The sequence below is a fragment of the Phaenicophaeus curvirostris genome, chromosome 1 (genome assembly GCF_032191515.1).
Source record: "Phaenicophaeus curvirostris isolate KB17595 chromosome 1, BPBGC_Pcur_1.0, whole genome shotgun sequence".
Taxonomy (NCBI): domain Eukaryota; kingdom Metazoa; phylum Chordata; class Aves; order Cuculiformes; family Cuculidae; genus Phaenicophaeus; species Phaenicophaeus curvirostris.
This window is the reverse complement of record NC_091392.1, coordinates 192282485-192354573: the sequence shown is the minus strand read 5'-3', so window position 1 is coordinate 192354573 and position 72089 is coordinate 192282485. Positions and strand designations below refer to the sequence as shown.

Genomic DNA, 72089 nt, shown 5'->3' with positions numbered 1-72089 from the left:
ACAGAGCCAGCAGCAAGAAATATGACAGTCATATCTGGCTCAAAACTACAGGAATAAGCATCTGGATTAGTAAGTCTGTAATTAATTAGTCACCACTTGAGTAGACCCCCAGAAGTTTTTTCTTATTGAAGTCACCAAAACACTGAGTACGTGCTCAGTGTTTCAATTTTAGCAAAGCAGGGGAACACATGTTAAATCCCCTGCACTTCAAATGGAAGTTAAGCTCTTTGCTTACTAAAAATGGACTCTTCAAACAGGATGCGCTCTGCAAGGACCAGAGCAGATGATCAGAAAGCATATAAAATATTCTCTCCTGGCTTGAGCTTCTCTTTGAAAATCCCAGCTCCCTTTTCTGAATGACGGCATCACCCACAGCCCAGATTGTACAGTCACATTTCTAACTGCACTAGAGAAAAGCCTTTTCCTCCACAGCATCCTCTGGGGACTATGGCAAGGCTCTTTCAAGAAGTTATTTCTCCAGTTACAAGACTCCTTTGAGAAAGGCAGTGCCCTCTCACCCTGACCAAGTATTCATATCTTTGCACAGCTCATAGCTGCATTCCACAGCTCATAGCTGCCCACAGTGTAAGCCAAATATTTACCCAGCGGTCTCAAACTTGAAATACAGAGGATCATAAAGGCATGATGTTGTACTGGCCTTTCCAAATTCACAGAAAACCAGCTCTGTAGACCACAGAGATTACGTGCATTCACTCCATAACACATTCATTTACTGCTCTGAACACAAGAAAAATACATATGGTATGGTGTGCAAGTGAATAAGCATATGTAGTAATCTTCTAGGAAGGAGATGCGTAACTCTCACAAAGGTTTCATGTCTGCAGTGAGACCAGATGCTGGTGGATGTCATTTCTTAGTCCAAATGCTCAGACAGATTTGAGATATTCTCAGTTCTTTTGCCAAGATGGGTAAAACATTCAGGCTGTGAGCTGCTGGATCTTGGAAATTTTATCAATCTTGGGTGCTGGGTATCCAGCCTGGGGCTGAAAATGGGGAGTAACAAGGGATTTGGATAGCATTTTGGCATAGAAGTCTTCTGGGAGATACAACTAGATGTAAACGCACATTCAAAACTCCAGCCTTTCTTGTCCCATACCTTTCTATCTAACTGTAGGAGACAGGGTTATTATCTCAAAACTTAGCTCCTTGAGTCATTCCCAGTCCTGACTCCCTGGTCATTCAAACAAAGGGAAAGCTACTTTATCCTTAGGAAAGATCCAACTCTATAGCTTTGCACCCTTCACTCCACACAGTCCTCCAGCATCACCTGGGAAAACTTGCAGCCATGATCACCTCCAGGACACTCCCGTGTACACCTAAAGACAGGCATGCGTCCTTGCCACCACAGTGTAAAACATCATTCTGAGGCTGCAACACAGAGCGGATCAATTAAAACACTTCTGAGAAGGCACAAGCACAAAATGCATATATACAGTGCCAAGAGCGATGCATTTGAAAAAGAGAAATAGGGTGGTAATACTTGTGTGAGTTTGTGTCTTGCTTCTCAAGTTTCTGTAGATGAAAGCTAGAAACGTGGATAATCCTTATCATTGAAGTGAGACATGACATTAATGCCACGTGACCATGTCATTTCAGAATGAAACCGCATAATATCAGCAGCTGTGGGTTCATCAGAGTCAATTGAGGAAAAGGTGGCTGGATTGTGGTCCACTGAACAATGACTGCAGCAGTTTAATAAAATGCTGACATCTGAGCAGTTGTTTCAGACCATTCTAGCAGGATAATGGCAGCAGGGTAGAAATATCTTTCTAGGATCACACAGCATTTTCTTGGCTGCTTGCACATTGCACACTCTTTCAATATCTATTTATTATTTGATGCTACCATGGAATCTTTCTGTGCACAAGACGCTCGAGATAAGCTCATCCCAAGACCCATGTGTCAAGGCAGCTGCAGAGCAGAGAATTTTCTGTCTTGGGAGGGCATGGTGAGAAAAACCTTTGTAATGAATTATGCTCTTACCCTGGAGAGAAAGGAATGTGTGGAATGATTTAGCTGAGCTGTGTATAACCCCAGGCTGTGTGCCAAGAGACAACGGAAGATAGTCAGATCCCTTTTATAGCTTAGCCCCACCCAGATGGAAAGTCACAGAGCAAAGTGGCTGAAATAGCACAGCTAGAAAATGCCAGGATCCGGAGATCAAGAACAGGGAGCAGGGAGAGCATCTGAAACAGCACTTATGAGGAAGTTTGCTTCCAAGAGAAGGCAAAAGGTGCTCTGTGTTCCCACAGCAAACAGGTTTGGGCAAGTAGGAGTGCAGGCTGGGAGTACCCGAGACAGGAGCCTGCAAGGGCACAAAGCACCAGCGTGCATGCTTTGCGCTTCAAAGTCTCTATTTCTGCAGAGACATAAGGCTTTGAGAGATGTAAGGAATTTCAGCTGTCCCTGCTGATAGCTGATCTTTGTCTGTAGTTAGTTCAGCTCTTGAGGGAAGGAGAGATTTGAAGAGGACCTGGTGTGAAGTTACAGAAAAGGCTATAAGGATGCTGTCCCTCGTGAAGTGGCAGCATATGCAACAGTGAACACGATGACAGACACCAGGACAGTGACAAAAAGTCGTATTAATATCTGTAGGGCTGATGGAAGGTGTATAAATTAAACACCAAGTGACAAAGTCTGTGTCGCTTTGTAAAAATCCAATACCTAGAGGCTTGGGATACTGAAGAATACATAAAGTCCAGACTCTTATATTGAATCCCAGACTCTAGTATTGAATCCCCACTAAGACAGAGATGTTCATTTTGCTGGCCACGACTTTCAGGTTCTTCAAATCTCTCTGTTACTCTCTGTTTTACTTGAGCTTTTTTCCTACCTACTAACATCCCATAGCCAACCCTGCTTAATTTAAAAGATCTCTTGGTCCCTAGCCAACAGCAACAACTCTCCAGCCATCCCATAGCCTTTTGGTACACAGGTTACAAGGTTTCTCAACCACTTCTTCTGAAGTGGAAATATGTTGTGGGAGGGATCAGCACATTCACAGTCTTATCAATGAAGTCCCTGGAGAACTGGCTTGTTCCTCACCTCTCAGAAAATTTTTGCTGTAATCTAATGGCATAAAACCCTACTTGGATGAAATCTCCAGTACTGTGGTTTAACTGAATAGATTTATTACTGTACTTAAAATTCCCATCTCACAATCCTTGTAATTAATGAACACCCAAAGAACATATTTTACAGAGACTTAGAACAGGAAAGGCTTTAAGGCTCATGAGTGTGCATTTTGTTCATTGCAATATGCATTTTAAAGGGGATTTTTTTTTCCTTACAATCAGGAATAAATTAGGTATGAATAATACAGTAAAGCAGAATTCATGAAAAGCGGGAGCAGATAACAGAGCAAATGCATTCATGTGGTTAAGGCACTCGAACTTAAAAGGGTCACATTTTGTTCCCAGCTCTGCCATGGACTCGTCTCTGATCTTGGCTAAAATGCTTTGCCAGGTCTGGACAAAATACATTAGCAGTTGTCTGTCACAGTTTTGGTAGACATGGCAGATGGAACTGCTACTCAACCACTGTCTAGACTTGAGGATGATACATTTCTGCTAGCTGGCACCAACATGTTAATATCTTCTGCAGTCAATGATTTGATCAGACTTTATGTCAAAGCTGTAAAGGGGAGTCTTATTTTTGTCTCTTCTGCCACCTGATCCTACAGAGAGGCTCTGAGCCTGAGCTGAATGCATCCTGCGAAACACACAGACAGGTGACAATGTGTATGTTTGCATAGGTCCTTCTTTAAACACATGACCCAGGATTTCATATTTGCTCCACTGGATATGAAGAAGAGGCATGACTTCAAACCCCCATAATTCTGAATCTCTTATTGTTCTTCTCTAGGACACAAGCTGGCAAGCTCCTCACTGTCATAGGATGGGAAATGTTCTCTGAATAGAAATATTGAGTCATTGAAACCACAATCAAAGATATAAAGACTGATGCTAAACCAGAAGGAGGGTCGTGTCTTGGCAAGATGTGCTTAAGGCATGTTCCCTTTTTCCAACCTGGCTAATGCAGGAAGGTCTCCATTCGCCTGCATTTGGAGATCCATGCATGTATTCTCTCTAGAAATGAGTCATTCTGCAGACCCAAGGATTTCATCGTGTGGCAAGAAAAAAAACCAAAAAGCTATATTCTACATCAGTCACAAAATAGTATTGTAAGCAGAGCCTAAAGTCCTTAGAAGTACACAGCTGTACAGATCCTATTGATTTCAGTAGGATTTGAATACCCTTATGCCACATTAGTCTTGCTCAGCCTTTCAGCTGTAAAGGTGAGGTCACTTGGTTGTTTTGCATGGGTTGCTCTTTGACAGGGGGAAGACTTACAAATGTTTATTCGCTGTTTAGAGCAGGCAACTGTAGGACCATCTTACATCTCTTAGCAGAACAAGTGATGATATTTCCAGAATCTGTATTTGAGTGCCATAAGCCCTTAGAGAGATGCCAGAGCAATCAGAAGTGCTTTGTGAAGGGCTTGGCTGGGTGGCCTCTCCCCATATTGTTGTCATCTCTCTCATTCAGATTTTTAAGGAGTATTCTTGACTTGAGAGCTATCTAGATGTACATTCGGAGTCTTTCTTGCCTTAAAGCTTTCACTATGTGTAAGCGTCTGCAGATTCAGTGGCAGGAGGAGGTTGTTTTTTTTCCAAACAGCAACTTTCACACGCACCATGATGAGTATTCCCAAGGAGCTGTCACTAACATTCCCAGAAATATATGATCAATTGGTAGCTCCAGAGATGACTGTAGGATATACAAGGCGAAAGGATGGGGCTAGGCGAGATCCCAGAGGACAGACAGTAGCCTGTTCCCACACAAGGACTGGAGGGTGCGATGCCAATCCAGCTATTTGCTCAGGGTAAACCAAGGGCATGTTGACAGAAGTCAATGACATAAATTAAACTGGTTAGCTGGGAGGAAAGCTATTTCCAGAGATGGCATCAGTTGCAGATGAAGTCCTAATGGGACCAATATGTTGAGAACTTTGTAGACTGCGAGGCTGACAGCAGTGAGCCAAGTGCCATGGCAGAGTACAAAAATCCACCGAAGTCATAAGCTGAAGCATTAGTCATCATCCGTAGAAATGAAAGCTGACAAGGCAGCAGCTGCCTTGGTCAGAGCTGTTTCGTATTCAAATGGCCCCATATAGAGAAAGTTTGAATCAGAAATGCAGTGAAGCCAAGAGGGAATGAGACATTAAGCCACCACAAGGGATAAAAGAGAATATTGCAATATATAAACAACCAGAAATCTCCTGGGTAGCTGAGATTAATATTAACTCAGAGCAAGAGGACAATGGCCAGCGATGACACAGAGTTAAGCGGGGCTGGAGCAGAATTAGTTTCACTGTCTGCTCTAAAGTTTTACATGCAAGTGGATTGGACGGTCAACGAATAGGCATTTCCTGATCATGTTTTCATTGTTCAGTCACTCCTGGTTTCAGTTTAGTGTAGAATTGGCATTAATTACTTGCAGAGCACCATAAATGTATCATAGGAATACATGGGATCAAACTCATTCCTGCACCATCCTGCCTGGCTTTTGGCCAGACTGCTTAATTGGGTCTGAGACTTTGCTCCTCTACAATAGGGATGAATATCTCATTCAGCTTGTCTTGTCTGTTGAGATATAAGCTCTTCATTTTGACAGTTACTGAAGAGAGTGCCTTGGCTTCTGTCAGCTCTCCAGCCTTCCTGGGAAGCAGTTAAATGTGCGAAGGCTAACTGTGCCGAAAGAAAGCAAAGGTTTGGGCCACTGAGCAGATGGCTCTGCTGGCTTGGAGTTGGCCAGAGACCTTCCCAAGCTATTTTACAAGCAGATAAAGGCATAAGAGTCACTGTACTGACTCAGATCAGGTTTCTAACATTTCCCCATCCCTCATGGTTTGGAAGCTTAGGAAAAGAGCATATAATAACACCAGACCACAGTGATACTGCTTATTTGGTTCCCTCACTCTTCATTGCCTTCTCAAGATGACTTATGGATGTACCACATAGTGCAGACTGTATCGTAGATCCTGTAGATGTCCTCTGGTAATATAACTCCACTGAAAAAACAAGTAATTTCTTTCTGCCCTTCAAGCCATATCAATCCCTAGCACTTCTTATTTCATGAACTTTTAATCCAAAACTAGTGTCAAACTAAAGTCTTATATAAATTAAAATTATCTTGTATTCTTTCTTCTCTTCCCACCTTCTCAAGAAAAGACCTTGGAAAAATATCATTCGTGTGGTCTTTCTTATACAGCAGGAAATCCCATTAGGCCCAGTGTAGCAATCATGGGAAGTATGTTAATTTAGATATGCTTGGGCAAACTTTCCTTTGAACATGACCTTCAAGTCTTTGTAGGATCCCTTTTCAGATCTTCTGTTGATACAGCTGTATTTGGCTGTTCCTGTGGATGAGTACCTGTTGATAGGAAGAAATGCCCTTGTAACAAGCTCATCATGAAATTCGACAGGTTTACAGCATCAGAAAATACCAAGTTTTTTGTCTTGTTCTGGCTTCTGTATGATTAAACCATAACCCTGCCTTGTGATCCTTTTTAAGCAATTGTCAGCATGCTGGCCAAGACTTGCTCTGTTCTCCCAGGCTTTCGTATGCTTCTGTCTTGGTAGGTCGTCCACAACTGGGGAGCTGCTACTTGTCTAGCTCTCTTCTCCAGCAGAAGGGAGAGAGAAGATTTGAAGATGAGGTCCTTCTCACTGCCTCTGTTGGGCACTGCCTCAGCTCTGGCAATGCTAGTCCCTCTGTTCAGGAGCCTCGGAGGTGAGCAGAGCTGACCAGCATCTGGAGATACTTCTCCTTGAGAGGAGAATCATACAGTATTTCCCACCTCTTCCCTGTTCTGCTTGGAGTGGCAGACCTTTGGTTTAGTCCTAGCTCTTGCCTTGTACCTTCTTTCTCATTGGGCTATAAAGAGTCTTCCTTCTGTGACGGAAGCTATTCGGGGGGAGGGCAAACTCCAAATATACCTGCAGCACAACAAACCTTCAGTGTTTCCACTGAAATTTCATTGAAATTGTTCTATATTTTCACCAGCAGAACCGTGATTTCACTCCACTGGTACTGGCACTAAGACAATCTCATCTTCCTTCCCTGCAACAGTGTATTGACATTCCAATGAAAAAAACAGAATGCCTAAATTCTTTGACTTGTACATTATCCCTGTTCAAATACGAAAGAGTAGAAGTTCATGGCAAACTGTCCATTTATTCCCGTTGAAGTCAATAGTCTTCTAAGCATTTACTATTAATTTCTTTTACTTCTTTTATGGTATTTTTCATCAGGAATCAGTCATCTGCCTTTGAATTCTTCTACTGACTTCAAACTTTCTCTTCTATATTAGAGGAAAATTAATTCCTGACTGTAAAATCAGCTTTATTCCTCATGGACAATGAGAACACCATTTCAAGCCCTGTCTTTGTTCAGCAAAGTACACAACATTGATAAGGAATGCCCATTGAGTTGTATTTTTGTCACTGAACCTACTGTCCCCTTGACATGTCAGTCTGTAGAGTATCCTTCCGGAGTTATAATTTCTAGTCATCTCTATGCAATGCAAAATGAAATGTGCATTGGATTTATTCATACCTTAAGACGACTCATTAGATTTTTCTACAAGAGGCACTAGATTTTGAAGTAGTGGCAGATGAATACAGGAAAATTAAGGAACACACTGAATAATATTATATTAGAGCCAAGGGCTGCAGGCAAGATGTCGGAAGGCCCATAATTTTCATTAATAGATCTGTAGCCTTCAAATACAAAATTAATGCAAAATTAGATTTAGTCATCCAGCCTGGAAAAAAGTCTGCAAGTGTCACAAGGATTTTATTTGGCTTCTGTGAGCTGGGATTTGAAGCCATTGTAAAAAGCTCACAGTATCCTTGTAATCATCAGTGTTTCTGTGCCTATGGTCTCAAGAAAGAAAAGAAAGTGAATTTAGTGGGTAACTGGATAGATCCAATCGAGACTTGTGGCAATTTCCTTTAGTTGGTAGAAATCCTAGTTTATGTGATACCTGACAGTCCCTCTATTGCATTTCTCTGCCTCTGGCAGTGGACGGCACTGATGTCTTGCAGAAGGGGAGTGTAAGGGATTTCTTTCCCAGCAAATTCTTCACTATGAGCAACATCTGGCTTGGTGAGCAGATGAGCAGGTACTGAGACTAGAGCAATTCCATGACTGTAATGGACTGAAGCAAAAGCATAGCATTTTTTAATAATGTTTTTTTTCTACCCTGCCCAGGACTTAATCTACCTTTTCTTTGCCTGCATCAGAAAAAATCTCATCCCCCTTATGACTACTATAAACTGCTGCCCTCCAGGCAAATCACAAAGAAAGCTTTTACTGGCAGGCAGGGAGCCTGGTAATTTCTTAATTGCAACTCTGGGAAGAGTTCAATTATAACCATTTCCTAAGTGTGGAAATAAACACTTTGTGTGGGTTGCCCCAGTGGTTAAGAACCTCCTACAATGTTCTGACTTACAGACCAGCAAAGTTGTCCACCTGCTAGGTAGAATTAAAACAAACAAAAACCCCCCTTCTTTTAGCCTTCCTAAACCTGAAAAGTCTCAGAAAAACAAACAAGCAACCCTCTCTGCAGCTATCCAAAATTATTCCTCTATCTCTTCTTGTCCATTCTCCTATGTGGAACAGCTGGGAGCAGGTTGTTGGGAGGCACCAGCTTATGGTCAGCCCATCCTCTTCCAGTGAATGACAACTGAATATAAGAGCACTTCCAATGACAGCCACCATGGGAAACAGTCAGTGAACAAGGCGATCACTAAGTAAGAAAGCTACTTGCCCCCCTATTCTTCATAGAAACTCTGGTTACCTAAATGGTTGTGGTAAATGTCATACTAGGTATCTTGACAGGTTAATTTATTACTATTTTTTTCCTAGCAAAAGGGTCCAAAGCAAAAAAAAAATAAATATTTGGATGGTTTGACTTGAAGCATACATCCAGGGATCCAGGGCAATTACCGTTCCCATCCTCTCTCCAATGTTCATGATGCAGATATATCACTTCCAGTTGAGTTTTGGGGCAACAAGCTTTATTCACCATAGTCACGGGAGCTGCTTCAAATCATGAAACTAGACTTGAAACACCATTTGATATCAAACATCTGATAGTATTTTCCTACACCAGGGCTTCTCTGTTGGACATGAGGAGAACTGACTCGCCCATGCCCTCAAAGACATGGGCCTTTTCATGACCCCCAGCAAGTATCAGAGGATGTCAGGCCCCATCCTGATATAAAGTCCCACAGACAGTTGGATTATGTGGGATGTACAATCCAAGGAAAGCAAAGCTCTGATTGCAGGAGGGCTGTCTCAAAGTAGCTGGAAGCAATATCAGAGATGAAGAACATAAACCAGTCCCAGATCTGCCTCCCAAATGACTAATTGGGCTGAGTCTTAACTGAACGTCAGATGATGTCTCATCTACAGCCAGACTCTGCTATCACACTCCAGTGATGCTAAAAACGATTAGTGTGCTTATCACCTCTCCAGGGGAGGGAATGGTTGTCAGTGTAAAGGGGTCATCTCAAATGTTTGGAAATCCAGGAGTTCTGTGACCAGCAGAAATGATAAAACACAGTTTTCTACTGAGCTGTGGCTCTCAGTTGTTTGCCTTTGGTGCCTCTAAAATCCTATAAGCTCTAAATTACATGTTTCTCGATATGGCATCGTTTATAAAGTTTATCTCTGTCATTCTCTCCCTCTGTGTGGGTTCTCAGATGAGTATTTGTAGGGTCTCTCTCTTGCCCAGCTGATGGGAACACATCACAGCTGAGACATGGGAAATATAGAAATACTCACTCATGATTACACATATACAAAATGGCTTACACCCAAATACAAAGGAATTAGAGAAAGTTAATAATTTCCAAGAGTTTGGAGCTAGCCTGGACCCTTGAGATAATCTTATCTTGGTTGTACAACTCAAGCCAAAGAACTGCACTAAATGGCTTTTTTTTTTTTAAGTTAACAGTCATCATGTTATGGTAGAAACAGTAAACGGGGATTCAATATTCAACATTCAGTATCTAATCTTCTGTTTCACATTGCATTGCTAATTAATTCTGTGATTCAGTTCCCTCTGGGCAAAATATAAACAACAATACTTCACTGTTTCACAAAGTTATTGTAGTGTTAAATGTTTGTAAAGTTGTTCAGATACCACAGTGGTGAGAGCCATGGAAAAATCTATACATAAATCAACGCTGTTTATATTTCTACCAATAGCAGAGACATCACAGAGCTTTTTTTGTACATTTTTTTTCTTTTAATCTCCAAGTGTGGAGAAGTTGTCACCTCTCTCATATTACACACTTAAAAAAAATTAAGCTCATCAACATCATAGTATAAAAAAGGGGAATAAATACTTCTTAGCAGCAGTGTCATTCTTCACATCTTCAAAGCACTTCAGAAATATCTGCCAGGAAGCTGACTTTCCACTCTGACGTTCAGATTCCCAGGGTATTGTTTCTATTTTGGTGAAATGTTTGTTATGACAGCATGACCTTCCTGAAAGAATAGCTTCAACATTTGAGAACCCATCCATGGCAGAACTACATCACAAAGTGCATATTTAAGTGGTTCTTCTAAAATATCTCTAAAAGCATGTATCAATAATCACATTCTTTCCTATGAATTGACTTGGAGTTGTCTATACAGGGGACAATGAACCAAGTCTTTTTCCTCCATTGTGTAATAAGGAGGCCGGAGGGATTCTTTCATGGAAGGAGTTGGGATATAACATCACAAACATTGTTTTGAGGGAAAAAAGATGAAAGATTAAATGGAATGTGCTAAGGAGACTACCCACCTCCTATCCCCCTCTTCAGAGGTGAAGAAGGATGTAGAAAGCTGTTGGGCTGCTTTTGGGGCAGTGAATTGCAGGCAGAGAACTGAGCTTTGGGTGAGATGCTCTGGAAGACCTGGCTCCGATTCTGGGCAGTTAAGGTCAGTGGACATAAGGAGTCCTCTGCAAGTCGTTGCTCCTGGAGAGCTCAGAAATGGAGTTGCCTGAGAATCTAGGATGCCAAAATTCATGATGAAAGCCCTAAGAAAGCTCACTGAAGACCCCACATCACTGTCCCTCTAACTATGGGATGGGAATGCTCTCTTTTCTCTGTGAGTGTGCAATACAACATGGTCAGCACTGAGTTCTTGATTGTTCACTATGGAAATGTGGCTCTGTAAGTTGGCATCTATCTGCAGTAAGAAGGGTCTTCTTGCCAGAAGTTTTTTTATAAACACAATAATGAGTGTCATCCAAGCGACTTCTTCAGTCCCAGTAAAGGCTCCAGCTGAGGGAAAAGCTCTAGTGTGATCCCAGACTTTTTTTGAACAGCAGGAACCACGTGCATAACTTCAGTCTGGAGGAGAATATGTACCTCCTTTGTTTTCATTCCTAGATTCAAAGTAAAATTTGCCCATTGGGAAGGAAAAAGGAGAGCAAAAAGAAGTGTTGACTCACCTGAGATTTCAACCTTTGTGTTTTGCAGTGTTTTTTGTCTTCCATTTCCCCACCTAATCATTACACAGCATTTTGTCTTGAAAGCAAAGACAGCCAAGACTCCCAGCTGCGGTACAGGCACCGAAATCCACCATGTTGCAGGAACAGCCTTGTTGTAGACTCTTTGCTCAGCCATAATGCAGAGCAGCAACATGCGGTGTAAACAGATCAGCCTGGAGAAATAAACATTAGACTAAAGATTATTTACTGACTGTTTTTAATTAAATGATTTACTGACCAAGCTCCAGCATGGAGTCCCACCTCCCATGAAGACCTTGAGGACTGTGGTCTGCAAAAGGTGTAAATCATATGGATTTCTTTGAAGTGCAGAGGTTGTGCCAATTTACACACAGTTAAGGATCTGGTCCTGTAAGTTTGCCACTTGCTTCAGTTGGAGCAATGACAGACCCAGGTTTTGCAAGACTAAAAAAGATCAAAGAAATGTAGTTTCTTGGAAACAGTGGAGGAGGGAAAGCCAGTCCCTGAAGATTTCCTGCTCCTTCTGTAAGAGAAATGAACAAACAGCTAAACAGAAAAAGCAAGCAACAGGGTTCCCAATATAACCAAGCCTCCTTTTAAACAGCTTTCTCCATCTGGGGTACATGTAATTGCCATCTTCCGGTTCAAACCGCAAATAAAAGGCACTGTAAACATTTTAGAATGGACTGGATTCATCCTACCTAAATATAGGCAATGAGCTGTGCTTTCCATGTTACAAGCACGTCACTCTAGGCTCCCTCTATATTTAATAGAAAGTGTATACCACAAAGCCAAAGGGATGGCAACCGAGACCTGATCTAAGGATGATATTCACTGCTTTTGGTTATCACTCTCTAAAGTTAACAGTTTGCATTGAAGTTACACAGCCTTGACTCTGCTCTGGTCTCTGTGGTTCCAAGACCTAACCAGCCTAGAAAGCCAATTGCATCCTGAGCTGCATCAAAAGAAGCGTGGCCATCAGATCAAGGGAGGTGATTCCTCCCTGTTACTCCACTCTTGTGAAACCCCACCTGAAGCATTGTGTCCATCTCTGGGATCTTCAGCACAGGAAAGATATGGACCTACTTGAATGGGTCCAGAGGAGGGCCACAAAGATGATCAGGGGGCTGCAGCTCTTCCCGCGTGAAGCTGAGAGAGCTGGGGTTGTTTAGCTTAGAGAGGAGAAGGCTCTGTGGGGACCTGGCTGCAGACTTCCAAGTTAAAGGAGTCCTATGGGAAAGATGGGGAGGGATTATTTACTAGGGAGTATGGCAATATGACGAGGGGTAACAGTTTCAAACTAAAGGAGGAGAGATTTAGACTAGATATTAGGAAGAAATTCTTTATGATGAGAGTGATGAAACCCTGGCACAGATTGCCCAGAGAGGTGGTAGATGCCCCATCCCTGACAACATTCAAAGTCATGTTGCATAGGTCTCTGAGCCACCTCATTTAGTTGAGGATGTCCCTGCTCGTGGCAGGGGGAGGGACTAGATGTCCTTTAAAGATCTCTCCCAACACAAACGATTCTATGATTCTATATGTTTCCATTCAATGTGTCTGAAACAATGTAGGCAGTGCTGATCTCAAGCACAGTGTGGTGATGGGATGAGACCACTAAGGTGTTGAATGCTCTGGGTGGTGGATCACACAGAATCACAGAATCACTAGTTTGGAAAAGACCCACTGGATCATCGAGTCCAACTATTCCTATCAATCACTAAACCACGCCCTTCAGCACCTTACCCACCCGTCTTTTAAACACCTCCAGGGATCACTGAGGGGTGTTTGAAGGTGCAAGGCTTGCTGAGCCAGTGTAGGAGGACTGCCTGACTGTTTCTTCTTGTTTCATCAAGCTTAGGGAACAGGAGCTAAGGAAAAAAGAACAAGGATGGACAAGCCAGAGTTGAGGGTTTAAACCCATCTCTCACATACTTTTGTTCAGCACAGTATGTAGTAAACATTTATTTAGGAATACATTGCTACATGCAGATACATATTCTAAGACCTGATGTCCGAGGACATCTGTTCATACTCATAGCTATGATGGCATAATATATACACATGCTTCAGTGGTTACATTCCTACATATCAGCATAGAGTCTGTCATCACTCCATCTCATCCCCCTCTGATGACTCACATGGTCAACATCCCAGCACACGTGTGACTTAGAGAAGGTCTTATGTCATATTAGGACAGTGTGGCTGGTTGCAGTGACCCAGAAGAAGAGTGCTCACGTGGGAGATTCATGGAAGCGGAGTCTGTGCTCATCCTACCAGGACCTATTTTCTCACACATTTGTTAATAAGTTGTGTTCCTAGATACTTCAAATTCTTCCATGATGTCTTGCATTAGACTTCAGATAAACTCATCCTGGTGTGGTTGGCCTGTCCCATTGGACTTGCCAAGTGTAAGGAAGGAAATAATTCTTTATTCCTTGCAGAAAGTAAGAAGCCAGGTTTTGATGTCATGTCCATAGAGACAAAAAGTGGATAAGAGACTTTAAGATTAATAGGAGAAAAAGAGTCAAAGAAGATAACACGCTGGTGGATCATGCTTTAGACCCATCAGTTTAGTTGGGCAGGCCTTCTTGTCAAGCAATCTGGTGATTCACGATCTGCACTCCTTGGAGGATGCATATGTGATTACACCCAGATGTTCGTGAAAAATGTCATGTCTGTGATGAAAATGGAGAAACTGTCGGTAACTCTGTTGGTCACAACTGAAAAGTGAAAGGGCTCTTGCAGCCTCTCCACACCAGGGTGAGTTCTTGGGAGAAATGAATAAAAGGTGATGTGATCTGTCTGTTTTCTTGGTGGTTTTTTTCCTAGAGACCTACCCAGCCCTTTGGGGAAACATTTGGATGAACAAGAATTTTGCCTGTGGGCCAAAGTGCTCTATGTTACCCCCTCTGAATGCTGGTATGCCCGGGTTTTGATCCTGCAAATCTTTGGAGGGATATAAAGGATCTTCTTTACATCAAATTTGCTTAGAAGTTTGGAGTTACTTGTCATTTAGTGTGGCATCCTTCTCTCTGACTTCACCATACACATAAATGGTGCTGCTGTGGAGGTAATGAAACAGCAGAGACTCCTCTTCAAGCTAGAGGTGCACTTAGGTTTATTTTAGGACAGCATATTTACTGCAAGTGAAAGGAGATGATCTGATATTGCATATAGCACTTCTGTACCAACACAAATCTTGATGGTAGTTATTACATCCGTTTGGTTTTGGAAAAGAAAATTGCCTTCTATATCTAAACAATAATAACATTTAGAAATTTGAGGGCAGTCCAAACCTAGACCAACAGATCTATTTCAGCATCACAAGTTACCGTGGAGAAGCACGCAGGGAGTGGAGTAGGTGGGACATACATCAAAACAGCAACATCAGCAAACCTTATTAGGTAGGCTGAATACCAGAAAAATAAGTGACTTTTTCCCCTCACAGTGGTTGTCAAAGGGAATGCATGTTAAACTAGATCCTAATTGTCTCACAACATTTTTTAGGCACCTGGAGGATTAACCCGGAATAAAGATTCCTCTCATCACCAAACTACAAGCTGCTCTGCCCTGAAAAAAAAACACACGCTAAAAATTCAAAAGCTTTCCAAGATGTTTGTTGTGACTATGACTGTCAAAATCTTATCACTGTTATTTGAACAGCGAGAATAGCAGCAAACTTAAGCATAGCTTCTTGTGAAAAATTGTGGACCCTGGGAGCTTGATAAATTTTATTGCAAGGTATTTCTTCTCCAAAAGCCCATGGGCTGAATTAGACAACTTTAAAATAACTTCAATCTCTACCTATATTTCTTCGAGCAAGTCTGACCTCAGATAGCAGCACAGAAAAAATGTAGTAATTTTTGGCTAAAATGTCTCAAGCAGTGAAGCTTGTAGGAATTCCTCAGATTCAAACTGATTTAGAGCATAAATGAATAATACACAATTAAAGGAGTCAGAAAGGTTAGGCTTGTAAACAGAAAATAGTTCTATGTCAGTAAAGATCACCTAGTTCCCCCACATTTTTGTCTTGTAGAAGTGTGGAGAGTGAGCTATCAGTTTAACTGCAGATAAATGCCATCAGACACTGACGCACTGGAGGAAAGATTGACTTTATTTCATGAATCAAAACCAAACAGAAGTGACAACAACAAAACTACCAGGAATGGGACCTCACACACGCTAAGGAAAGCTCTGCCAGGTCTTCAGTTTGTCACCTACAAGGATGGAGGTTTCCTCCAGCTTTTGCTTTGAAGGAATATATTTTGCAAGCAGGGGAAATACCTCTTGGTCTGGCAGAACGCTATGGAACCAAATTTGTTTCCTTGCCTGACTTCTGGTCTTCTTGAACTCTTGCGTAGCTCATCTGGGTGGATCTGCTACAAGTCATCTGTTTCTGGCCTGGATAATACCATTACTTTCGTTGGTTGTTCAAGTTCCAGTTCTGCTTTGCTCATCTCTCTGCACTAGGAGCTGAACAAGCAGAGAGAGAGGTGCTAGGTGGACGAGCAGGACAGCAGTGGTAGTCAGTCGCAGCAACTGACAGACAGCTAATTACCTGATATCTTTTTGTCTCTAAAACCCCTTGTTGTTGCCATTGTCTTGTCAGAAGAGAAGCAAATTAGGGTGTTATTTTTGACACATTACTTTTTCATTATCATGGTCTCCAGACCAGAGAAGTGTCTTACTTTTCCAGGCTTCGGTGGGACTCCATTAGGAGAAAGATATCCCCTTGCTCAGAAACTACAGGGTTTTTTTCCCCTTCAATTTTCTGCTGCATATTCTCATGGGGTTAGCTGGTCACCCCATGGGTGTGGTAGGAGAAGCAAGACTGATAAGTATGCATACCAGGACACGCATTCAGAAAAATATTCTAATATTTGGGGCAGATGAATTGGAAACATATGCATCTCCACAGAACTGAAAGCCAAAGCAGAGCTGTTTATCTGCTTGACTTTACATCTACTACTGGCAAAGAACTCAATGACAAATATACACTGTTGGAAAGATGAAATGCTACTTCAGGGTTGTCCTTACAAATGCCCTTTCTTCTCCAATACAGAAATCCAAGTGGCACTGACCTCTGAGTAGGCAGATGATGAGATTTCTTTATTCATGCAGCTGTGTGATAGTCCCAGAAGTGTGTGAAAGTTGCGGCAGGAAACGTTAATTTCAGAGGCCACAAACTTCAAGCCCCCAAACAAAGACCTTGCCCAGGGGAAGAGCCTAGCTGTCGCTTTCAAAGCAAGGATTAGTCACGCTTGGGACTGGGCACTCCCCATCAGAAGCAGCTTGGTTGCCTCTCTGAAATCCCTGACCCAGATTGAGCCTAAATTCTGCATGAGAAATTGTGACGTTTTACATGCATCCGTGGTCACCAGCACACGCTCAGAGACTGGGTCTCAGTGCTCCCAGTGTCCCAACCTCGAGCCATGACCTGACCCAATGTGGAACAGTCAAAGCAGAGAAAAAAGCAACACACACATGATTTTTCATAAATGTTGTCATTTTCTTCAGTTAGTTCCTCAGAGAATAATAAATGGGATAATAAGTAGTGTCAGGACATTTGGATTTTTTGTCCCATTCCTCTTTTTTACGTGAAGCTTCGTTTCTTGGCTGAATTGAATGCTCTGTTATGAAGACAGCATTTTCAATTCAGTTGCCTGGGGAAAAGGTCCGCTTCCAGGGCAGGCTTGGGAAAACATTAAGCCGTCATCAGCACTCATGCAACACAAACATCACACCTACAGAGATAAACCGTGAAGACTGTGATTGTGACAGTAGTAGCAGTGGGTGACCTGAAGACCTCACCTGCAGGACAGTTGTGATTTGTCCAGTTGACTTTAAATTTATCGATTGAATTAAGAATTAACAATATAAAGTATATATGAAACACGTGCATATATAAATATAAGTGCAATATGTGTCACACCTCCTTGACAGTGTTTATTTCCATTTCTGTCTTGATTAGGTACCCCCTCCTTATTTTTATTGTCAGCTATGCCTGGACATTTTTTTCAAAGCTTCTGAGACTTGAAAGTTTTTATTGCAAGCACTGAGTTCACAGAATCTACTCCTGATAAAGCATATAAGTATCTGAAACAAATGGGCGTCTACTAGAAAACAGCCCAGCCAGCCTGGGGACCTCTGAGACCAACTTAGCTGGATACAGCTGGAAAGTCTGGGAGAAAGGGACAGTCTTAGTTCAGCTAAGACTTCTTTTCGCCCTCTGAAACAAATCTTCAGCTGGAAAATACAACACAATTTTGACATTTTTGGGGGCTGGGAAATATTGAGCTATGAATAATTTAATGACTACCTCATTTTTTTCTCCTTGCTGATTCTGTTAGGATGTTTTTTTCAGAGGGAACCTGTGAGAAACTGAGGTCTAGTTCTCAGAGAACTGTTGAGATCACAAGGCATGTGATTTTTTCCCCCATTTAATTTTTTTTTTTCTGGTCTCAGAGAGAGAAGACAAGCAACAAAGGGGGAGGGTAGTAATGAAGTTATTCTGCACACATGCAAACACACACACACTTTAGATCTCATTGATGCAAACCAGATGTTCACTGTCTGACTCTTAGGAACACTCTAATTTAACTCATCCAGAGTTGTAGAAAATACAGATAATACAAATCAAAGCGTTGCCAAAACAGGATTTAACTAGTTCTAATAAGAACTATGCACTTATATCAAATATAGTTGTTAAAAATTAATTCTTGGTTTGTTGAAATATTGTTCCTTAATCAGCTGAAATTTCTGAGACTCCATTATTATTTGTAAGAAAAGAGTTTCACTGGTTTTTTTTGTTCTTTGTCAAGGATTCTCAATTTCTTTTCTTATGGCTCAAGTTCTGAAATTTAACTACGTTTTAATCAACCTGATATCCTCTGTTCAAAAATAATTGTATTTCCACCAGTTTAATAACCCTCTTCATAATATCATTGACCTCTCAGTTGGGAGCTGCTCCTGGATGCGTAGTAGTTTTTGTACTGTTCATTTGAGTCTGATCTGCTTCTATTTTTCTTTCTGACATATAGTTCAAATGGTATAATTTAAGTTCCCTCATTGCTGACAATTTTAAAAGGAAGATGACGACTCCAAAATACAGCTTCAATGATAATTTTTAAGTGAGTAAATATTACAGTTCATTTCAGGATTCCCAAACTCTCTCTCAGAATCCTCCAATAACAAAACCTGCCTAGTCAAAGTGAAACAAGAGCTGAGTTTTAATTTAAGGAAGCATTTGCATCTCTGGTTTAAGGTTAGTTTTCTGCTCTCTGGTTGCCATAAGCTATCACGCTGCTCTTCAGAAACAGACCACTGCCTAGTTAGCCTTTGATGTTACTGTAGCATTTCAGGTGAGAGTCATCTCCCCTAATGTTGATGTGTATGTAGTGGAGGCATCCCCAAGAGCTCTGGTTGCCTAGGTTAATTTTAGAGTCAATGAAGAGAAATAGGCACTTTGGAGAGTCATCTGCCTTTACATATCTTGAGGAAGAGGTGATTTGCACCCTATGACTGTGTATTTCTGTTGGGATGGATATTGTCAGCTCAGTTGATAACTCAGGTATCTGCATTGGGTCTGCTGAATCTCACCTTTTCATCCTCTACAAAAAATTAAATTCACATTCCATTCAAAGTTCAAGTTCTGGAATACATGGTGTCCTCTCTTCTCTTTGAGGACTATGTAGTGGCCCTCCTTTAGCCCTCCCATTCCTTATCCACTCTAGCTAAAGGACCTATTCCATTTTAAGCAATTACAACCACTGTCTTGAACTATAATTGTCCTGCCTGAACGCTTAATAATCTGAAATCTGCTTGAAACTTCAAGGGAAGTTTGTCCAGTCTCCGAAAGGTGGCTGGAAGGAGGCTTTCCAGGTGCCCGTCATTCTTCTTGTGGTCCAGAGAAGGACTAGATGAAGATGGTTTAAGCAGAGCTTTGCTTGCACAGCTTTCCCAAGCTGTAGATACGGGTGTGCTCCACAGCTGTGGTAGGTCTCCATGTGAGACTGTCATTCATTTCTGGAAACTATGTTCCTGGAGAGCTAGAGATGTGTAAGAAAGGATTAAAGAGGTTGACACACAAAGCTTGGCATGGACATGACTGAGGAGGACTGCAGGATAGGAGTCAGATGAAATGTGAAGGCTGTGAACATAAAAGGAAGTGAGAGATTATTTACTGAGCTTTGCCGAGAGGAAATAGCGCAAATGGGATGAGGCCCAAAATAAAACGTCATCCTGGCTTTCGGGAAACAGGATGCATTTTTAGGATGCCCAGAGTGAGGACTAAATGAGCAATGTGTTATCAGATAAGATGCTGAGTCATGTGAGGTAATCATCATGGAAGAGAGCCCAAGCCTGGCAGCCACGAGCCACTGTCCTCTCCTTGGCTTTTTCACCTGTTTACCAACCTGGAGAAACCTACTTCTTGCCTTCACTTGCCGTCTCATTAAGCTGTAATTGCTTTAGGAAGAGACTTTCAAGACCTATTTTCAGTTTATTGTACAATTCCTACCCTTAGGGAACTATTTTATGGGTGCTATTTTAATAGCAGAAGTAAGTAGTCTTCATCAGGGTCAGATTTACAGGGAAGATTGCGCAGTGTAGTGGTGTTTTAGGTAACTAACCTCTCCTGGGCATGCTGGATCCACATCCCTCCCCTCCCTCAGATGATTTGAAGACAAAGCTCCTTCCCCCAGAATAAGAGCACTCTTCAGCCTGTAAAAGGAAACCCCAGCACCACATTTCTCTGCTGTCGTCTTGTGAGGTAGGAGCACATCTGGGTGTCTTTACCAGGCCAGATACTGAGAAGGAAACAGAGAAACATCTGGTTTATGAGCTCCATTGGATTTTAGGAGCAAGTTGGGTATTGAAAGGTTGATGCCAAAACTTAGGCAGTCCTTTTCATAGCTCAAAAAACTATCATAGGCCACTATGGAGTGTTGCTGCTAGTAATGTAGATAAATATGATTTCAAGGATCTTTAGAATTAGTGATCACTAATTGAAGGGTTTTGGCATTACACTGGTGCCAGAAGTAACAAATAGATATTAAGTCTTTTGGTGGAATTTAGTATTTAAACTATGAAAGTTTCTTTTTCCAGTTTCTTGAGACTTAACAGGGTAACATCCTTCCAGCATCTTAAAAGAAAATTCCAGTGAACTGAGAAATTTTAGAACCAAATTGAAACTGAAACAAGTGCAGGATGTGATAACAGCAATAAATACAACAGTGTGGGTTTTTTTCTTCTCACAGCAATAGCTCTCTGCTAGGAACTTTGCCTTCAAAATGCCTACTAGGGAGTTCTCTGGCAGAGACTAAGCAGGTGAAGTTCATCCAAGCTAATGAGCTACAACAGATAAGAGCAGGAACTCATCTGTCAAAGAGATGACTCCTTTCTTTTTTCTTCCAAAGGAGTTTTCAGAATAGCATTGTTGGGTAACCGCAATTCACACAAAATATTAGCTCTTTGGGAAATGAAGCTGGCATAGTCTTGAGTCTGGCAGAAAATCCCAATCTTCAGAGAAAATGGAACATGAAGGGGAAACACCAGTGGCTCTGCAGTTCAAAACAGAGATAAAACCCCCCAGAACTATGCTTTTTCATCTAAATAATTGTAAGCTTTAATGTAAACTCTTCGCATGCACTCCCCATGCTCTGCATTTCTCCCCTGCACATGTCATTTCTCTTTTTTTTGCAGCCTTTAAATGGCAGAGAGGACAGAAGGTTATGTTTCCTTTGATGTGTGCATATAACCTGCTGGTAGAGCTGCAATACCGTTGGCCACAGCATTATACAGAGATGTACTGAAACTGGACCCTGCTACACTAGATGCTGTAAGCAGTGACACTCTTTCTCTCAACAAGATTACAAATATTATAAAAGACCAATGAGACAAATAAATATATTATGGAGTGAGAAGAAACTCAATGATCAGAAAAATATAATAGTGTACATTTTATCATCTGCTGAAAGGCCATTCAAGGCTAAGTGTAGTTCTTGGTTGCCTGTAAGAGAGCTCTCCCTTAGATTGAATATCACAGTCCGATACCAGAGCTCACATCCTGCTGGGAACCCACGGGGGAGTGCTTATTATGCACCACAAACACTGAAGTAAACAAATATTGTCAATAATTTTAAGCATCAGACAAAATTACCTTGTTCATCTCCAAACTTACCCTAAATTTTGACAGATTTTGCCAGATAGTTTCAGGCAGAAGCTTTGAGGCAGAGGATGGAGGTAATCATGGGGAGGCAGCACCACAACAGCCCTGCCCAGGGCTGTCCAGTGGTTTAATCTGACTCAACCTCTGTTTTTATCAGGGGCATCAGACCCCTTCAGGCACTTCTGACACAGCAACAAAGCAGATTTTTTTGCTAGCCCCTAGCACTCCAGCCTTTCCAGGGGATCTTCTCCCCCTACTCTGTAAACTTCATTGCAGCAAATTTATTAATTTTTTTCACTCTATCATGGCAGTTAGAATTATAGTGTGTTAGCCTCCAGATGAAATACATGACATAATGCACTAAGGAAATGTTTGAAGCTAATGAAAACAGCCCCAAACCCTCCCAATTCCTCTATCTTACTAACTTCAAAATACACCAGTTGGCTTACACTGACCTAGGAATCACTGTTCGGACAGATAAATGTATGGGATATGCAATATTTCCATGAATAGCTGCTAAGATGTAAGCTAATCATCTTATGTTGGGAATCACATTCATAAATCAGGAAAGGGGATTTGTGAACCCGTTCAGAGCCTCGTTCCCACTCCTAGAGAAAGGTCATCACAAACTCAAGAATGAGATGGACCAGTGTGTCCTTGCTTCTGAAATTCTTAAATTCTCTAGTGTTTCAAACACGATAAACATTTTGGTCCAGATCATGAGCTAGCAGCATGTTTTCCCCCAGAAGGAACAAACTGTAAGTTATAATCTTAGATGTGAACAGTCCTTATTAACGCATTTTTTATCAGTGATGGCACTAGTTAGAGTACATGTTCTTAAGAGTATTCAGGAAAAAGCCACAAAAAACCATATCCATTTTAACACGATTACGTATCTATTTTAACATGATTAATCAGAGCTCTGTTCAAGTCAAAATTAAATGCTTTTCTTACAAATTACTTCTTTCTTTTTTTGTTTGTTTGTTTTTTTTGTTCAAATAGAAATGTGCCAAAGGAGACTGTTCCCTGCATTATATAGGCAATCAGACTGATCCACCCCGGTCTTGTAGCCTATGAAACAAGATGATATAAGAGGATATCTGCTCTTTTCTGCAGCCCATTAAACTAGTCCTCTTGGACAAGTAGGTAGAGATACGCCTACTCTACTTTCAAGCAAAGTAGAAATGGCCCAGTTGCTTTCAACCATTGCTTATCACAGCTAATAAAACACTCGTAAAAATTAGGGCAATGATTCAAAGGGGAAATGCTGTAGAAACTTAAATTCCTGGCAGTGCCAGGGAAGTCTATGATCTAACAGTGGGTGTTTTCCAAGTATAACTTCCACAGGAACTCCTCGTATTTTAAGGAGCAGAGGAGAACAAGTTGTGGCAGCAAAGACAAGTAGATCTGAGGAAGAGCACTACACAATGAGCTTCCTCTTGGCATTAGGCACACTGTCTGGGATTTCAAGGAACTGAAGAAGCAGATGAGGCAGATAGGTCTGGGCCATAAAGGTCAGTTATGCTTAACACTCCCATTCCCAGCAATCCCATGGAAGAACATCTAGAGGGTCCGGCTGACCTCTTTGGTATTGAATTGGCATAAATGAGACTAAAATTTGACCTGCATTTTTCCTCCTTGTAATGAAAAAAATTAGGAATGAAAGCCAAGAATAATTAAATATTCTGAATCAAGTCCTACGACTGCCTGGTTTCCAAATGAAAAAGCACTGACTCCACTCTGGCTCACAGAAGCAATTCACATACTAGACCCTTAGGGTCACCATTCAAGCTCCCTGCAACTTTTCTTTCAGCTAGGAAGTGTGTTTAATTTTTTATCAGAACTCAGGTAACTGCCTGCTTCATTTATATACGTACATGTGTGTACTAGATCTTGTGTTAAGTAATTTATAGCCACTGAGGAATGCAAAGAGCAGCATGCCACTGTTTGTACTTGGAGCTTGTTATTTTAACAAGGTTTGTTCTTTCCTGAAAGCTGATTTTAGTGCTTTCAAGGGAGGCTGGTAATTTGTGTCCTATTCTGCTTCATTCTATTCTACTTCTAGGTCAGACCCCAGACTCAGAGTATGGAAGTTTTTGCTTTGGGACATTCCCATGTGATTATGTACTTGAAGGGGCTGATGTTAGTTTTCTCTTCAATAGCCAAACCAGTGGGCTAGTTTTGAGGTCAAAGTTACATGTGTGCAAGAAGACTTTGTGGTAGGCTAATACATGTCAAAATCTCTGCTGGTTTGGGATCAAACAAAATGGTAGTGCTTGTAATAACTTGGAGAAAGATCTGTGGACAACAAATGTGCTTGTGAGGAATCCGAGGCTCCTGTATTTGACATACTCTTCCTTTTTCTTGCTTCTAATCGATGTTGTAATTGTTAACAGCTTGCTTTGTGCCAGCTGAACCTGATGAGCTCATTAAAGAAGCAGAAGGAGAGGTTCTTGTTTTGCTTTGAGTAGAGCTGGCAGCTGCTAGTGAGGCTGATGGTATTGAAAGGGGAGTGAGGTGGGACTAGGACCTTAGTAGTCACCTAAATCTTTTACCTGGCTTCTGCTACCAAGTCGCCAAGACCGCAGAAGAGTGGGTTGTGCAACAAAAAAGCTACCACCTCCTGCTGCTGATGGGGTGCTAAAGCTGTGTCCCCACCTGTATCAGCATGGACCAATTTTATCAGTGTGGCTGTGGGGTTTGTGGCCTGAGGACTTTGCTCGAGAGCCTTCAGTAGCACCCCATGATGTCTGTGACCCTGGGAACACACATCCTTGTTGAATAGCCTCTTCCACTTTCCAGAAAACAAGTTTGATTTAGGCAGCTTCAGGTTCATGCTCAGCTTCAGATCAGCTCGTAAACTCCTGTCCAATTTAGGAGAGATCCAGAACCATTATGAAATGATGGTGCAGTGCTGTATTTTCTCCAGCATCCCTGCACAGGCATTAGAAGAGCAGAATTCAGTGCCTTCTCCATGAGTTAAAAACCCCACAGAACAAAGGACAATCCTTTGCAAGGAGAGGTCTGTGAACAAACAACTGGGATTTTGCTCAGAGAAGAAAATGTCAGGTTTCAAGTGGTGATCTATCCAAGAGAGAAATAAGGTACTTTTGGAGCAAACTTGATGGAAAAAAGGTAATGACACCAGACAGCAATTCTGTTCCATATGACACAAATTTAAGCAAAGAAACTCTGCCTGCATTTGATGAATAGCATCACTTTCCAGCTATAATATTCAGAAATAATTAAGCTTAACAGAAGTAAGCCTTCCCTATTCTGCTACTCCTGTTCACTTTCAGTACTTATTTGTTTAGTGAACACCAGATCATGGGGAGAGACGTTCTTGACCACATGCAGTTTGATAATCCTCTCAAAGCCTTGGTGTCAATAAAAATCATAGTCAGTTATTTACAGGATCAAGACTGAAAGCTACTCTTGCAAGATACGGAAAATTATGGAAAGCAGCAAGGCTGGAAAAGACTTGTGAGGTTGCTGCTCAGATGACCATAACCATCTGGTGGCATCTCAGAGTTCACACTTGGGGGAACTGTGAGCTTTGTTCTGTTTCTGTTCCATGATGACTGTCTGCAGAATGTGATACTCATTTTCAGTGTTTACGTTTAAAAGAAAACCCAAACCAACACACAAAAGAACCAAGCTTGGAAAGATTCAGACAAGAAAAGGAAAAATAGGTGAGAAGTTGAAAAATTTGCCTTGTAGCAGAAGTCAGAAAGTGTGCAGAATGTGTAACTGTCAAAGCTAAAGGGAGAAAAAGGGTGTCTTGATCAGATTCTTGGAGTACTTTTACTTCAGAAGCTGATTTAGGAGAATTTTCAGTCTTAGAGACAAAAGTAGAATGAGACCTAGAGGATGGAAGTTAGACCTAGACAAACTGAGATTTAGAATAAACTTGTATAAAGAGTCATTGGAACAGCTTGGAACAAAAGTTGTGCTTGAATTTCTATTGCTAGAAACTCTCCAAATTACCACAGTACATTTTTCTCTATTTCAAGCAAGAATTAACTGCCAAAAGCCTAATGGCCTCTTATGCAAGAAGTCAGACAAGACAATCACCATGGTCTCCTCTGATCTTACGGCTTATGACTAATGTATCATGTGTTTGTTCTCTCATTGTCTCTAGGGGAGAAGGAGATGCAGTGGGTTGTTTTGTTTTGGAAGGATGATTGGGATTTTTTAGTGTACTGAACTTATTTTAGAGGAGGGCGGTCAGGAATGTGTGTTGTAGTTGGAACAGAGAGTTGCAATGTTTGTGGGGGTTCTTTGTTCCTGTGGGAGCCTGTTCTATCCTGACCCCTGAGAACACTCTTGTATTTTGGCCCTCTTCTATTAGAAAGTGTTGCAGTGCCAGAGGATTGAGATGTTCCCAGTCCTGAAGCTGTGGATGATCTTTTGCCAACATCATTGAACCCTTAAGGAGTAAGGTTGTGACACTGAGCTGTAGGAAACTACTGTGCACAAGAGAGGGAGTGCATCCTTCCACATTTGATGCGAGTTGCTGCACTGTCTTGGGTCTTGTGGAAAGAAAACCCATTGCTAATACAGAAGACGTGTGTTGTTCCTCTGCTCATCCACAGCCCCTCTTTTATAGAAAATGAGGGACAAACAATGCAACGATGCTTGCGGAAGAGATAGTGTTGACCCTCTGAACTGTGTCAAAAGTTCAAAGATGAATGTCAGGGCTTCTGAGTCACTTTTAAAATATTAGGATAGCTCGTAATATCACTTCCAATCAGCCAAAGATAACAATCCCACTCTCATAATCCAAGATGTGACTAATCAAAAATTAATTTTAAGAGAAAAAATATTTATCTAGGATTACAGCTTTTATTCTGATTAAAAAATGTCATGGGTTTGCAGTATTTAATGGAGCATGTAATATCAGCCTTGCCATTGGTTTCTTCTGCATCATAGCTAATCCATACTATATTCAGGAAACACTAAAAAGGAGTGGGAGGAGGAAGATTTGTAAATATATGGCCAATCTTTACTATAGTACTGACCAAAAGATTATTGTCATCCCGGATGTCAGCACAACAGACCACCGAACCAAGAAAAGAGCTGTTTGTTATTTTACATATAAAGAGAAGAGGGACTGTGGTTTACACAAAAGGAGACAGGTGTGTTTCTAAGAACCTTTTTAGATCTGACCACAACTGACCAGTACAAAGTCAGAAACGAAGGAGTATAACCCCTGTTCACTCATCCCGACCTGTAAACAATAACTGCTGTACTAATCTGGCTAATAAGACGCCTGCTTTCTGTTATTGAGGCTTTGTAATTTACCCAAACCATAGCACAAGAACCAACAAGCCTGAATACAAGGTAAGTTTGGATTCTTATTTTAGATTTTAGCTCTTATTTTGTTGGCTAACAGTAAAAATAGGCAGACACTGAGCATTATTGGGAGCATTTGCAATTCAACGCATAGGGTTTAATTTGAAGCCTCTTGCAGAACCCTCAAGGCTTTGATGAACAGGCAGAAGTTACTCATCAGATCAAGCACTGGTTCACCATTTCTACAGCAAACCCATAAATTGCCTTCAGGCACTATTCACACATACAACAAGACTTTCTCTGAAAATCTTGCACTCAGAAATATAGAGGCTGTGAACACAGACAGGATGAAATGAGTTGTTCAGTAAGAAAAGCATAAATCAGGATTGGAACCAAGATTGTTTGAGCCTTATCATTACGAAACTGTTCAAGGAAGAGGAAATCCTGTTCCCTTCAATTAAATGGCAAAGTACCAGCTTCTTCCTGAAGCTTACACAATTTTATGAACTCATTCATGACAGATATTTTTACCCTCCTCACCAGAACACTTCAGCTCTCGAAGCAAAGGTTTTGCTAAGAATGAGTAATAACACAGTGCAGTTTCCGTGTTCTATTTGACAGTTTGTTAAGATGCTAGTTTCAGACTGAACTCTGTGAAGGACGTGAACAGGCTGGAGAAGTGGGGCTGTGAGAATCTCATGAGGTTCAACAAGGCCAAGTGCAAGGTCCTACAACTGGGTCGGGGCAATCCCCGACTGAGTACAGGATGGGGGATGATATGATTGAGAGCTGCCCTGCAAAGAAGGACTTGGGAGTGCTAGTTGATGAGAAGCTCTATGTGAGCCGGCAATGCGTGCTTGCAGCCCAGAAGGCCAACTGTGTCCTGAGCTGCATCAAAAGAAGAGTGGCCAGCAGGTCAAGGGAGATGATTCTGCCCCTCTATTCCTCTCTTGTGAGACCCAGTCTGGAGTACTGTGTCCAGTTCTGGAATCCTCAACATAAGAATGATATGGAACTGTTTGAACGGGACCAGAGGAGGGCTACAAAGATGATGAGAGGGCTGGAGCACCTCTGCTATGAGGACAGGCTGAGAGAGTTGGGGTTGTTCAGCCTGGAGAAGAGAAGGCTCTGAGGAGACCTTATAACAACCTTCCAGTACCTGAAGGGGGCCTACAAGAAAGTTGGAGAGGGAATATTCTTAAAGGCTTGTGGTGATAGGACGAGGGGGAATGGGGATAAACTGGAGAGGGGCAGATTTAGGCTTGATATAAGGAAGAATTTCTTCACCATGAGAGTGATGAGACACTGGAACAGGTTGCCCAGGGAAGTTGAGGATGCCCCATCACTGGACATGTTCAAGGCCAGACTGGATGAGGCCTTGGGCACCCTGACCTAGTGGGATGTCCCTGCCATGGCAGGGCATTTGAACTAGATGATCTTTAAGGTTTCTTCTAACCCAAACTATTCTATGATTCTATGATCTCTGATATGTGCCAATTCTGCAGCTAACTGCAGCTGGGATGCTGAGCTCTGTGTTGAGGTGCTGAGCTCTGTTTGGCAGGGTCTTCAGGGCGCTCAGCCATTTACAGTTTTGCAGCTTTGAGGAAGGATGTCAGATCAGAGAACTGATCCTGGCAAGCTTGTGTGTAAATGTAAATCAAGAGACCAGATTCAAGCTCAGAGCATCACATCATCTTGTTCAGTTAGATGTGATGCTTAGAGCATCGCATCCTCACATGCAGTTCAGACCGAAGCAAGTCCTTCCCAAGACCCATAATAAGCTCTTCAGAGCAAGATTTCTTTCAAATACTCTGTTCTTTGCAATGTTCCTTCACAGAAAAGTTATGAAATTGATCCTAATATGGACTGGTGTGTGATCCCTGATGGTGCCAAGAACTGTTAAGTGTATTTCATTTCCTTTTTCCCAGCATACTCCTGTGTTTCTGACAAATGAGCTATTGTAATTCACATGACTCATGTTTATTCAGCATGCTGTCAGACCTGGAGTGCTGTCAGGCTTGTTTATTGGTTTTATGTCTTTCCAGTCCTTTTATAGGAAATCACAGAAAGCCTGTTTCACCGCGTACACCTCTGATATCAACAAACTGCTGAGTAAGAGTCCTCCTTCCTCAGTGTGATAGCTTGTCATACATAAATTCACATAGCTTACTCTCATTTCTGAAGCTAACTTATTTTACCTGCACAAATGAAGCAGACCCAGACAAGTTGACACATTTTTTTTTAGTATGTCCTACATTCAGATTTGATAGTTTACATGCCAGTTCTCAATTTTGGGAATACACAGAGACAACAAAAAAGGTGATGCATGAAGAAAAAGTTCTTAAAATGTCTCTCAGATTTTCTTGCTTGTCAAGAATCACTGTGTTCAGGATAAATGCTTTTGAACCATGTCAGTAATTACTTTGGCTATGCAAACCTTTTGAGTGTTGCTCCTTCTCAATGAGACAATGTTGAGATAAAGATTCATTCATCAAGAGGGTTGCAGGATTCTTCCCCAAACTTACTGCAGGATTTGTTCAGCTCCCCAGGCTAAAACGAAAACATTTTCCTCATCCCCTGCATGATCCCTCCTATCACTTGCAGGAATGACCTTTGACAAAGTGATTTTGAGGAAGGATGGCTCAGAGGTTTGGCACCACATCTCTGTTGACCTTTACTAAAATGCTGCTCTCTGCTGAGCTGCTGTCAGTGTTTATGTTCCTGCTCTCAGTCTACCTCAGCTGAGCAGCGAAACAGCCATCATTCTCTCCTCAGCCACTCATGTCAAAGTGAAGTTGTGGTCTTCCTTATGAAGAACATGCACAGGCCAAGTACCAGAGCTGGGCTAACAAGCTGTAACATCTTAACCACTCACTTGATTATATAAAACTGTTTGCCTAAGGGCTTTCTTTTGCTTTTTGACCCCCCGTGCTGATAGTATTTATACACATATTTAACTTAATGTACACAATGATGTCAATTAGCCCACTCTGATAAATGAAGTGTAGCATATATGTAAAAGTTTGCAAGAAGAAGTTATGATGCTGTTTATATCTTTCATATCTCTAAAGTGAAAAATGTAGGGTCTGTAAATCCAGCCTCTATGAAAAATTCATCTTGTCGCATCATTTTTTTTATTGACCAGCAACATTACTGCTGCTTTGGGACACTAGCACTGCTGGAGGACACCATCCGAGGGCTTTAGCCACTCAGTCCTAAGAAAAGTGAGAGCTACTGCCTTTAAATCTGGATAAAAATCGTCCAGAGTGAGCAAGAAATATCCAGAGTTCAGATGTTGGAGGAAACTTTTGCCACATTCAAATTAAAACACTTGCCTTGCTGATGCCAGATTTTTACCACTGGCATTTGGCTTTGAGGTCATTAGAAAAACTATACACCAAGTTGCCAGCTTCTAGTACAGAGTAAAATTATTACATCATCATACTTAGAAATGAGGTGGAATAGGGGCTATATTTCTGATGAACTACGTTTAAGCGTAAGGTGCTGTTCCCAGAAATGGCTGAGATTTGCAACCCAAGAGGTACAATCTGCCTGAAACTGTGCAAACAGCCACCCATTTTCTGATGAGGCTGATCTGTCCCGTGCCTTCTCCTGTTGGAGACACCCATTTAGCATAACACTGCAGAGGACGGAGAGAGGGAGAAGAGAGTCTCTTTATTAATTCCTGATTAGTCATTTTGATGAATGGGTAGTCAGGTGTTTACCTCCATTTTCTGTAACATAGCAATAAATCTTAGCATTTTCCAAAGACAAATTCCATGACTTTGACTATTTGACTATGCTGTGGCATTCCAACTTCATTGTAGGAATACAGCAGAAGGTGATCTTCAGTTAATTTTTTAATTTATGCTACCTGGAAATGCAAATACATTTGCTTTCATCCCACTAGTTGATTAACTCACAGAATCACAGAATCACAGAATAACCAGGTTGGAAGAGACCCACTGGATCATCGAGTCCAACCGTTCCTATCAAACACTAAACCATATCCCTCAGCACCTCATCCACCCGTGCCTTAAACACCTCCAGGGAAGGTGACTCAACCACCTCCCTGGGCAGCCTGTTCCAGTGCCTAATGACCCTTTCTGTAAAGAATTTTTTCCTAACGTCTAGCCTAAACCTCCCCTGGCGGAGCTTGAGGCCATTACCTCTTGTCCTGTCCCCTGTCACTTGGGAGAAGAGGCCAGCACCCTCCTCTCTACAACGTCCTTTCAGGAAGTTGTAGAGAGCAATGAGGTCTCCCCTCAGCCTCCTCTTCTCCAGGCTAAACAACCCCAGCTCTCTCAGCCGCTCCTCATAAGGCCTGTTCTCCAGCCCCCTCACCAGCTTTGTTGCTCTTCTCTGGACTCTCTCCAGAGCCTCAACATCCTTCTTGTGGTGAGGGGCCCAGAACTGAACACAGGATTCGAGGAGCGGTCTCACCAGTGCCGAGTACAGAGGGAGGATAACCTCCCTGGACCTGCTGGTCACACCGTTTCTGATACAAGCCAAGATGCCATTGGCCTTCTTGGCCACCTGGGCACACTGCTGGCTCATATTCGGTCGCTGTCAGCCAACACCCCCAGGTCCCTCTCCTCCAGGCAGCTTTCTAGCCAGACTTCTCCTATTCTGTAGCACTGCATAGGGTTGTTGTGCCCCAAGTGCAGGACCCGGCATTTGGCCTTGTTAAACCTCATGCCATTGGACTCAGCCCAGCGGTCCAGCCTGTTCAGATCCCTTTGCAGAGCCTCCCTACCCTCCAGCAGATCGACACTTCCACCCAGCTTAGTGTCGTCCGCAAACTTGTTAAGGGTGCACTCGATGCCTTCATCCAGATCATTGATGAAGACATTGAACAGGGCTGGACCCAGCACTGAGCCCTGGGGAACCCCACTTGTCACTGGCCTCCAGCTGGATTTCACACCGTTTCCCACCACTCTCTGGGCCCGGCCATCCAACCAGTTTTCCACCCAGGAGAGTGTGCGCCTGTCCAGCCCAGAGGCTGACAGTTTCTCAAGCAGAATGCTGTGAGAAACTGTGTCAAAGGCTTTGCTGAAGTCCAGGAAGACCACATCCACAGCCTTTCCCTCATCCAGCAGCCGAGTCACTTACTCATTCAAAGCCAGACCATAACTATTGCCACTGTAATAAATTGCCATTTTGATGGAGGACATGACATACATGGAATTCGGCTCCCAATGCAGTTTAAAGGACCACACCATGATTTATAGTCACATAAGATTCTGGAGAATGTACAATTTTCAGTTTTATATTATCATGCTATCTTCAAATCTTTCATCTACTCAGTGCTCATCATCTTATTGCTGAAACATCTGGTCTTTAGACAACCAGAATTTGTACTGAATTATAGACTGTGAGGATGCTCTTCAACCTCACACTTTATCACTCAATAGCAGGTATCAGAGTCACTTCACTTCTAATAAACATCACACGCATTGCAACAGCTTTGGAGATTTTTATACTTTGCTAGTAAGCAGGAGATACCCAGCTGCACTATCAAAAACTGCAGATATTTGAGGCTAAATTTCACACAACATGTACTTTCTATTGGTGGGACTTGCCAGATTAAATATAGATGTATGTAATATAGATGTTTGTGTTTGAGCTCCCTTTATTTGCCTGTGGAGGGAAAAAAGGAACTGCTGGAGATTGATTGTAGAAAAGCCTGATTCAGCAACTGATCTTGATTCCATACAATCTTATAGATATACAGATTGGGAAGGTCCTGAAGAGGTTACCTGTGTCCCAACTCCATCTCCTATTGAGCGTTTTGCAGCTTCTTCAGCAAGGGTTTGTCTAAGCTATTTCTAACAAAAGGGAAAGACCAAGTAACTTACTGACTTCAATAGAAAAGACACACACATGGCTTCACCCTGCAGTAATTGCTGAAGCTTTAGAAGTTGGATATGACACTTTTTAGTTCAGCTTCTAAAAAGTTATGTATCTGCTTTATGTTACTTTTTTACTATTGGCAATGAAGAGAGAAAAGAATCTCTGAAGAACATCCTTCCTCCTACCACAAAATATGTAAAATAACTTTCTGGGGATGTCTCCTCTGGAGATGCCTCTGTCTATTTGCTATAGACAAACACCTCTCATTATCTGGGCAGATTAAGTGTAATGGAGTGAGATGGGATGAATCTCACCATCATCAGGCCAGGACTGAGGGCCTAGATCTGAAACCAGATTTTAATGAGATGATCTTGAAGGTAGTTAGATTCCAGACCAAATTGCTGCCAGGCGGAAAAAAAAAAAAAGGTTAAAAAAAAATTAAATTAAAAAAAAAAGGAGAAAAGAAGAAAGAAGAAAAGCCTCACCCCTTGCTACATAATTTTTTAATAACAGAGATGTGCAGAAACATGGTATACAGTCTAAAACCTCAAAGTAATGTCACTAACTACGCAAAATGTATAAGAAAGTAGGAAAGTAAATATTGTGGAAAGGAATAAGAGGACAACAATTACATAAGTAAGGGAATTACTTACATGTTTAAGACAAGATTTCAGATGGCTGTTAATCACTACATTATTGCGCAATTTCTATGTATCATTAACAGTCTCCCTTTGTAATCTGCATACTTTTCTAATATAAGATTACTTTGATGATAGTCAATTTTATTATGCTTGGCCATGTTTCTAATTATCAGCGTCAGTGCATCATTACTTCTGCTGTTATTGCACTCATTAATGATCCATGAAGTTTTTTCCTTTTTGATGTTTTTCCCAGCTCAACACATCATGCAACAGGCAACACTTTGCTATAATGGGAATTATAATTCTGAGAATAAAACTAATTTTCCCAATAACTTTTTTCTTCTCCATTTTCTGCTGAAGCCCAAACATATGTTTGCATTCCCTCGTGGTGTCCGGACATTGTATCCATACTCTGGAAACTCCAAAACCTAAACTGCATGTTTTCCAATAGTAATGATGCAATGATTTATGGTGGATCCTTTTAAGATGGAACCTTAGCTCTTCTGATGTGCTCAACCAGTTGTACATGAGCTTCATTTGGACTTATGTGAGTCCCAGATCTCCTGCCAATCTTAAGTCAAGCTATGGAAGTAAATGAAATATTTGAAGAGTAGAGTGTCACGTCTCGAGACTGGAATCCCAGAACTAGAAAGTAAAAATTCTGAAGTCACTCAACAAAATATTGAAGAAATATCTGGTAGGAGTCAAAACTATGAACAAGCAGTTCTAAACACAGACAATAGACCAAATATAGGAAAGAGATTATAAGGAAAAATAAGTAGTTTTTATTACACTGTTTTTAAAAACACAAATGCCAATTACAATGTTTTGGATAACTCCTTTAAGAAAGAGACACAAACCAAGTTTGGAAGCTTAGATCCAGTCTCAGTTCAGTCTTTGAAATATGGATCAAAGTTGTTTGTGCTGCAGAGGCGTCAGTAGGCTCTGCTCTGTTTCTGCTTCTTGAAGGCATCTGCTTCGTATTTCATTGAGACTACTGCAAAATTGCTTTCAGCTATAAATTTACAATGACTCTTTTTCAGAAAATTAAAGACATAAGTGGCAGCTTACTAGCCAAACAACAGTTCCTGGGTCCAGCTAAAGCTACGTGTGCTACTCTGAAGAGTGACTGCCTCTGTGTGGAATACAACTAGTGGAGCCATTGTTGGTGAAGACTAAACCCATCATACAAATTGCTGGTTCAGTTGTCAAACAAGAAACTAAACAGGTAGGATGGATCAACTTTAAATGAAAATTTCAAGCTATTTCTGTTGATTGGTTAAATAAAACTGTTGGGTTGAGCTATAGAATTTGATGTATTTGAACCAAAAATCAAGGGAAACCAAGCCTAGGTTTATACACCATTTATGAAATGGAAGATTAGGAGCAGCCCAACATAAGCCCCAGGGAAATAGAATGTCCCTGGCATAGACATCAAGGATTTAAGTCCCTTCATGTCTCTTCTAAGGAAGGGAGCCCCACTCCAAAGCTTGAGGTTGTGTTTAGTGTTAAATGCCATTCACTAAGCTGAGTGGGAAGGAGGATCCAGGCAGCATCATAACCTCTTGCCCTTTGGTTAACCATGGTTAGGAGTTTCATAGGTTAGGCGGCTCTGGAATGAGAGGACTTCATCAAATTTTGCTTTAAGTTTTAAATATATTATTTGGGACAAGGAAGCCTGTTTCTTCTTCAGAGAGCTCTCATTCAGAACCTCCTTCTCTTTTCCAGAGCACAACAGTCCGAGACATGTTTGGGAAGTGGAAGATGCGGATTGAGATGCTTTGCCTGTCTTCCTGTGCCCTCTCTTGGCGTGGGATCTGGACCACTGCTCCGCCTGCCCCATGGCAGCACTTCCATCAGTGGCAGCAGAGGGGCTGTCACATGTGTCATCTTCATTCATCAGTGATGTCAGCAGCTTCACAGTGACTTTCTATAGTAATTCATGCACGTTTTCACGCTGAAATTTTGCAGGACATGCAACTCCTGCAGCAAGAATTTCAAGTCAGCCTGAAGTGTTTCTTTTTAGAAAAAAAATAGGTAAGATCTCCTTAGCCATCTTAAAGCCATGTCTGTGAAATGAGGCATCTTGAGTCAGCAAGGGCACGGGATCAGAACTCCACTTAGCTTCCTTTTGTCCTGACTGAGTAGAATAATGCATAGTGACCCCTTGATTTTGCTGAGTGAGATAAGATGGACCCACATATGTGATTCTGGGATCATGCTGGCAAGTTGAGTTGAGCAGTCTGTGGAGCCTGATGACTGAGACTGTTATTTCTTATCATTTCCACGGTAACCTCTCACTAACTGATGATATTTTACCCCTACGCAAGATGCTCAATGAAGGCCATACACAACTCAAATGTGCATGGCATCTTTTACAAAAACCTTCTATACCATAACCGTGATCGTCCCCTGAGAAGCAACTTTCTGCAGTTGGAGTTCAGGATGCTAATCTTTTGAAACTGTTTTTTTCTGTCATTGCAGGTGGAATAGACTAAAAATATTTCTCTTTATTCCATGGACCCCATAACAGCTTGTCATATATTTTCATGCCATAGCGGCATGAGTGGCTTAAGAGGTATGAAGTAAATACTGTGTATGTACAAGCACTGGTTTTTTAACTTCTGCATAAACAGTGTCTTATTGTCTGGTTTTAATTTGTTGTTCACCTCATGTTCCTTTAGCTTCCTTAACGGGTTCTCAAATTTCCTGTCTGACTTGGCAGTGGTGCCCTGGCTGGAATCATACCGCCCTCTGTTTGGATACACAACCCCAAGTGGCCCTTTTTGGTTATGCCATCAATTAACCATGTTGTGAAGAACAGCCCCCTCCATCATGCACAGCCTTTCATACTTGCGATGTTGGGTAACTGTTACTTACAAATATCATTTAGTTAGTCTTTATAGTATTTATTTCTCCGATGTTAGCTCTAGATTGTTGTTTGTTTCTACTGGGCTGGCTAAAGCTGCCAGTTTTCAAAAATCAGAGCTCTGCAAACAGTATAAGCAATGCAAACAATACAGGGATACGAACAAATGACTGTGAGTCACAGCTTCTACACTCAATTTCCACCTACACTTCTACTCTCAGTTAACTCCTCCAAGGCTCAGTTTCAATACTTACAAGAGTCCAGTAATTACACAGGAGTGCAGTGTTTTGGGCAACCATAGATGAATAGGTCTTAGATATTCAAACACTGACAATGAATTTAAACACTGTAAATCAATGAATAATAATGATTAATTTGCTGTGATTTCCATTATTATCTAGTCATGACAGATAATTGTTCTCCTCCAGACCTCTGCCCTCTCTGTGATACAATTCATGTGGACTATGATTTAGTCCAGAATAGTGGGAAAATTGAACAACAGAGATCCCACTAGCTCTGCAGCAAGCAAGAGCCACCTGAAAGCGCAGCGAGGACACTGCCAAAGGGAAGCTATGCCAAGAGGGAGGTTGTGTATTTTGCCTCACAATTACCATCAATAACTGGGTAGAAAAAAACCAGTGACAACAGAAAAAAACAGTGAAAACCACTGTCCTGTATCCTATATCCATATGTACACCAGACTGATGGGATTGTCCCTGCACTACCTGGAACTCTGCAAGTAGAGAATGAAGACCTAAAAGCATCCTAGGAACAGAGTGTCTGGTACCTTGCATTTGCCCACACTTCAGCTGATTTCTCATGCCCCTTTGGTTATCTTCCAATTGCCTCAAGGGACAATCCTCCCACTGTGAGAAAATGTAATATTTGGATCATTAAATCAACTATCACTTCTGCAGTTAATAATCAGGGAACGGCTTATCTGTTAAACAGCCCCAGTCAGGAGCAGGCAGCCAAAGAGTCTGCATGAGTAACATTGCTGAATCAGCCAAAAAAGCCTCCCCTGGGCTGCTGTACAGGTTCTCTGCAGCCTCCCCAGCCAACCTCCCCTCTCCATGACACAATGAGCAAAGGGCTGTGGTCTCCTTTCAGGGAGTGCTCAAGCCTCAGTCCTGTCCCATCTACCTCTTTGCTTTGCTGGCATGTAACCATAATATTGCAGAAACAATGAAAAGCTTGGTGAGGTCTAGGTCACTCTTCCTCACTGGGAAGGAATGGACCACACCCAATGCCGTCCTTAGGCGGGGCACCCACTGATTTATGTGAATTGCCTGAAAAATTGGCTCCATCATTACTTACTCTTTCATCCACAGACATTAAACGTAGTTCTTCATCAGAGTATTGCTATCCTGAAAAAGCCACAGCTTTCTCCTGGACTCTAAAGGGAAATGCAACTGCTTGTGTTGACTAATTGTGTGTCCTATATAGCAAAGGTTCTTTCCTTACATCCCAGATGCCCATTAGACCAGCTATCCTGAGTTTGTGATGTTGACTATGATCCTTGGACCATTATCCAAATCAGACATGCTGAGCCATTCTAGCACACTGTGTTGCCTTTCCAAGATAGCTTCTTACATTGGATAAAAGCAGTGCTAAACATTAGAGCAATCTATCTGGCTTCTGTGTCAATGCTGCCAGCTCAGATGGACCAAGGGATAAGCTGGTTCCAGTTTTATTAGGCATTTTCTTAATTTAATAGTGGGGAGTGCTGTAGGACAGTTATGTCACCTCCTGGGTCTTCAGCCTTTGACTTCACTGTGGGCTTATCAGTGTAGAGAGGTGCTGGTAAGGCATGAGACAACTCTGTCTGGGGGCTGTGTGCCCATGAAATCTAGCTCCTTGGTGGAAACTGTGAGCTTATGCACATGAAGCCATGCAGATCCCGGTCAAAGCTGGCTTGAGGCCGACCAGCTCAGCGTGTGGGTGGTGCAAATATACATCCGTCTGCACCCGTCTGTGGAGATGTACCCTCGGGAGGTCAAAAAGAAAGATGTAGCTTCTGGGGAGAGTTGTCCAATGCCTTTTCCCAGAAACATTTTCCCTGGCACAGGACTTGCCTGTAGCACCCCTCCTCCAGGGACTTTTTCCTTAATGGAGGAGTGTACCCGTAGCCTTATGTACTGTTGAATTGTAAAGACATGAGTTGTGACACATGTTACTTCATAAAATGAAAATGGTAGCACCGAGTAGCCTGGGTCTGGGGAAAGCATGATTTTTTTCCATGCCATTGTATCCAAGAGCATCCTGGAGAGGCGGCAAGCCTGCTGCTAAGACCCCAGGACTGTTTCTGTGGCTCCATCCCTCCCTCTTCCCCCATTGCAATGAGGAGCTTCTCTCAAGTGCTATCCCAGCATTGTTAAGCCATGGAAAGGCGTTCTTACAACTTCTTAGGAGTCCAGCTCCATTCTGGGAGCCACACATGGTTTTCCCAATCAAAGTGAGGAAAGAGGGCAGCTATCTGGCTAGCAGAACAATACAGGGAACATCCATTCAGCCCAGCTTTGGCCAAGGAGCCAATTGGTCTACTTTGTAAACTGAAAGCCTCAACCCCAGGGCATATGAAGAGATGTGGAATAGCCCTTGCAAGGAAATTCAGCAGAGATGTGTGTGCCTTGGGGTTAGTGCAGAGTCCCTGCCTTGTACCCATGTTCATCAGTGGAAAACGCATCTTCTTGCAAAAATGAGGTGTGAACTACCAGCACAAACTGCAGGGTGAGAACTATGTGCAATCAAATACTTACTGGATAACGGTATTCCAAATGGAGCCACCTTATGTAGTTTCTCTGTGTGCTTGGAGGCACTTATGCAGACCCTCCCCATCTATAGAAGGAGCTGTTCTTCTCACTGCCCTTATGTAGTTAAGTTTCACTGGAAGCTCTTCAGACATGTTTGGACAGACACTTAGCACAGTGCAGTCCTGATCCCTGCAGGACTCTTATTGCGACTGTGATGTGGACAAATTCTCATTCAAAGCATGCAAAAAAACCCTGTTCTTTCTCCACTTCGGTCCAAAGACTGCTTTGTTATTAAGTTAATTTTATGTAGGTTCAGCTGAAAAATCTGTCTTAAAAGGAACTTCCCAAGTTTATAAGGTATTGGTTGCTGCTCTGAAATCTTCCACTGCACTATGGATAACACACTCTGCAAGCTGATGGCTGAAACATGTGCTTTTAGCTATGCTTGATGATCCAGACCCTTACATGGTGGAAATCAACAGATTCAGGAGAACAAAAATAAATTTCTCCCATGAAGATTTGACCTTCTCCCTTTTCAATAGGACTATGGCAGGGCTTATGCCTATACTATGAACAGTCAAGACAAGACATCATTTCCCCATGGTCTGCATCCTGTTTTTGAGAACAATAGCTGCATTTTTGACAAAATGCCAGCCCACAATTCATGCTCGCCTGTGTCCCTTAGAGCACAGACTTGTCTGATACTATAATATTTTGGTGCATTGAAATGGCTGAGCCAATTAGAACAGATTCATTTTTGTTTAATCAATAATATTATTTCTAAAAAATAAAATGTTTTAGGAATAATAAACAAGGAAGAGAGGCATCATTTCTTGATGAAATATGGATGCATAAATTCCCTTGACCTGATCCGTAGTCCATTCAAACATAATACTGTTCAAAAGTTCATCTTGAGATCAAACTTCTTTGGGTTTATGTTGTGTTTGGTCCAGACAGCTTGAAACAGATGAGAGGAATCCAGTGAAGAACAAAGGAAGAGGAAGGCAATGGTCAGGACAGGGTAAACAGAACAGCTGGGGTTGCAGAAGCAAGAAATGCATTAAAAGAATTTATACTTTGTACAAAGCTTCACATTTGAAGGTGATACTGACTTCCAGCCAGCTTGTCCTCTAAACACAGTACAAAAAGTTGCTGAATGCATCAGATCTGCTGAACATCACCTAGTATAATTGTCAGTCTCACATAAGTTGTTGGTATGATTTGTAGAGCAAAAAGTGATTGCCAGCAGCAGTTGTATCATCACCGGTGTGAATGAAACTACCCCACCAAAGGGTTACTCCCAGGCAGGAGCTTGGGTATGCCAATTGAATTGTCCTCAGAGAAAAAAGGAGATTTTTCATTTGTAGAACAAGAAGGACTCAGACACTCAGGCTGATCTGAAAACACTCCAGGACAATTAGAGAATTAGAGTTGTCTCTAGTCCAGAATAATTCACATTCCAACATCTGTAAGTCCACAGTGATGGGAAAGAGTGAGTTCTGTTCCCTGTGTATAAAGACTCTTCCAGGAGGCAGTCTCTGCTGGGTCCCCAGGGTTCAGGATTAATCCCAACATATATTAATATCTGCACTACCACTGAGACTGTAAAAATCCATCCAACATTTGACTTACATTTTCTATGTGTTTCTTCCTTCTTCCCTGCTGATTCAGAATGTTTAAAACATCCCTTTCTGTTTATATGCTTTAATTCTCCTCCTTCCACTGTGAACCAATTCTCATAACCTTTCTGTAAAGGTCTCATTTTTCACACCTTTCCCAGTTGCTGCTGCACCCCCTTTGAACTCTCTCACAGTGTCTCACTGGAAAACTTTGCCAGGTTTTGTAACCTCATTCTTGAGAGAAAGTACCAGGGATCCCGAGGAGTGCATTTGGGAGCTCTGCAAAGTAAGACAGCAGAACAGGGATAGGAGCAGCTGCCATGGAGTTGGATCTCATGGCCTAATAAATTATCCCTAGTCAGGATGTAAATGATACAGGATGTAATCTTAGCCTGTCCCACTCGTCAAGTAAAACATGAAGATGCTTTAAAATACTTCACAAGCAAGGAGAGGTGTAGAAAGTAGTGAGAGCTTGGCTGGTGAACAGTTTGCAACCTGACCTCAATAATTTACAGCTGAGACATCTTCAAAAACTGTATTGACCTAACAAGAGAAATTATTGCCATACCTTTTCAATGCATATAGTATGTCATGTCTTAATTTCAAATTTGTTGGCGTGTCTGAGGAAGTGCAATATGAAAGCAAGGGAGTTTTGGATGTTTGTATGCAGAACTGAAGTATGTCTTAGCTATGTCTTTCAGGTCTTTATTAATTTAATAGATTTGTTATTGTTATTGGAAGAGGAAAGTTAGGAAGATCTTCTCATCTTATTTGATGCAAATAAGAATCACAGAATGACAGAATCACTAGATTGGAAAAGACTCACAGGGTCATCGAGTCCAACTGTTCCTATCAACCACTAAACCATGTCCCCCAGCACCTCATCCACCCATCTTTTAAACACCTCCAGGGAAGGTGACTCAAACACCTTCCTGGGCAGCCTGTTCCAGTTCCCAATGATCCTTTCCATGAAGAATTTTTCCTAATGTCAAGCCCGAACCTCGCCTGGCAGAACTTGAGGCCATTCCCCCTTGTCCTGTCTCCTGTCACTTGGGAGAAGAGGCCAGCTCCCTCCTCTCCACAACCTCCTTTCAGGTAGTTGTAGAGAGCAATGAGGTCTCCCCTCAGCCTCCTCTTCTCCAGGCTAAACAACCCCAGCTCTCTCAGCTGCTCCTCATAAGACAAGGTCTTCCTTTGAGGTGAAACTTTATTTCCATAACAACATTTGCACAAGGCCAAAATCCCAACAGGTGGGTTACAAAGATTGAACCAGTGGTCCAGGCATGAAGTTATCGTGACAGCCCTATTTCCAGCTACATTTTGTACAGAACTTTATCTAGCAGCAATACTTCGACAATATGTACCCACTTAGGAGACTTGACAGAGGGATGATCAACATGAAAGCCCTGTTGGAGCTTACACAGATATGAAGAGGTTTGTGCTGTCTGTAGCCTTTCTGAATATGCCAGGGAGCTGACTGTTAAATGCACAGGGTGTTTCAACATCAAACATAGTCCTCTACAGACTTAGGCACCAGATGGAAGAATCAGGAGCTGAACAAGGGCTATAAAGATGTAGATTTTGGGACTTAGATATCTAGAGTGGAAATCAAAGCACCCAAATCTTTTTCTGGCCCTTCACCTCACTAGGCATCATTCTTCCCAAACAGGAAAGGAACTCAGTTTAGAGGTGATGGGTCCAGTTTAGCAATGCAATAACTTCCCTGATGTCTGTAGCAAAACACCAGGGACAGATTAGAGGAAACATATGGTCTTAAATCACGTATGTATGGTAAGAAACATATGCTAAGGTCTGTTCCAGAGAGCTTTTTCCAAGAGTAAGCAACAATTAATGAAGCTGGGGTTTTGAAATTCTTCAGTTTACGGCTCTTGCAGAATTTTTGTTGCAATAGTTTAAAGCGCAAGGCAGCGGAGTCATAAAATTTGTAAATATTATTAAAAAAGCACCAATTATGATATAAGTACTCATGATGGAAGGAAGTCTTACAATACAAAGCATTTTGAATGAAAATCTTACCTCATAGGTCTCTTCTGGAACTTCAAAAAGTTACTGCCATTATTTTATTTTATATTCTTCTTGTGTCGCAGCACAACTTGATGGGTTGAAATTTTAAAAGATTTACATAGTTTCAACAGCCTAGTGTTTTATTTTTATTTTATTTTGGTTTGGTTTGATTTGGTTTAGTGATAACTGGGGGAATGTTATTTATCATTTGCCAATTGAAACATTTCCTTATCTTCTCTAGAGCAAAGAAAATAAAAGCAAACTCAATGTTGCAATATTTTTTTGATTGTGTGAAAATGTACTTGCTGCAGTAAGAATAACTGAATTCAAACTGAAGCTCCGACTCCACAAAGGAAACATTTCCCAAATTCATGGCTTTTTGAATTTTAGTGGAAAATTCTGAAAATGTTAATTTTAATTTTGCACTATTAAAATGAAAAGAAAAAGAACCAAACACATTTATGTGAACTCAGCCTTCCACAATCTGACATCAGCCACTTCAGCCATCTCCCAGGACATTTCTACTGCCAAATCCCTTTCATACCTTCAGTGCAGGGAGTAGGTAGCATAACATGCTCTGTTGCTCAGAAGTTTCTCTTCTACTCTATTCTTCACCCAAGTGCATGACCCATTCTCATTTTGTAAAGATTCAGTGAGTAATTCAGCTTTGAAGGGGCCTTTAGAGAGCTCTAGTCCAGCTCCCTGATCAAAGGAACACAAGCTTCAATGTCAGAAATGATTTCTCAGGGCCTTACCCTGACAAGTTTTGAAAGTCTCCATGGGTTTTCCAGAGTTAGACCTCTCTCATTATGAAGAAGTTTTTCCTCATGTTCAGTCTGAACTTCTCCAGTTGGACGTCTCAGTGGTTGCATCTTGTCCTTTAACTGAATAGTCCTGGGAGGAACAGATGTTGTCTTCTTTGTAAATGACCTTGCCGTATTGATAAAAGATTTTCCCCAAAGACTTTCTCTTTTCCAAGATGGACAAGACTAATTCCCTCCATCTCTTTCTCAGCCATTATATCTCCAGTCTCCTGACCATCTTGGTGGACTCTGCTGGACCTGCTCCAGTTTATTGGTTTCTCTCTTGCACCGGGAAGAACACAGCTGGGCACAGCAACCAGATGTGATGTTAGATGTGCCAAATAGAGGGGAGTAATGGCATCTTCTGACTTTCTAACTTAGCTTTTGCTAAGATAGCACAATATACAGCTGTATTTCATTGTCACTAGGGCATGATGTTGATTCATGGACAACTTGTTATCCTCCTCACCCTCAGGTCCTCTTCTGCAAAACTACTTTCCAGTCATCTTGTCTCTAGACTTGAGTGTTGCATGTGCTTGTTCTAAGGTGCAGGTCTTCTCTGAATATCATGAAGTTTCTGTTGGATCATTGCTCAGATATGGAAAGTCCCTCTGAACAGCAACTCTGCCCCCAAACGTATTAACCACTGCTCCATTTAGTGTCACCACAAACATGATAAAAGGTCTGTCCTATCAGCCTAAGTTCAAAACTGTAGCTCAAAGTGATGTGCAACCCTACACTCCTTTATTTCTGTCCTTTAATGCCACACTCTCTACTTCTGATTTCATCATGACCATTGTTTCCCTACTTGTCTTCCAAATTTCTGGCTTAGTTGTGCTTACTTCCCTTCTGTTTTCCCCACCCCACCCCACCTGCCAGTTGCCTGTCCCAAACCTTCTTCTTCTTGGTGTGCTTCCTGCCTGAAGATGGGTTTCTCTCCTTCTCTGGTCTTGCCTCCAGGACCCTGGACACACCTCTCTACTCCATTTTCTGGGAAAGTCAGAAACAATAGAGAGGAATCTCTTCTGTTGGCACCTTCCAGAATGTTTCTACAAGAACAGAATTCTTCAAAGAATACTGTTTATGAACTGGAAAATGTGTGTCTTTGATGCAATGACTGCTAGAAAGGGACAGGAGGAAATCTGTGGGAAGTAGCTTGGCTCTGCAACATGACAGAACATACATGTTCAATAGCTTGGGAGAAAAGTGACTATCCCAGTTTTGCAGAAGTGTTCCCTTTTACTTGCCAAAACTTTGTTTAGCATCACGTTGTGTCAGCCTCCAAATGTCTTTGCTTATGAAAGAATGTTGCACAGCCCAATAGGCCCTCCTCAGAAAGTTCTTCTTTGCTTATTCAGTCTCTTTCCCTCCCATTTTGGTTTCACCCTGTTTCCCCAGTTACTATATACTTGTTTGTCACCCTTTGCAACCTGGTGTCCTCTGTTCATGTGTCACACATTTGCAGGCAGCTTGTATGTCATCTATCCAAGGTACCCATGTCTCTGCCTGCTCCACCTCTGCCTTCCTCTTTGCAAAGCTTTTCCCACCCTTCTCTTTTGGATGTTCTTCAATGTCCAGATGCACTTATCCCTTACCCATCATGAAGAGCTGAATTGTACAAAAGCTGTCTTCTCTACTCCATTTCCCTTCCATCTTTTGCTTCTTCTACCATCCTTCATTTCTACCCCTCTGTCTCCTAGATTCTCTGCTCACTTTTCCACTGCAAGAGATTGGCTGAAGCTTCACCGATAACCTCTAACCTGTTGGGCTGTGTAGAGGTGGATAGGTATGTATTACTGCCTGTTCCTCTGGAGAATTTTCAGCTCTTCACTGCTTGGAAGGAAATTACACCAACACTTTGTTTCCTCTTTTTCCCATTACTCACTCTGAGTTCTCAGATGGCTCTCGGCTCTTCTCATCTGCCTTTCTTCTTGTTTCTTAGCAAAATTTTTTGGACCTTCACCAATCCATGACCCGTGAGACCAAACTCTTCTCTGGCTGGACAGTTGCATCACTGTCAGGAATCTGCAGACCCTAGGCTTGATTTTCATTCCTTCTTTATGGATAATTTTCCCCTTTCACTCAAATTAAGCCACAACATTCATGGGTGAATGATTGCTCTGTGAGTGAAGAGACGTTCAGCTTGGTCCTTTTGAGAGCAGGCTGAGGGCAGAGGAGGTGTGGTGCGTATCTTTGCTGTACTTCAACTCTTCAGATGCTCAACACAGGTTTGACAAAGCAAGCAACAATCTTTTGAAAGCAGTGAGTGAAAGAATTATATGTACATCTGAACAATCTCAGGGGTTTTTTCTAGGCTTGTAGAAGACATACTGCAGAGCCTTGGTTTTGAAAGGGGATGGACCCTATTTTCTGGAAAATCCAACTTGTTTCAGGATTGGTGAGATGCAGGCTGCAAATTTAGGCATCTGAAATAAATAATTGATCACTTTTGAAAACCTTGATCAAATTGGTTCACAGGGATAGGCATGAAAAAGGAATCCACAGGAACCAGCACAACAGGCTATTATTATAGAAGATCATTTAGTACAGACTGTTCTAATTTGAGTAAAACAAAGTTAATCCTGATGTGATGCATTTCTTACACTAGCCTGCCTGTATCTGCGTCTTTGCACAAGTGTACAGAAGCAGAATAGGCAATGGTTTATGTAAAATAATAGATATGGCAAAAGGGTGCTTTGCCGTGCAAAGTGAGACATATTTTTCTCACTTACGGAGATATGGGGAGTTCAGGTTGTGGTTTTAATTAATTTCTCCTCTGGCAAGTCAGAGGATACTGAATGGCATGGGGAATAGAGAGGAACAGGTCTCCTGAACTATTAGGAGGTACTTACTGGGTTTTATACTAATCCACTATGGCTAGTTCAGGGCTGAGTGGTGTCTTTGCAGAGAGGACAGTAGCCAAGAGGCTCTGGTACTTGCTAGGGCATTGTTTTGTCTTGGCTCTGTAGGAAAAGCCAATGCCTTTGGAAACTGAGACTTGACTTTCCATGGGTGGCCAACATGAGTCATGACTAGTTGAGCTTTTAGGGACTCTCTCTGGGAGTTTTCCTAGTGCTTCAAGTACTTATACCTACCTGACCCTACTGCAGAGAATCATTTTTGGGAAAAAACCACAGCAAACTGTGGTAGGAAATATTTTAAGATCTATTGCCTTGCCCCATGCAAACAACTGCAGAGGGGAAGCATGCAACAATTTAAAAAAAAAATGTTTTCATTCGCTGCATAAATCCCATGTACTCAACTGTGTAACCCAGAATCCCAGGAGGATATTCCCAGGCTTAGCGGCATGAACTCTGTTTGCATCAACAGAGGTTGTGGCAGAGAATTTATGAAAGAGCGCTGAATGAGATTGCAAATTTTGGTTACAAAATTATTGTCAAACCAGCCAGTTTGCCTGTCGTGCCAGCCAGTAAGGACAGTGGGGCTAACTGGCAGAAAAATATGTAAGGTGTGAGTAATGACTAATTTGATGCAGGATCAGGTACTTTCTCATTTGGGATTTTTGCAAGCACAGAATCAGACAAAGGAAGCAAGAGTTGGAGCTGTCGTCTGCAACCTCCTACTTTGAGGAATAATATCATGGAGAGCTCCCATTTATCTCTGTTTTCCCTCTCTTTGCTCTTTTATCCGTATTTGCTTTCCCTCCAGCTCCTCATCCCATCCAGATAACAGAATTGGCCGGAGTGGGTTCATGTAACTTCTCAGTTGCTTGTACTGCTAATCAAGAAATCCAAATGAGCCATGCTGCACTTTACTCCTGAGGTTTATTCCTTGAGAAAGCTGCTTCTGCTCCCAGGGAAGTCAATGGAAGTCTAATTAGTCCCAGATGTTTAGTAATAACAAGTACTTCCTTTGGGCAGAGCCAAACAAAAGCAGTGTTAAAACCGTTAATTAAATGGGTTTGGCTCTGTCACCAGGTTATTAACTAATTCCAGTCATGGCAGCCAAGCTAATATTGGCTTTCAGAAGGAGATATAATCTTGCCGTGCTCAACATAAAAGGCGTGAACTCAGTGTGTGGCTAAACCAGCCAGTGTCTGGGCGCACAGCTCAGCTTGCTTTCACACCGAAGAAAAAGCTCACCGAGCTCTTTTGAGCATCAGGCTTCATGCTAATCCCTGGGATTGCTGCTTGCTCAAATTTTCTCCTACAAGAATAAGAGCTTGAGCCAACGGGTAGCATTGGCTTTCACAGACGTTAGATCAGGCCCTATTGCCGGTGACCTTTTGTGCAAATGCTTGCTTCCATCTTCAGTAGATCTTCTTGTTGTCCATTTGTTGTACTCATAAGATATGGAACAGCCGTGCCTGCTTCAGGACCAGAAAGTAAATGTCTAAGATGGAGTCTGGATACCATAGATAAATAGGAAGACATCGCTTCTCATCTGTAGAGCATTCCAAGCTGGTACTTTAATATATTAACAACCCTGTGCTTTTTACAAAATCCAAAGGTACTTTTATTGTACAAAATTCCACATTGAAAACTACCAGCCGGTTCCTTACATAATTGCTTTTAAAATAGAATTATACAGCTTTTTGTAGTGTGTTTATTTTGACATTCACTAGCTGGAAGAAACAGAAGCGGAGCAGCATTTGACTCTGAGTTAGTTACCTGGACAGGTTTTGGGTTGACCTCTGTTTCTTTCGTGTGCCTTAATGTATGGTTCCTGGCATTAACAGAAAACCTGATATAGCTCCTTTTGAAGCCACTGAACCCAGTTGGTAGGTCAGGCTCCCACTGTTGGTGAGCTTCTTTTCACTTCAAAGGGGTGTGTTTGCTGTCAGTGTGGGACACAATGTATGCTGGTGTCAGTTTTTCGCAATGTAACAGGCTGGTCATGTCAAATCCATCACAGAATGAGGATCTACTTAACTTTTCTTGCAGCCAGTTCTCTAGGCCACGTTCTCCTTTTATGGAGAGTCAGTGGACCTTTGATTTGAATAATGGCCCAGGACTAGGCTCCCAGTGTATTGCTTCACATCAGTATCTTTAAAACATCCTTTTGCTGTCTAACCTCCTGTGACCTTTAAAAATAGATGTATTATTCTTTTGTATTGACATGCAGCTGTATGCAGTGAATTTCCAATAGGTTTTCTTAGAAATATAAGCATTTCAATCCAATGTTATCTGGTTGAAATTCATTCTCCGAAATTTTTCTTTTAAAAAACATTCACCCCAGAGATGAATTTCTTCACATTAAACCCAGTTAAATATGTATTGCACGTGAAGGGCAGATTTCTCCTCTTTGAGTTGAACTGTGGACCTATGACCTCCTAAGCAGATCTGAGTAATGTATAGTGCAGCTATTTCATGCCTGAGATTTTTCCTACACCCCTCATGGACTGTAAGTGCCAAGACTAATTAACCTCATCTGCTTCTTGTGCCTTGCCCCAGTGGTTGGAGCAACATACTACAAGCAAAGAGAGGTAATCAAAGAGGTTCCTACAACCAAGGTCTTTGGTTACCATGGTCAACTGTGCATTTTCAAAATGACAGCCACAAGCACAACATATACAAATTGTGATTTCCCTTTTTTAGCTAAGTTCTTGTTGTTTTGGAACTCATGGGAGAGCTTTCCTACTCACCTGATGTCACCAGAGGTGACTCAGTTACAATACTCAATTTCCATAGTCTTTCCTTGAAGGTGGCAGAGTGAAGATGGCTTAACAAAGTATTTGCAAGCTTAGTGAAAAGTCTCAAGACCTTAAATGTTTTTTTTCTTTTGGTTGGTTTAAATTATCACTTATGAAGTATAAACTTTTTAAGCTTGGGAATGAAGCAAGTGCAAAACGGCAAATTCTCATTTCAATGCCTGCAACCCAGAGCAGTACAGTGATGCAGTTCAGGGACACTTTGAAACTGACTTAAAATACACAGTTAAAAATCAAAGATGAGAATTTTGCCCTTCATTCCTACACACTGGCAGTGTAGCACCTGATTTCTTCGGTTTTCAAGGCATTCTTTGTTCCTATGCTTTAAACTGATGGCTAAACTTTTGCCTGCGAAAACAAAAAAATGAACCCACACCAATGATGATCACGGATAAAACTAACACAAATGTTAGTATAATAAGGAAGTTGATTTTCTTTAAATCCTCTTTTTCACAGGCTTCTGGTCTGATGTTCCTGATGTACATTTCTTCCTGGTACCCAAAGTTCTGAGTGTACTGGCATGTTAAGTGCTCCACATTGGGGATCTGGACATTTTTATTCTGGATCATTGATGAAAGCCAGATGTTTCCACAGCAGTTGAGTGGGTTCCCAGTGACATACAAGTTTTTGAGGGAATTTTCTAATGCTAAAATATTGCTATTCTGTAATGTACTAAACTTATTGTTCCGCAGGTCCAGAACTTCCAGTGGAGAGTCACTACCCCACTTAGGCAACCAGTTCAGCTGATTTTCAGAAAGGTTTAAATGTTTAAGGTGACTAAAAGAAGGCAAGTCAATATTTAAATCTATCAGGCTGTTGCCATGTAAGTACAAATATTCCAGAGACTTTTCCAGTCCTGATAATGCTTTAACTTCTATTTTTAGTCCGGGGTTCATGGAGAGATCCAAGACAATCAGAGAAGTCTTGTAGAAAGTGTATGCTGGTAGAATGTTCAACACGTTGTCGGCTAGGTACAGGTACTGAAGGGCAGGAGAATCAACAAATGATACACAACCACTTTCCTCTCCAGTAAGTCTTTGCTTAGCTAATCCTGAGTACATGCTGCAAAGGCTGATATTATTGCTTTGTAGATTGAGCATTCTGAGGCCAGGAAGACTTGAGAAGATATCAAATTGCAAGGTCTGAAGATGGTTGTTTTGAACATAGAGCTCCTTCAAATTTGACAACGTGCCAGCATCTAGGAGAAGGTTCTGTAAAGCATTGTAGCTCAAGTCAAGGACTGTTAGGGAGATCAATGCACTGTCATAAGTTACTGTAAATGCCTGAAGACAGTTTTTACTGAGATTAAGGGTATGAAGGGACAACATTGATTCAAAGAACTCATCCGGAATGGATCTAATTTCGTTATAACTTAAGTCTAAATATACAAGCTGGGATAAATAAAGAGAACTTTTGTTTCTACTTTGTTTCTGATCAAGAAAATGAAAAGAAGCGTCTAACCATTCATTTTCCATATAGTCCATTTTATTATGAGGGGATTCAGCAGTGAGCTGGATTAAATTCTTTGATAAATTCAGAGTTACCAGCTTATTTACCTGAGGGAAGACTGGGAAATGAAGCAGTTTGTTTTCACTCAGATCCAAACATCTTAGGCTATATTCATCATCTGACTTCACGGTGTGGAAGGTCTCAATGCTATTCCTGCTAAGGTCAAGTATTTCTAGCTGCCTGAGGTTGAAATCAGAGATGCAAGTAATTGAATTCATGGAGAGATTGAGTTTGGAAAGGTTCACTAGAGTCTCAAAAGCACCTTCTTCTATTTCCATTATGATATTACTCTGAAGATCTATCTCCACAAGTCTGGGAGATCCCTGAAACATCTTGTGTGATATCATTATAATACTGTTGTCTGCCAAGGAAAGATACTGCAGTGATGGAGCTTGTTTGATGAAATACTCAGCCATTCCATTGTACAGACTGTTGTGGGACAAGTCCAGTATTTCTACCTTGGGTAAAAGTCCAATCCCCTCTGTCCCATTCTGAGCAAGCTCATATAAGTGATTGTTGGCTAAATTTATTTCCAGCAAACTTGTCATATGTGCAAAGACTCCAGGCTTGATGAAGCTTATCTGGTTAGAGCTTAAATCCAGGCACTGGAGGGAAGTGTAAAATGATAATGGCATTTCAGGGATGCTTTGAATCAGATTTCCAGACAGATCTATTTTGTTTACATTCAGCTGGAGCTCATGAGGGATTTGGTGGAGGTCTTTGTTGTGGCAAAATGCCTGTGAGTTCTCCTGCCAGAAAAAGAGAGAAAAGGAGTTGTCATGTGACAAATGAAAAATATCTTTGCATTTAAGAAAATAATATTCAGCATACAGCCAGGTCCTTCTTCAGTAACACTGATCACACTACTTTCTCTGAGCATTCAGAGAAAAAGAGCAACAATTCTAACACTTCTTTGCAGCTAACTACTTATTTAAAGACATTTCTGACCTACAACAGTAGAGCAATACCTAGTAAATGTTCTTCTTTTTATACCTTTCTCCTGGGCTAATTTTAATAGTCTCAAGTGAAGTTTTGCCCTCTTTCCATTGCAATCAAGCACTGTTCCCTCACTTCTGTTTTGATGTTTAATTTTCTCAGCTTCATCACTGATTTTGCACACTATACTGGCAATAGTAAATAATACTTTGAAGATCTTCGTTCTGTTGGCAGCACAAGTCCCAAAGCAAAGGAGATGGAGAAATACATAAGGATCCTATAGCACGAACCCATCTTTTCTTGTTAGTCACATCCCCAGATATTTGATCATGTCCATCTTTTCTTCTTAGTCACATCCCCAGATATTTGATCATGTCACCCTTTAGCCGTGACTTAGTTAAGCAATGTGTCTTTAACCCAATGGGTCATTCAACAACTGAACTATTTCCAAACACTTCCTGCTTTTACCATCCATGTTTATCCTTCTCCTAAGCGAACCAATCCCTTCTTCTTATATGGGAAGGATGCCTTATGAAAATATCCACACAAGACACCCACAATACAACATGAAAAAGACAAATTGTATAAAGCCAGCTTTTGAGAGGAAAAAAACTGTGATGTGCAGTGAGGGTCATGCCCTTTCAATCCAATTCTCAGCACCAGGGTAGAGAAAAAATCCAAATGTCAAAGTCAAATTCCTCTTCTACATGCACATGTTTAGTTTCAGCTAAGACTGGATCTGTGTCCAGAGCAAAATTTGGAGTGTGTGTTCATAAAGAACACTGGAAGCATGAACAGGATCATACTTGCATAAATGTCAAGCTTTATTTTGTTATTAAGGAGAATATACAGCAGCAGAAGGAAGTGGAATGCAAAAGGCTTAGGCAGCATTTCGTTTACTGGAGAGAAACGTGTTATGAATGTATTTGGGTGACTGGGTCATGTACTGTTTGTATAAAGATCAGAAAGAAAAAAATCTGTTGAGTCTTAATTTCTGTGGAGAAGTAGAACCCAGATTCCATGACGCAAAGTTTTTCAGACATTAAAGAAATACTATAAGTAAAAAATATTTTAAGCCATCTGTTTCGTGAACTTTTAGGTGACTGAAGTGGCAGGTCTGTTTAGAAGTCAGCTAATAGTCAGCATTTTGTGAATCTCTTTTGCATCATGTGAGTTTTGAACACAGCACAAAAATGTGCCAGAGAAGTGTAAGTGTTAATCCAAGGTCTGGACACACGCAGGCTGCTCTGCAGTCCTTCCCATGATCCATCTTTCTCAAAGATCTGAAGTAAATGGCCTACTAGAACATGAACACTCTCCTATTTTCCCTCCAACCCACTCAAATTTCCCCCAGATAAACAAACAAACAAAAATTTTCTAATTTCTTCCTGACATTGTATTTTTCCAGCAAAGCCACTGTAGAACTGCTTATTTTGAACTAAAATGCACACAGTGTTTGGTTTAGCTCTGGGGCCCAAATAACAGCAGGAAGTCTCTTCATTTTGTGGAGGATGGACAATCATAGAATTATAGAGCCATAAAAACATAGAAAAGTTTGGGTTTGTAAGGAACTTTAAAGATCATGTAGTCCAACTCCTCTGCCATGTGCAGGGACATATTCCATTCAACTAGGTTTCTCAAAGCCCCATCCAGCCTGGCCTTGAACATTTCCAGTGATCACACGCCCACAACTTCTCAGCACAACCTTTTCCAGTGCCTCACCACCCTCAAAGTGAAGAATTTTTTTTACTTATATCTAATCTAAATCTACCCTCTTTCAGTTCAAAGCCATCACCCCTTGTTCTGTCACTATATGCCGTTGTAAAATGTCCCTCTCTGGCTTTCTTGTGGGTTCCTTTTATGTACAGAAAGGCTACTATAAGGTCTCCCTGGAGCCTACATTTCTCCAGGTTGAACCACCCCAAGTTTCTCAGCCACTCTTCATAGGAGAGGTGTTCCATCCCTCTGATCATCTTCAAGGCCCTCCTCTGTACCCGCTCCAGCAGGTCCATGTCTTTTCTGTGCTGATGGTTCTAGAGGTGGGTGCAGTACTCCAGGTAGGGTCTCAGCAGAGCAGAGTAGAGGAACATAATCACCTCTTTTGACTTGCTGATCGCCCTTCTTTCGGTGCAGCACAGGATATGATTTGCCTACTGCACTGCAAGTGCACATTGTCAGCTCATGTCCACTTTTTTATCCACCAGTACCCTCAAAACCTTCTCTACAAGACTGCTCTCTATTCCTTTATCTCCTAGACTGTATTGATACTGAGGACTGCCCCAACCCAGGTGCAGGACCTTGCACTTGCTCTTGTTGAATTTCACGAGGTTTGCATGGACCCACCTCTCAAGCCTGTCAAAGTCACACCACACAGCTTGATGTTTGCCAGCTTGCTGAGGGTGCACTCAATCTCACTGTCCATGTCACTGACAAAGATGTTACACAGTATCAGTCCCAATAAAAATCCCTGAGGAACACCACTTGTCATTGACCTCCACTTGGACATTATTGAGCCATTGAATGCAACTCTTTGAGTGGCACCATACAGACAATTACTTATCCACCGAGTGGTCAGTATGTCATAGAATGAATCATAGAATGACCTGAGTTGGAAAGGACGCACAAGGATCATCGAGTCCAACTCCCATCCCTGCATAGGACAACCCCAACATTCACACCATTGGGAATGGACTGAAGTTGCACCAGGGGAGGTTCAGATTAGACATCAGGAAAAATTTCTTCACCAAAAGGGTTATCAGGCACTGGGAGAGGCTGCTCAGTGAGGTGATTGAGTCACTATTCCTGGAAGTATTTAAAAGACTTGTAGATGTAGACTTAAAGGGATACAGCTGGAGCAGCAAATCCTGCGCAAGTTCAGAGTTGATTGGGAGTTTATAATTTGCATAGTCTTGGTCCTCTAGCCCAGGGCTCTGAGGGGTGCTTGATCCCATCATTAGTGTTGAAGACAGAGACAAAAAAAACATTACAAGTCTCTGCTTTGTCTAAATCCCTATTTATGAAGTGTCCATGCTCATCAAGTAAGGGGCCAATGTTATTTCTGGCCTGCCTTTTGCTATTAACATGCTTTAAAAAGCCCTTTCTATTATCCTTCACAGTGCTGGCCAGCTTCAACTCTAATTGAGACTTATCCGCACGAATTTCTGCCCTACAGTGGCAATCAACATCCCTGTAGTCTCGCATATCAAATGTCCTCGTTTCCATTGGCCATACACCTTCTTTTTATGCCTTAGTTCCAGTAGAAGACAGCTGCTCAGGCATGATGGCCTTCTACATCACTTACTTATCTTCCATCATTTTGGAATTACCTGGCCTGGTGTTCTTAGGAGATGGTACTTAAAAAGTGACCTTTACCAATGGACGCAGCACCTTCAAAAGCTTTTTCCAAGGAGACCTTACTAAGCAGTTCCCCGAGCAACCCGAATTCTTGCTATTAGTTTCCCTCTTGTTACCATAGATGTTAAACTTTACTGCTTCTTAGTGGCTGTGGCCAATGCAGCCTCTGATCACCACTTCACCCACGACACCCTTTCTGTTAACATGCAACAAATCAAGGAAGACACCTTTCCTGGTCAGTTCCCTCAGTACCTGTACAATGAGGCTTTCATCCAGAGAGTTTAGCAATTTTCTTCTAGACCCATTTGTACCAGCTGTGTGGCACTCCCAGTTGACAACTGGCAAATTTAAGTCCCTCTTGAAGACATGGGCAGATGACTTGGAGGCATTCCTCAGTTCTTAAAGAATAACTTGTAAGTGTTGTTGTCCTGGTTGGGTGGTCTATAGCAGACTCCCATAATGACATCTATTTTAATTGTCGGTCCCTTAATCCTTACCCAGAGGCTCTCAACTGTACTGCAAGCTCCATACATTCCAGTCATTCTGCTTCATACAATGCCACCCTCCCTCTTTGGAGGCCCTATCTATCCCTCCAGGAGAGCCTGCAACCATCCGTCATGGCACACCAGTCACAGGACTCACCCCACCGGGTTTCACTTATGCCAATAATGTTGTATCTTTGGGATGGGGCCAAGGCTTCCAGCTCCTCCTGCTTACTTCTCATACTTTGTGCATTCATATAGAAACACTTCAAGTGTGGTTCATTGTGCCTATCTCCTCATGGAGCAATCTAAATCTCACTAAGATGTAGCTCCTCAGACTTTGGTGTGCCTTCCCATTTCTCACCCTTGACTAGCCTGCCATTGCCCCTTTCCTCTTCCAAATCTAGTTTAAAGCCTTATCAATCATCCCCACTAACACCTGAGCAAAAACCATTTTCCCCTTCTGTTAGAGGTGCATGCCATCTGATGCTAGTAGACCTGATGATGAATAGACCCCCCCCCATGATTGAAAAACCCAAAGTTCTGCCAATGACACCAACCACGAGGTCACGTGGAGCTGGATCTGCCTGCCTAATTTGATGTTCTTCCCTGATACTGAAATGATTGAAGAAAATACCACCTACACACCTGACTCTTTAACCAACCATCCCAGGGCTCAGAAATCTCTTTTGATTGCTTTAGGATTTCTCTTAACTATCTCTTCACTGCTTACACGAAAAACTACTAGTGGGTAATAGTCTAACAGCATTATCAGACTAGGCCCAGGGAGGCAACAAGCTTCCCTGTGAGTTGGGTCCAGTTGGTATATCAGACTCTCTGTTCCCCTCAGAAGGGAGTCAACTATCAGAACTACCTTTCTGTTTGTCTTTTTCTGATCTGTCAAAACCATGCCTCTCCAATTTAGAGAAAAGAATGTTGTGTGGTACAGTCTTGAGTGCTCTATGTAAGTTCAGGAAGGTGACATCAGTTGTTCTTCCCTTATCCACCAGCTCTGTAACCTCATCACAGAAGGGCACCAAATTTGTCAGGAGGAGCCAGAAGGATGCAAACATGTGGAATGAAAAAGTAGCAGCTGCTTTGCAGCCTAAGGCAGATCCTAGGCTTCTTCCAGCACTTTGAGCCAGATCTCAACAAGTGTTGAGCACCCTCCACTCCCCATGTGCACTCAGCATCTTAGAAAAGTCCTGATCCAGCTCCCATCAATGTCAGCCAGCTGGTTCTCACTGAAGTCAATAGGGGAGAGGTCCCAGTTTACCATGTGTCTTGCAGTATTTGGCCAGGGATAAAAGGGACTGATAAAATCTATACCTCCCGCTCCCACCAGTTGTTCCTATAGTATTTCCCCTCACTTTTTTTTAAGCTTTCATTCCTTTTCACTGACTATTTTGATCCTCACTGAATTTCTTATCTAGCCTGCTCTGAACCATCTTTTCTACCCTGAGGCTTATCTGCATGAATTTCATTCTCATCAGAGCTAGGAAGAAAAGATGAAGCACATCTCAGTGGAACAAAACAAACAGCATCTCTTCGCACCTGTCTCCCCTCCTCCCACCCCACAGACCAATGGGCTGGCAGCCTAAGACTGGAAAAGAGGGGTTTGCTGGTCTCACGTTCAGACTTCATCATCTCTACCCATGCTGCCACTGATTTATTTGAAGCCCATTGTCAAAAAGCACTGCAAGGTGGGGAGCACTTTGTTCCTTTGGTGTCTGGTCCCATTCAGGTGTTGGTGAAAAAAAATGACCCAAAAGCTCAGATGTTGAACATTGTTTGGATTCTCACTCCAGTTCTTCATTGCTCAGCACTGAGTGAAAGTTGTCACCCACCTTAGTAAGAGCCCTACAAACAAAGCAGCTAGATCCAAACCTCTATTTACGTTCTCCTGTATCAATGCATGAGCATTTGAACCAAATAATTTGGGCTGGAGCCACTTGAAGGTGACTCGTGCTTGCACAGTGTCCATGCCTATTCTCTAGAAAACCTGTCCCGGCAGAAACTCAGTTACACAACCAAATTTTAGCAATTTTCCCAGGTACCACATGTCAGCTGACTTATGGTAACTGGTTATGCATGCATTTTTGCATTACCTATCCACAAGGTAATACGTGATTTGTTAAATACCCTTCCCTTCTATAAATTGTTTGGAAGCTCTTACTTTCCCAGTTAACATGAATTAGCAGAAACATCTTTCTTTGAGAGGTAAAATACGAACTAGTGGAAGCCCCTCTCCTGGGGTGGCAATATGATTTGGCAAGAACCTCCTGTTGGCAGGAACTCTTTACATCCTGAAACGTCTTCTACAAGGATTTGGCTCAATGACAAGAGCACCAGTGGTGAGTTAAAGAGGAGAACAGGTTGATGATTCATGCCTTTTCCATGAGATCTGTTATGAAAATCTCTATTTCTGAGCCTTTTCTATTCTAAAGGTGTCACCACGTAACACATAAAACAGCGAGCTGTGATGAAAAAAAATCATCATGTGAAGTAGGAGGGCCTCCCAATGGATCCATCAATTAATCCACTGGATCCATCAATTAATCCACTAGCTCCCTCTTGCTTCAAGCTGCATGGGTTTATACCCTTCTCCTTCCACTGGACCCAATGTCCAGAGAGGGAAGATGAGAAAAAGCTCCAACAACATTAGCAATGCTGAGCTATTAATTTATACCAAATGAGCATCCCAGCCCCTGATTTTAATGTGTTTTCTGTTGGGACCAAATTTATCCTAGCCTCATTGCGTAGAAGCTTGGGTGGTTGGCTTGATGAAAGCAGTTTACAATAGAGTGCTGGAAACAAGCATTTGCTTACTTCTCAACAGTCAGCCTGATCTGTGACGCATCAGGAAATGGGATGGGATGAATCTGCTTGGATTATTGTGTGTCTCGCCCAGCCTTCAAATATCTATGATACATGGGACCCAAGCTGTCATGTTTACAGCAGCTTCATCAGTCTTTCCTCTTCAGCCAATGAACTGAGCTGCCCAGTCACCTTCCCAAGGTCTTTTTATATACACTAGGTCTTAATTTCTCTGGAATTCAGGAAGTGCAGGGTGAACAGGAACGGAATGTGTCCCATAAGGGAGATGTGTACAGCAAGCAAATTATTTTTTTTCCCTATTTTGGAAATTTTTGGGGATTTGTGCTGAACAGCTTCAACTTTCAAAACAAACAAACAAAAAAGATAAGTATTTTTAAATGACCTGTTACAGTCAGAAGCACTTGGCTAGGGGAGGGAGAAAGTTCAGCTGTGAATAACATTTATAATATTGTATCAGGTGCTTGCAGAAATCCAAGGAACAAATTTTGTACTGGAGGCGAATTTTGGCCTTGTCACTACTTCTACCTCCAGCAGAAGCCAATTGTAACTTCTCTGGCACTAATGCTGTGTTAGGGCAGAGGAAGTCACTCTCTTTGTTATTACAAAAGGTCTGGTATAGATGCTTTGCACACAAGATGCCTTATTTAAAGCACAAAGAATTCAGACCTGAAATGAAAGAGTCAATTTTAGGTCTAAGATCTTTATCTTAGCTGTACAGTCCTAGGGAAATCAGGTTAAATTTATTTCAACCAACTCTCCCTTATTAAAAAATGGAGATAATGACCCTCCTTCCCTGCTACTCTCCCCCTCCCCTTATATGTGCTGCCAGTACAACAAGGACACAGACCAAGAACAGCCTGGAGAGCATTCGTAAAGCAGCAAAGATCACCTCAGCCTGGTCTTGGGGAGCTTTCTCCTCACAGAGACAGTACTTATTTGTGCAGTGCCTGAAACAAGGAGGTCCCAAATTCATCCAGGATCTGAAGGAGCCTGGGCAGGGAGACAGTCTTACCATTTCACAGGATGTCCCCTCTGCAGGCTGATAGTTAGAGGTCCCTCTGTTCACCACTGCCAGGAAGAAGATGAAGTACATTTTCATGGTTCTGTGGGAAAAAGTAATTATGGTCAGCTTTCAATCGTGACACAACAGTCAATGCGTGTGAAAGCTGGCACCAGATCATCATCTAACACAAAGAAGCACACATGCAGAGCAATAAATTAACACATCTCTGAGCCTACAGCACTTACGATCTGCTTATTACTTTTGCATACCTTTAAGCCTGATGTGAAAAAGAGATATTTAGATGAAGACTTGAAAGGGAGATCGAAGACATTTAATGGGATTGCCTTAGTGTAATTTCAACTGCTACTTAGAGGGTACCAAGGCCACCCAATGAAGTCCAGATGCTCAAGTTGGGCGGTGTATCTGGCATCATAAAGAGCCACTGAAGATGGAGTTATCTTCACTCTCCTCATACAGGCAGTTCAGGTATTTTCAACTAGGCTGGAGTTCTGGGGTGCCAATCCTGAACATGGTGCATGAGAGCCACTCAGAAACAATAATCATGGGGAATAGTCTCCATTTCCATCCACAACATTTTCCCCTCCTCTCATCCCAGAGTGTCAAAGAGCTATTACATACTCATCCAGATTTCTTGTGTTAGTTTTCTATTTTATACAATGCAGGTATGGGCAGGTCTTAAATACATTTGACAGCAGACACCTTGCACAGAGACAGATGTAAAATGAAATAGATGTGTGTGAAACAAAGGATTCGTCAGAGTTTAAGTGTTTGGAAAGCACTGCAGAAAAGCACATATATATAAGAGCAAAAGGAGCAAACAACACTGTCACTGTGCAAAGGCGGGGAAAGTTAATGAAACCAAGAGAAAGGTTTCATCCTTCAAATGACTTGTTTTGAGATGGACACTAATGAGGTCTCTGGCTGTGGTCATCACTGATGTGAGCACCAGACACCACTTCTTTATGACAGCCTCTCTTGCCAACTTGCCAAACCTGTCTGTATTTGTATGGCTTCTTGCAGGCAGATCTGAGCTGGTCTCGCCTGCATCCAGAGAGAGACACACACCAGCTCCCTGCTGGAAGCCAGGCAGTAGTGGTTAGCTAGCACTACTCTTAAGTCTTTCCAGGAGCATGCCAGTCTCATGCACGTGTCACCAAAACTTGGCATCAATGTACCATTATGCAGTGGCTTCCACCCACAGAGCATCAGCAGGCTGGGTTAAAAAAAAAAGAAAAGGGATCATTTCCAGCCGATGGAGATGCCTCCTCTTAATCATTGTTTGGAGGTCTAAGTGATTGCCATCCATGTGCAGCAGTGGCAAGTGCTGAACATCAATACCAACAGGTTCACTATGGGAACCTGCCCATCCTTCCATTGCCCAACCAGAGAAAATAATTGTGCTCTAGGAAAAGAGAAACTGGGGAGGTTTACACCACAACTGCTCCATTTTCATATTACACATTCCTTCCAGTTCAGAGAAACTACTAGTGATGTATGATGATCTGGGACCCCAAGATGACAGATCTTGGCGGTTTTGATGCTCAGGAGCAGGACCAAAAGTCTGTTCCCACCCTCACCCCAAAGCAAATGTTCATTCTCTACACTTTTTGTTATGATTTGCAAAATACTCCAAAATCATCCTAGAAGGAATTGGTGATACCACCATCTATAATGTCTCTGTCATTCCTCCTCTGTTCCTCCTTCTCCAGAGTTAGAAGAATAGGTGCATCCTCTAAGAAGTAGTAGAAAAAGAGGTTTATTTTTGGGGTATTAGTTTGCTGGAATTGAGAGAAAAGACAAACATACCAATGATTACAAAGCTTACTCAGAGTCCCCAAATGGAAATTGTTTCTCTTTAAATCCAATGAATTAAGCTGATGAAATCTCCATGGATATTACCCACAACAGGGCACCACCCTGATAGACAGCGTGCGTTGTGTGCAGTCTGCAACGTCTTCGCTTGTCACACTGCCAGTGCAAAAAAATGGTCCCTTTGCTTCTTAAATGATAAATCCAACATAATCTGGGGTCTTAACATGCTTTGAAATTTCATAAATTGTAAGTTTATAAAGCAACTAGGAAACTGATCATAGAATCATAGAATCATAGAATCATAGAATCACCAGGTTGGAAAAGACCCTCCGTGCCTTAAACACCTCCAGGGAAGGTGACTTAACCACCTCCCTGGGCAGCCTGTTCCAGTGCCCAATGACCCTTTCCATGAAAAATTTTTTCCTAATGTTCAGCCTAAATCTCCCCTGGCAGAGTTTGAGGCCATTCCCTCTTGTCCTGTCCCCCGTCACTTGGGAGAAGAGGCCAACACCCTCCTCTCCATAACTTCCTTTCAGGTAGTTGTAGAGCACAATGAGGTCTCCCCTCAGCCTCCTCTTCTCCAGGCTAAACCACCCCAGCTCTCTCAGCTGTTCCTCATAAGGTCTGTTCTCCAGCCTCCTCACCAGCCTTGTTGCTCTTCTCTGGACTCACTCCAGAGCCTCAACATCCTTCTTGTGGTGAGGGGCCCAGAACTGAACACAGGATTCAAGGAGTGGTCTCATCAGTGCCACGTATAGAGGGAGAATAATCTGATGTATTTGAACACAAACCCGTAATTTAATGGTTTGCTATGTAAGACAGGTCTGTAGTAAGCAAGGATGCTCTCCCTCAAGGTACTTCTAAGGTGGCTGTCACACCTTGAAGTGTTAGGACTTGGTAGTATCTCCCAGTATGAGACCCCATGGACTGCATCCAGAAGAGGGTAAGCCACTCTTCATAGTACAGCTCAACCTCTTTACTCACAGCGACTCCCTTCCCAGAGTGGTTTTCAGTGCAGCTGTCCAGCTGAGGAGCATTTACTGCCTAGTTTGTAACTGGACAACATTTATGCTTCTCTCTGCAACACCTCATGCGACACAGCCCTGTGGCTTCCTCCTCTCTGTCTGTCCCTGAGAGGTCTCAGGTGCCCGCCACCCTCTCTGAGTACAGAACTCAGGGCTGACAGGAGCACTATTGCCCTGGTGTCAGAAAGCATCACCACTAAACCTTGCTTGCTGGCACTGGCACTGATGTGTCTAAGCACAGCTTACAAAACCAGTCCGGGAGTAGCAGTAACAGTAACTCAATGTAAAGGAACTTTTATTGCTCTGAGGCTTTCCCAGAGCTCAATCAACTTTGTGCTCAGTGCTGGTTTGCTCCCACTGGCAGCTGTGATAAAAATGCTAGCGTACCTCAAAGCAGGATTGAGCTCTGAACCGCACTCAATGTCACAACTTTCCATCATGATACTTCAAAATTACCCATACCCATCCACAGCTGAAAAACACAGGGGATTTCAGTGACCAACACCCACAAAGAATCTTATTAAGTAGGTCAAATAATTAGCACCTAGAAAAACCATGGTACCCAAACTACATCAGCATATCCACTTAACAGATGGGAGGGCAAAGGCAGAGAAGAGCAGTGATTTGTCCCACGACATATCTGAAACTGTGGAATAACCAGGGTTTAATCCCAGTTTTCCCACTTCTCACTCCATAACAATATTTACCTCCATCTCTGTTACAATATTAACCCTGAAACCACTTCATAGATTTTGCTTGTAACGGACAGCAGCAGCACCTTCCAAATTTTTCCCAAAGGTAATTTTTTTACTGATTAGACAATAGAGACCTTCTCCTGTGCCAAAGCAAAGTTAAATATGAGAGAATACACAAAACACAAGCCAGACTCCCCAGGTTTTGATCCTTTTTCACACAAGACAATTTGCTGCCATGTTAAAGCCTTTGGGGTTAAAAAGACTGAATTGTGAAGACACATTTACCTTGTTTCAAGGGTTTCTCGCATCCCCAAACACTGCTTATCACGTCATTAAAAAGCATATCCAGCTCTTCAAAACCAGCTCAGTCCTAGTACCGAGGAAATTGTTCTTCAGCTTCAGGTTCACCCATTCGGGATGCCAAGAGGCTCACTTGTAACTTCATAATGACGGCATTTTCAGTGGAATAACCTTATTTGGGACAGTGTCTGCTTTAAATCATGTTGCCTGTCTTCCTCTGTACTCCTCTCTGGGCTCTTGCTGGGTCCTAGCCACTGCTGTGCTCTGGATGGAGTCAGCTACTGTGCTACATCCTGAAGCCCTTGCTCCGGGCAGGCATTGAGAAACAAGGAGTTATTTCTGCTGGGGAAACTGTCAGGATTGGGCCACGGGTTTGCTCAAGGGAATAAGTGACTTATCATTGCCGATTCCATTGTTTAGCTGCGTGTGTGGTGTTACACAGCATGTTTACTTTAGGGTTTTGAGTCCACGAGTTACATTCCTGGAGCGTTGCAGCCTTCTACCCCTGCACCTAAATCACTCTCTGCATTGTTAGGAAAATGGCACTTAAAGATTAAAAATTTCAAATTCATATCTAATAAACCTAAAGCCCAGAATCTGGAAATCTGTCCTGGAAGAAATAACTTTTTCTCTTTGCAGTGATGCACTAATAAGAGTGTGATAGCAGTCTGCTTGTACAATGGGGCTTCAGTGTCAGCTGTAACACACTTGACTGGAAGGACCTTCATGGCACAAGGCAGGAATTAGGGAGACTGATAAAAGCAGAGGGATCTGAACGTTCAGATGAGCTGCTGGATTTTCAGCTCGATCTACCAAACCTGCTAGTAACAACTTCCCGTTGCAGAACAAGAGCTTTTGTCATGTAGATGATTTTAGATTGTCTGGGAGTTCAGCTTTTTATTTATTATTTTGTGCTGCCCTCTAGGGCTGGAGCAGCTGTCTAACTGCTGGTTTCCTCATTTCCTTTTACTAATTAGGACCTGCTTCTGGAAAACCCACCTTTACATCAATTTTCCTGTTGCTGTCTCCTGACCTCACAAACCTGAAATGTTGCAATTCCCTTTTCCTATGGCTGAAACAATATGCCAGAGAGCTGAGCTGTTAGCATCATGTTCCCTTTGCAATGTACCCTGTAATGAGAAGCATAAATGCAATGAAGAGGTGCCAATAAGTGTATGGGCAGGAGAGGGCATGATTAGGTACAATGGATAGAAAACTCTATGTTTAGCTCTCAGGGGGACAGTCTGCCTGGGAGATTATTACAACCTTGAATGAATTCCCCCTGACTGGGCTCTCAACAGATTAGTTTTGATCATCTTCCCCCAGCACAGTGTCTTAAGCTTCCTTTGGTTGGAGCTGGCTGCAGCACTGTTTTTCACCTGATCCCTTTGGCACACTCCCTAAAGTCAAGCCCTCCATCTGCAGTCCCTTTGAGGTAAGCAGGAAACTGAAGCTGAAGCTGGGGACTGCTGTAGTGTCCCAAGATTTAAATGACTTTTGGATGCTCTGGGTTTAGAATCAACCTCGCCAGCAGCATGCAATGGAATTTACAGTACACAGCCACTTTCACAAGGAAAACCTCAAATATTTGAGGTCTTGAAGAAAAGGAAAACACTTTATCTTTTAAAAAGCAGGATATGTCCTGAATGTCCTGAATGACTGCAGCTTCCCATTTTCCTGCACCTGGACGTCTGGGAAGTTTGCATTCAGTGAGTAGTGTGTGAAGGCTGGATTTGCAGGGGTAAAAATAGCAAGGTTTTCACTTTTTAAAATGCCAGCTCTGTTCCTCAAGCTGTTTTACTGAGTGGCCAAGCAGCTGTGCCAGCTCATCTGTGAAGAAGAGCCTGGACAGAAACAAATGCCAAAGCAGGAGGGAAGGACATACACTGATTCTGCTGCTCAGGACTTTTCTTCATTAAAACCACAGCCTTAAAGGCATACCAACTGTGCTGGGAAAGATCAGCAGGGTCCTTACCATCTTTGCCCTGAAGTGGATTCGACAGAAATTAGTTTCAAAGACCCTCAAGCGTTTGGGTGACCTCCTGTGTTCAATATTTTCACACTTTGGGCTACCAGGCAGTTTATATCCTAAAGTGATGCTGAAACATTAGTAAGATACATGCTGGGCAGATGCATCTGCAGAGCAAGGGTCATTCCCATCAGACGGGTTGGGTCATGTCCATCAGTCAGATTGGAGAATCAAGCTTTTTTGCCACCTACACAAAACAGCAAGGGCTGTTCCATCCCACCTGTGAAAACAGGGCCTTCCAGATTTTCCTATGATCTCCTCAGAAATTGCCTGTTCAGTTTCTGCCAGCACCAGCTAGAATTCACCGCTCATCACTCAGAGCCAGGAGTGGTGTTGGGATTTGGGCTGGCAGGCAACTCATCAGACCTCTCTTCTCCTCCAAATCCTCTTCTCAGCCTGGCCTAGAGCAAGATGGAAAAGCAATTCTTAGCCACTGGCTCTCACGAGCTGGTCTGTAATCTGCTGCAGGTTCCCAAGGGTTTCAGATAAACAAGAATATGTCTTGATGATTATGTGTTTTGAACCTCCAGACCTTTTGGAGTCTATCCATCCATAATCTGCTGCTTTCTAAGGCACTGCTTTTGGGTTGAATCTGTGTCGAGCTGCATGAATCAAACTCTCCAGAGAAGTAAACAAAACAAGCTCCCGCCTTAGAAAGTGGGTCTGAACTGCAAGGGCAGGAGCAGGACAACTCTTGTTCCCTTTTGATTGGAATAGCTCCCTGGTGATTCATCCCTCCAGGGAGCTGGAGGCAATGTTAATATTAACCCTATTAAAAAAAATAAATACCCCATACCATCCTCAGCCAAAGCCTTTGAGAAGGAGGCACAGCTCTATCTCCTGAGACCCTACAACATCTCCAGGAGCTGCCTTTCCTAGTTTAGTTTGCTTGTACCATCTGCACAGTAGTTGGTCTCTCACAGGCAGCTGCAAACCTCCTGCCTCTCTAGTGTCTAGTCCACACATCAAAATAAGGACTCCTACATCTCCTGTAAACCCAGTGTAGCTTTTCTCCTGTCTTTTGAAGCTACTGCTTTCCTTACTTCTTTCTCTCTGTTCCCTCTCTATGTGCACCTCCATCAGGTGTGCAGCCAACAGTATTTCCCCACCAAAAATTAACCTTTCCCTACTTTATTCACCTTTTTTTCCTACTCCTCCTTCTGGAGAGCAAATGTAAATGAATGAGAATTGCACAAAGCCCACAGTCTTGAGACTTTGCGGGTGAGGGGCTGGGCAAAGGGACAGCAGCTGATGGGAAAACGAAAATACTTTTGTCAACAAAATCTGATATGAACTGACATTTGAAGATTAAACTACCTGAACATGAAATACTCTCCCTGGAGAACAGAATTCCTGGAGAAATTCAAATTTAGGAACCAAACCAGGACCTTTTCTGGTCCTGCAGCAGAAAGAGAGAAATATTGGCTTTTAATTCAGCAATTTTTCTTTTACTGTTGGTTAAGTCAGTTTTTGAGAACAAGTGTACTCAATTCATAAAACAAAGTGAGGAAAATTATTTCTGATAGATTTGACTTGCATGACACTGACACTTCCCCTTGAACACATTGATCATTGTATCAGGCCAAGCACTGATACAGTCACTAAGCTGTAACTATTTGCTTTAAAAAGAGGTGACTGAATCTTTGTTATCAAAAAGTAAGTTCCAGCATTTTGAACTAATAAGATGATTTTAAAGTTGAAATGATAACAACTCAGTTTATTAAAAAAACCAGTTTTTAACTGTTGTGGAAAGCCAAACTTTGGCTTCTATTTAAGGGAAACGTATTTGTACTTCTAGCAAAAATACAATAAGGTTTGGCTTTAGAAAATCATCTGTCTTTTATATTAACTAGAATTTTCTAAAGCTTCAAAATATTGTCTAAACATTTATTTCTCATTCTAACAGTCCAGGTGCAGCAAAAGACTACCAGTAAGTCGTCGTTCACCCAAGGTGACATTCACAATGTCAGGATCTTAAGTCCAGAAAAATAACCCTGCCACCTCACACCTCCTGCTCCAACAAGGGACAGTTCAACAACAGCACTGACAGAGCTAAACAGCATTTTGCCCCTTTTACCCAGGACTTTGTGATTTGCCCAAGTCTGTATTAGGGCTCAGTGTCAGAGAGCTGGGCAAGAAGCATTTAATCAGTGCACAATGCTGATCGCTGCAGCACTTCTAGTTCAGAGCGCTATAATGCAGTAACACCATAAATAGACTAAAGTCCCGTCAAGAAAGAAAAAAACATCTTCCCGTTTTCTGTTACTGTAAACATGGAGAATAATAGCAAAGCAGGCATATGACAACTGTATTGTTATAAACTAACCAGTGCCTCCTTAACGTAAAGGATCTAACTCACTGCAGTGCAAGTCCCTGATGGATTAAATATACAGCTATGTGGACAGAGCCATCCATACAGTGTGTTTAGTCAGTTCCTCAGCCTATTCATAAACACAGTATATTTTTTTTATACAGTACCTTCCTCATCTGTGTTATTTTTAAAGGCTGCTAAGTCACCAGAACCCCCGTCTCTCCCGCAGTTGAAAGCTCAACTTTCCAGCAGGCTCGCAGTTTCACACGCGTATCCACGTACCTGCTCTGTGGCTGGAGGAGGAGGAGGAGGAGGTTTCGCCTCTGCTTGCAGCCTTCTGCCTCCCGGACTCTCCCAGCAGCCTTCCCAGTGCAAGATGAGGAAGAGTTTCCTTGGGGAAGTCGTACCTCTGTTGCATGCCAGCTGACTAAAACTCTGTGAGCTCTGAGAGAAGTTTGAAGTCACAGGGAAAAAAAATACTCCCCATAGACTGGTCCTTGAATTCATTCCTTTGCTGTCATGAGCTCTTATATATTCCCAGGCTATCACGAGCACGTGAATACATACCTCCGTAATAGTTTTAAAATGTGTGTGTCCTCTGTGCTTCTCTTTATTTTCCATTTCGTTCATTCAACCTTGGCTTATTTCCTGCAGTTTCTCAGCTGGTAATTACGCTCCTCTCACATTGACACATGAAATATACTCCGTGAATACCACAAAAAAATCCCCTCTGCAGGCTTTGGGGACACGTGCTTGCCTCTGAAGTTCACCGTGCCTGTCCCACAGATGTGAGCATGTGCTTTCGGCAACACAGACCTGCAGGTTCTTGGGGGCAGCGCTTGCTGGGGCCAAGGTAAATCTCAGGGACTGGGCTGGCTGCAAACCTTAAACTCCAAGTTTGTGCGGGACGGGGTGTGCGGGAAAAGGGTATATGGGAGGGAAGCACCACAACAGTGCAAAACCATCGTGTTTGGTGTCCCAGCAGCACAGGTGTGTCTCTGTAGAATGGCAGAAGGATGGCCGAATGCACCCTTGAGTGAAAGGATAAATTCAATTTAATGCTTGAATGGGTAATAATGTGAATGCCTTCTAAAAAGGGCAAAGAGATGGATTTTTATTTCTTTTCCTTGGGTATGGAGCTTCCTTTTATTTCAGAAGCAATGCTCATGTAAATCAGTGTGAGACCTACCCATTGCCCATCTTCTGCTTAGAAGCACCCCTATACCTGGGCAGGTGTCCACTTGCTCCACATGTTACGTTTGCAGGAGTACAAACCTTTGACAGGGTTTTGTCAGCTCCTGACTGGATGTCTTAGGACCAAACCAAGTCTTGGTTTCACCAGCCAGGACCTGACCTTTCCTGGGTTACCCCACCACGGAGACAGACAGGCACTGGGGACTACTGCAAACCTCCCACCTTTTCCCCTATGGGCATGAGGAACACTTCCATTGAGTGACCTCCTCCTCAGAGAAGAGAGTTGGCCTCATTATCGAGTGTTTCCCCTCCCTTTACACCATGATGTGAGATGATAGGCAACGATTTTCACCAAAAAAACCCCAGTCTGCTGGCTCCCTTGTCCTGGACAACACCAATTCTGCCTACCTTTCCTGGACCTGCTTAGTAAAATTGGATGAAAAAAACATGTCCTTTAATACCATGTGCCAAGGAGCTTTATGGATTCTTCTAAATATATGCCAGCTCCCTGCCTTTGCTTCTCTACAACAGGTTATTCTTTATTTTCTGTAGCACATCAGCTCCTGTAAGCCAGTTACTTCAGATGTGCAGAATACTGAGAGACTAAAGATTAAAACATCCACAGATGTGAAAGATGTGGTTCATTAAATATTGCAGTAAATGCATTTTGCACACGTAACAAGTGTAATAAATGTAATAGTAATGTGTACATAATGATAAAGAAGGAAACAATAGTGATCTACTTACAGTAATAACTATTGCCTATGTACATATATGACTGCAAATGTATATTTATTAAATGTCAAATGGCTTAACAATTAGTAACCAAATGATCTCTCACTGACTTGTCTTGACAACAGAAGCAGGTCCTGTGGAGAAGCTTGCCTGTGAGCAGTAGTCCCCAAACCTTATTGGCATCCTAGGATTAGCACTTTCAAGGTAACTTGCTGGTCCTGAGAGTAGCAAAGAGTGAGCTTATGATCTGAAAGTTGTATTTGCCCTCTCTGTGTGAAGCCTAAACTAACTGACCACTATTTCTCCATCTTGTGGCACCATGCTTGGTGAATGTGGCTGTGCTGGTTGCTTTGACATGAGCTCAACGTTGTTGTGTTCATGTACACCTCCCACCCAAGCCGAAACTCACCTTTTACTCCATGCTGTCTTATGTGGTCAAGACTGACCCACAGAGAGATTCACTGAGGCACAAGGTCATATTGTGTCCCTTCCTGTCACTTCTCCAGGCCAACCTAATGTCCAGCTTGATGTCACATTAGCCAGGGCTGGACGACAGCTGTGGCTGGCTGCTTAGGGAAGGAGGTCAAATTGTATATTCCAAGTGATGCATGGTTAGATAACAGGAAAATGGCCCATCATAGAAAGGATAAGTCTCCTGATGATAAATTTCAGACTCATATGGAAGCAGAAAGAATTATTACTACAGATGCTACTGTTAGACTTCCATCTCTGGCGTGAGAGATGCAGAGGACTTAGGACAACCTACGGCTGGTTGCCAGCAACACCTGACTGCTGATGCTTCTCTAGATACATCTCTCCTATGAAATAAATCTCTTCCAGGGAGTGAAACCTGGCCTGAACCATACAGATCTGGCCCTCCTCTAGAGCAAGTTGGCTATATCTAGGTATGTAGCACTTAGATACCAAGCTCTGGATGGTGCCCCCACAGCCCTGAGGTCATGGTTTCACTGTTAAATTTCTTTCAGAGTGCCTTGAATATTGTAGGGACAATGTGTAAAGCCCACTGGAGTGATGAAAGAAGACTTTGTGGAGCAGAAGAAGCCAAACCTGATGCAGGTCCTGAAGGAAACCCCAGAACTACACCCAGCCGGTTTGGTGGAGAAGGGCACCCGTGAGAGAGCTAACCCACAATGTGGTTGACTGTGGGGAGCCAGGTTATCTGACAATATCAATGTACCTATGCATGCCCCATGAAAGAATCTGAGGACACTAGGAGGGATGCCACACCCTAAAGACTTGTAGCATCATGCCTCCAAAACTGCTTACAAGCACCAATGCTGTAAAGCTTTCAGCTGGTACCTTCTATGCACAAATCCTGCGTGCCTGCACACTAGGGCAGCAGGATGTGGCAAATGGCAAATCCCACTTAAAAAAGGGGCCACAGGCCAGTGCTGGTCATGCAAAGTCAATCCTAGGCTGTACCGTGCTATAGGCTCAACCCGTCCAAGTCATATGGGTTGCCACTTTTCCATAGGTGAGGAAGGATGGCTTGGGTGGTGGAGTTGGTGTGTAGAGAAGCAGAAGTGAATGAACAGGTAGCAGAACTCCCAGCTACTGAGATGCTTCAAGGCATCACTGCCTGTGTAAGCATCATTATCTTGAGCTGATGTGGAAAGGAAAGGAAAGGAAAGGAAAGGAAAGGAAAGGAAAGGAAAGGAAAGGAAAGGAAAGGAAAGGAAAGGAAAGGAAAGGAAAGGAAAGGAAAGGAAAGGAAAGGAAAGGAAAGGAAAGGAAAGGAAAGGAAAGGTAAAGGAAAGGAAAGGAAAGGAAAGGAAAGGAAAGGAAAGGAAAGGAAAGGAAAGGAAAGGAAAGGAAAGGAAAGGAAAGGAAAGGAAAGAAAGGAAAGGAAAGGAAAGGAAAGGAAGGAAAGAAAGGAAAGGAAAGGAAAGGAAAGGAAAGGAAAGGAAAGGAAAGGAAAGGAAAGGAAAGGAAAGGAAAGGAAAAGGAAAGGAAAGGAAAGGAAAGGAAAGGAAAGGAAAGGAAAGGAAAGGAAAGAAAGGAAAGGAAAGGAAAGGAAAGGAAAGGAAAAGGAAAAGGGAAAGGAAAGGAAAGGAAAGGAAAGGAAAGGAAAGGAAAAGGAAAGGAAAGGGAAAAGGAAAGGAAAGGGAAAGGAAAGGACAGCTAGGAAATGATGAAGTGGCAGTTTTTGATCACTTGCAAAAGTCTAGAAGTTGACCACGTGCTCACCTCACACTTAAAATAGGATGTATCATGTCAACAGGATGCCCATCTCTAATTATAAATGATATTTCCCCAGACTAAACAAAGTTTGATATTTATGCTCCATTTCCTCCAGTTCTGATTATAGGTTGTTCTTTAAAAAAAAAAATCTATGAGGAACAACAGGGCCAAGAGTTTTGTTCTGGAACCTTTTTTACTGTTCCTGCTGCTGTTCAACAAAGTTTGCTCCTGGGAGCATGATGATGCTTTACTTGCTGGGATTTTGGCTTGCCTTGGTGCTGGTGGTAAGCAAGACACAAGGGCTGTTCTGATCACCAGGTTAGCTGTAGTTCCTATTCTGTCCCATCTCAGAGCAATCATATGGTGCCTGCATCTCTGCCCTATGTC

The 72089-nt window shown here is 42.3% G+C and overlaps 1 protein-coding gene across 5 annotated transcripts; it reads right to left on the bottom strand.

The window, feature by feature from the left end:
• Positions 1 to 47992: 47992 nt before the first annotated feature.
• Positions 47993 to 68251, bottom strand: LRRC32 (leucine rich repeat containing 32). 5 transcript variants are annotated; one of them, XM_069883264.1, is made up of 3 exons: positions 68139 to 68251; positions 59388 to 59478; positions 47993 to 51514 (listed from the first exon to the last, which is right to left on the bottom strand). In XM_069883264.1, the coding sequence occupies exons 2-3, from the start codon at positions 59472 to 59474 to the stop codon at positions 49574 to 49576; spliced, it is 2028 nt and encodes a 675-aa protein (XP_069739365.1). In that variant the 5' UTR covers positions 59475 to 59478; positions 68139 to 68251; the 3' UTR covers positions 47993 to 49573. The 5 variants fall into 5 exon arrangements, with proteins under 5 accessions (XP_069739365.1, XP_069739363.1, XP_069739364.1 ...); XM_069883262.1 differs by lacking the exon at positions 68139 to 68251 and adding an exon at positions 67854 to 68076; XM_069883263.1 differs by lacking the exon at positions 68139 to 68251 and adding an exon at positions 67739 to 67849.
• Positions 68252 to 72089: the final 3838 nt, after the last annotated feature.

Coding starts and splice junctions, on each gene's coding strand:
- LRRC32 (XM_069883261.1), bottom strand. CDS start 63,239: ATGCGAGAAACCCTTGAAACAAG. Junction 59,479..63,216: donor CGAGAAACCCTTGAAACAAG/GTAAATGTGTCT, acceptor TTTTTCCCACAG/AACCATGAAAATGTACTTCA. Junction 51,515..59,387: donor AGGGGACATCCTGTGAAATG/GTAAGACTGTCT, acceptor TTTTTCTGGCAG/GAGAACTCACAGGCATTTTG.